At 42.8% G+C, this 72,089-nt stretch overlaps 3 protein-coding genes and 1 pseudogene across 3 annotated transcripts in view; 3 read left to right on the top strand and 1 right to left on the bottom strand.

Moving 5' to 3' along the window:
- Positions 1–3,426, bottom strand: part of LOC135536608 (zinc finger protein 660-like) — a 7,890-nt gene extending 4,464 nt beyond the window's left edge. Inside the window, exon 1 of the mRNA XM_064962894.1 lies at positions 2,539–3,426. Within this exon, the coding sequence (XP_064818966.1) occupies positions 2,539–3,190 (652 nt within the window). The 5' untranslated portion in view covers positions 3,191–3,426. The remainder of the gene's footprint in view (positions 1–2,538) is intronic.
- An 11,658-nt stretch (positions 3,427–15,084) lies between these two features.
- LOC135536607 (zinc finger protein ZFP2-like) lies at positions 15,085–27,834 on the top strand. Its single transcript, XM_064962893.1, has 5 exons — positions 15,085–15,314; positions 21,290–21,561; positions 22,019–22,116; positions 22,247–22,421; positions 25,413–27,834. The coding sequence occupies exons 1-5, from the start codon at positions 15,085–15,087 to the stop codon at positions 26,258–26,260; spliced, it is 1,623 nt and encodes a 540-aa protein (XP_064818965.1). The 3' UTR covers positions 26,261–27,834.
- Positions 27,835–32,309: 4,475 nt separating this feature from the next.
- On the top strand, positions 32,310–39,226 carry LOC135536609 (zinc finger protein 501-like). The gene is made up of 4 exons (XM_064962895.1): positions 32,310–32,837; positions 33,578–33,675; positions 33,811–33,988; positions 37,295–39,226. Exons 1-4 carry the CDS (start codon positions 32,549–32,551, stop codon positions 38,176–38,178), a joined length of 1,449 nt encoding a protein of 482 aa, XP_064818967.1. The 5' UTR covers positions 32,310–32,548; the 3' UTR covers positions 38,179–39,226.
- A 3,783-nt stretch (positions 39,227–43,009) lies between these two features.
- Positions 43,010–67,037, top strand: LOC135536606 (zinc finger protein 568-like; annotated as a pseudogene).
- The last annotated feature ends 5,052 nt before the right edge of the window (positions 67,038–72,089 follow it).

The raw sequence follows: 72,089 nt of genomic DNA, 5'->3' as shown, positions 1-72,089 counted from the left end.
CTAGTCCAACGCTCTAATCACTAGGCTACCTGCTGCTCCATCACTAAGATATCTGGATAATGTGTTATAACAGGTTTCTTGTTTCTCATGGTCAGAGTCTTTAGGTGCCTTTTGGCAAACTCCAAGTGGGCTGTCATGTGCCTTTTACTGAGGAGTGGCTTCCGTCTGGCCACTCTACCATAAAGGCCTGATTGGTGGAGTGCTGCAGAGATGGTTGTACTTCTGGAAGGTTCTCCCATCTCCACAGAGGAACACTGTCAGAGTGATCATCAGATACTTGGTCACTTCCCTGACCAAGGCCCTTTGCCCCCAGTTTGGCCGGACAGCCAGCTCTAGGAAGAGTCCTGTCTCAGACCTCTACAGACAATTACTTCAACCTCATAGGTTGTTTTTTGCTCTGACATGTACTGTCAACTGTGGGACCTTATATAGACAGGTGTGTGCTTTTACAAATCATGTCCAAATCAATTGAATTTACCACAGGTGGACTCCAAGTTGTAGAAACATCTCAAGGATAATCAATGGAAACAGGATGCACCTGAGCTCAATTTCTAGTCTGATAGCGAAGGGTCTGAATACTTATGTAAATAAGGTATTTCAGTTTTCTAAAAAACCTTGTTTTTGCTTTGCCATTATGGGGTAATGTTAGGTCAGCAGCATACCACCTTGCATACCACTGCTGGCTTGCTTCTGAAGCTAAGCTTGGTTGGTCATGTTCTCTAGCCGGCTAGACTCTGGACTAGCCGGCTAGAGAACCTGAGGGGGACCAAGAGGCATGGAGAGGCAGCCTTTAGTTACTATACCCCCAGACTCTGGACTAGCCTGCTAGAGAACCTGAGGGGGACCAGGAGGCATGGAGAGGGAGCCTTTAGTTACTATACCCCCAGACTCTGGACTAGCCTGCTAGAGAACCTGAGGGGGACCAAGAGGCATGGAGAGGGAGCCTTTAGTTACTATACCCCCAGACTCTGGACTAGCCTGCTAGAAAACCTGAGGGGGACCAGGAGGCATGGAGAGGCAGCCTTTAGTTATACTAAACCCCCAGACTCTGGACTAGCCTGCTAGAGAACCTGAGGGGGACCAGGAGGCATGGAGAGGCAGCCTTTAGTTATACTATACCCCCAGACTCTGGACTAGCCTGCTAGAGAACCTGAGGGGGACCAGGAGGCATGGAGAGGCAGCCTTTAGTTATACTAAAACCCCAGACTCTGGACTAGCCTGCTAGAGAACCTGAGGGGGACCAGGAGGCATGGAGAGGCAGCCTTTAGTTATACTATACCCCCAGACTCTGGACTAGCCTGCTAGAGAACCTGAGGGGGACCAGGAGGCATGGAGAGGCAGCCTTTAGTTATACTATACCCCCAGACTCTGGACTAGCCTGCTAGAGAACCTGAGGGGGACCAGGAGGCATGGAGAGGCAGCCTTTAGTTATACTAAACCCCCAGACTCTGGACTAGCCTACTAGAGAACCTGAGGGGGACCAGGAGGCATGGAGAGGCAGCCTTTAGTTATACTAAACCCCCAGACTCTGGACTAGCCTGCTAGAGAACCTGAGGGGGACCAGGAGGCATGGAGAGGCAGCCTTGAGTTTTTTTTTAAATTTCATTTTACCTTTATTTAACTAGGCAAGTCAGTTAAGAACAAATTCTTATTTTCAATGACAGCCTAGGAACAGTGGGTTAACTGCCTTGTTCAGGGGCAGAATGACAGATTTTCACCTTGTTAGCTCGGGGATTCTATCTTGCAACCTTCCAGTTACTAGTGCTAACACTCAAACCACTAGGCTACCTGCCGCCCCAGCAGGTAGCCTAATAAGCCCCCAGCCTCTGGACTAGCCTGCCAGAGAACCTGAGGGGGGCTGAAATTGTGGACATGTTTAAAAGAGATCAACACCTTTTCAGCAGCGCTTTTCCTCAGGTTGCTTTGTAGTCACTCAGTTGTATTGATACTCTTCATGTGTTGTTTGGTGAAGGTTTCAGTTTTTACTGTTGTTCTTTCATTGTATATCCCCTTATGTGTTTTGTGGTAAATATTTCAGTTTTATTTTCAGTGTTTTTATTTATTTCCTGTGAAGGACATTGTTTTGCATTCCATGTCTGAAATGTGCTGTATAAATAAAGCTTGATTTGAATATTTAGCATGCTTCCGAACACCTGTGTGTAAGCTAACTGGGGAGGAAGTTTAGTTTGTCAATTGGAGCCATACACAGTGTTTAGATCCGTGCAAAACTGCTACACTATGTCTCTTTTCTATTTCAAAGAATCTTTGTCGCTGACATGAACTAAAACGGGCATATCAGCATGTTTTCTAAAACTGTTGGAGCACAGCGTCGGAATTGTAGTTTACATGGAGCCAAATGTGGGTGAATGTAATGGCTGAAAACCCTACATACATAGAACAGTTTGAGAGCTTAAATATTATTAATGTAAAAGTCCATGTACCAATCAGATTGTCCCTTTAACAATTCCTATAGTACTGAACAACCTATTCATGTGTAGATAGTGCGGAGTCTATGCCCGTTTTTAAGACAATACTCACTGGTGTTAATCAGATCTTCAGTCTCCTCTTCATCTCCTTCCTCCTCTTTCACTCCCAAAACGTCTTCCTCCTTTACCTTCATTGAGATATTGTCCTCTTCCTCTCTAAAAGGTTCATCTACTTTTTTCACTATAACATCCTCATCTTCCTCTTGTTTAATTCTGAAAGCTTCTACCTCTTCCACTCTGACAGCCTCTATCCCCTCTACCTTCATTGAGATATCGTCCTCTTCCGCTCTAAAAGGTTCTTCTACTTTTTTCACGATAACATCCTCCTCTTCCTCCTTTTTGATTCTGAAAGCTTCTACATCTTCCTCTTTCACTACAAAAATATATTTATCTTCTTTCACTATAACAGACTCGTCTTCCTCCTTTTTGATTCTGAAAGCTTCTACCTCCTCCTCTACCACCGCGACAGCCTCTATCCCCTCTTCCTCTTTCACTCCAAAAAGATCTTTCTCTTTTTTCACGACAACATCCTCCTGTTCTTCTGTCGGTGTGATTTCCTCCTGTTTGATTCTGAAAGCTTCTTCTTCTTTCACTGTACTATTATCATCTTCTTCTTTTACGACAATGTTCAGCTCCAGAGCTCCTTTCTCCGTCCAATAGACATCCTCTTCTTTAGCAAGGGGCGAGTAGCTTAGTGAGCTCATGGTAAGGGACGTATGCTAGCTAGGTAGCATTAGCGACTAGCCTAGTGCGAGGCTCAGAATCAAATCAATCTGAACAAATTAATACATTGAACAAGTACGTTAAGTTAACACCTATATACGTACAAACAATTGTGTCTAAAACACATATTAATATACACAAAATAGTCAAAGTAGCTTCAATTATTCGGTTTTATGTCGGCTAGCAAGCTACCGATGTGGCTGATTCAGTAGTCGACAGCCTCCCGTCCACTAGATTATACGTCACGCAAGAAGAATCACCTGAAATACTCATATCGCCATCTGCTGACTGGAGTGGCAACACAATTATCCACTACATCAAATCCAATCTTATTTGTCAAATGCGCCGAATACAAGAGCTGTAGACCTTACCGTGAAACGCTTACTCACAAGCCCTTTAACTAACAATCTCCTTATTTTACTAGGGGAAAAAAGGTAATACACAAATCAACATGATGGAAAAGGGCCTTATTTCAAATTGATTTGGAAAATGATTTTATAATCATTCAAACGTATGCAAAACAAAACATCCCAAATTTATTGGCTACATGTCTGATATTATTTTTTTATTTTTTATTTTACTAGGCAAGTCAGTTAAGAACAATTCTTATTTTCAATGACGGCCTAGGAACAGTGGGTTAACTGCCTGTTCAGGGCAGAACGACAGCTTTGTACCTTGTCAGCTCAGGGTTTGAACTTGCAACCTTCCGGTTACTAGTCCAACGCTCTAACCACTAGGCCACCCTGCCGCCCCACGTACAGAATTGTTTTGTTTTTTCCTCTTTTGCAATTTTATATTTGGGTAATCCCTCTGGCTGTTCCGTGTTTTATGTTACTGTTGTTTATTAAATATATACAGACACAACCAGTCAAAAGTTATTAAATATATATAGACACTCAAAAAGAAAGGAGGACCAAGTCACTCAGACTGTCTAGATGAGGACACTGAGACTTCAAGAACCAAACTGACAGACTGTCTAGATGAGGACACTGAGACTTCAAGACCCAAAATGACAAACTGTCTAGATGAGGACACTGAGACTTCAAGACCCAAACAGACAGACTGTCTGGATGAGGACACTGAGAACCAGACTGACAGAATGTCTAGATGAGGACACTGAGAACCAAACTGACAGACTGTCTGGATGCAACCAAAAGACGGACGCAGTTAAACTTAATTGCAGAAAACCAGACCTTCTGCTTTATTGGCTCTAAAAGTGCACAGTAACATCGCTCCAATCAGGTTGCGTAACATCGCTCCAATCAGGTCGCGTAACATCGCTCCAATCAGGTCGCGTAACATCGCTCCAATCAGGTCGCGTAACATCGCTCCAATCAGGTCGTGTAACATCTCTCCAATCAGGTCGCGTAACATCTCTCCAATCAGGTCGCGTAACATCGCTCCAATCAGGTCGTGTAACATCTCTCCAATCAGGTCGCGTAACATCGCTCCAATCAGGTCGCGTAACATCGCTCCAATCAGGTCGCGTAACATCGCTCCAATCAAGCTGCGTAACTTCGCTCCAATCAGGTCACGTAACATCGCTCCAATCAGGTCGCGTAACATCGCTCCAATCAGGTCGCGTAACATCGCTCCAATCAGGTCGCGTAACATCGCTCCAATCAGGCCGTGTAACATCGCTCCAATCAGGTCGCGTAACATCGCTCCTATCAGGTCGTGTAACATCGCTCCAATCAGGTCGTGTAACATCTCTCCAATCAGGTCGCGTAACATCGCTCCAATCAAGCTGCGTAACTTCGCTCCAATCAGGTCACGTAACATCGCTCCAATCAGGCCATGTAACATCTCTCCAATCAGGCCATGTAACATCGCTCCAATCAGGCCATGTAACATCGCTCCAATCAGGCCATGTAACATCGCTCCAATCAGGTCGCGTAACATCGCTCTAATCAGGCTGTTCTTCACTACTGCTGACAGGAATCCCAGTAAGGCTTCTTTCCAGACCACAAACCAGAAAAAAAACATCACCCCTGTTTTATAAAACCTCTATTGGCTTCCTGTTTAGGAAGCTTCCTGTTTGCTCACCTCTTTTGACTAACTGTTCTATTCAACCTCTATTGGCTTCCTGTTTAGTATCAAATGTCAGATTGTGCTGCTCACCTTTAAGGTTCTCCAGAGTTAATGCACCTTCATACATATGCTATAACTCCTAGAGAACTACTCCCCAGCACCGCACTACCATCATCAGACTAACAGCCTGCACTATTCAGAAGAAACTGTTGCATTAATCAAGTCCTTTTTATAATCAGCCCCTGTGTTGTTCTGACATAGTGGAGTAATACTGATGGGAACATTCATGGAGGTATTGAATGTTTTTAATGTCCAATGTTATCATCAGAACAACATTTTCATATTCCTTGATGACTAGTTACACAAATTAAGTCAACGAAACACAACAACAACTAAATTAAAGAGGTTTCAGGTTAGAATAAAGAAATCTGAATTACATTAATCTACTTGTTAATTTACAATTTGAAATATCCAAATCATCAAATTAAACATCCACATTTGTATCCATTCAATCAATGTCTATAATCAAAGCGAAATACACATTTCATTTGATTAAATCCGATTTGAGATATTTGGAGGTTAAAATAGAAAAACAAATGTAGGCCTAATTGTGAGTATGATTTTATATATACAATTACATTTCATGTCAACAACCAAAAACAAAAATTCTTAATCAAATACATAAGTCAGAACACAGCCTCTTTTTTCTCTCATGTGATTTCAGGTCCTCTGAAAGTGTATTTGGGCAATGAGGAGCAGTGGTATGTCTTCTCCTCCCGTGTTCGTACTTTCTCATGCTCTTTCAAGTCCTTTAAATGAACAAAATCCTTTTCACACTGGGAAAAGAGGTGAGGCTAGCCAACTTTATGTGTCACCTTATGCATTTTCAAGTTCCCTAACCAGGTAAAACGCTTTCCACACTGACGGCATTGGAACGGCTTCTCTCCTGTGTGTGTCATCTCATGCGTTTTCAAGTTCCCTAGCCGGGTATAACTCTTTCCACACTGCAAGCATTGGAATGGCTTCTCTCTTGTGTGTATTCTCTTATGCACTTTCAGATGCGATGACTGGAAAAATCCCTTACCACACTGAGAGCATTGGAAAGGCTTCTCTACAGAGTGTGTTCTCTCAGGCTTTTTCATGTCCCCTAATGACACATACTTATTTGTTTCACACTGGGAGACGTTACATGGCTTTTCTCCTGTGTGTGTATACAGCTTATGGGATTTAAGGGACCCCAACCTTCTAAAACTCTTTCCACACGTGGAGCAGTGGTAAAGCTTCACGCCTGTGTGTGTTCTCTCATGCTCTTTCAGTTGCCCTGACCAGCTAAAACTACTTTTACAATGGGAACAGTGATAAGGCTTTTCCCCTGTGTGTATTCTTTCATGCGATTTCAGGTCCCCTGATCGTGAAAATGTCTTTCCACACTGAGAGCATTGGAATGGTTTTTCCCCTGTGTGTATTCTTTTATGTATTTTAAGGTTACCTAACTTCGCAAAACTCTTTTCACACTGTGAGCAGTTGTAAGGCTTCACTCCTGTGTGTATTCGCTCATGCATTTTTTGGTTCCCTAAACGGGTAAAACTCTTTCCGCATTGAGAGCAGTGATAAGGCTTTTCCCCTGTGTGTGTTCTTTCATGTGATTTCAGGTCCCCTGATCGGGAAAATGTCCTTCCACACTGAGAGCATTGGAATGTTTTTTCTCCTGTGTGTATTCTCTTATGCTCGTTCAGATGTGATGACTTGAAAAACCTCTTTCCACACTGGGAGCAGTGGTAAGGCTTCACTCCTGTGTGTATTCTCTCGTGTTCTTTCAGTTGCCCAGACCAGCTAAAACTCTTTGCACACTGAGAGCAGTTGTAAGACTTCTTCTCTGCATGTGTTCTCTTGTGGTTTTTAAGACTCCCTAAATGGTAAAAACTCTTTCCACACTGGGAACAGTGGTGTCGTCTCACTGGTTCAGACGTCTCTGGTTCCTCTGAGTCGGGTCTCTCTTCTGCCAAAGAGAAACAGAGTGGTTAAAACAGGGAGACCTGCATGGAATCTCCACAAAGATTTTAGTAATTTAGTCAGACCCTCTTATCCAGAGAGACTTACAGGCAAGTGCTCTTAGCATGTGATGCATGTGCTCCATTGTCTCTTAGCATGTGATGCATGTGCTCCATGCATCGGACGAGCTATATACTGCAGAGGAAAAAGAGGCTACTCTCCAACACCATTGCTATGAGGTTCTTGCTGTGGAATGCAGTGATTGGTTTTCACCAGACATAACAAGACCCCATTATCATGGAAAATGGATCTCTCATACATGACAGTAGTGTTTTTTAGATAGAAAGATAAGTGTGTTTATAAAAAAACATCTGAGAATAGACCAGGGCCAGGTTTCCCCAAAAAACATCTTAGAGACATGCTCCGGAACTTTGACGACTAGTAAGTATGTTTTAAACTTCCTGCTTCGGGCTGAATGTGTCAATATGTAGTTTATACGTGTATAATCTATGAGCAGAAATACTGTCTTCTCGCAATTTGCTAAGAAATCCCTTCCGCCTCGCTTTATTCAGAGAAGATCTCCGATAAACATAGAATCAAGAAGTTTATCTGACAGTGACCTCCGATAACTTCAGAACAAATTTGACCAGGCCTGTAAATACACATTTGACCAGGCCTGTAAATACACATTTGACCAGGCCTATAAATACACAGTTGACCAGGCCTATAAATACACAGTTGACCAGGCCTATAAATACAGAGATGACCAGGCCTATAAATACAGAGATGACCAGGCCTATAAATACACAGTTGACCAGGCCTGTAAAAACAAAGATGACCAGGCCTATAAATACAAAGTTGCCAAAGTCTTACAAACAATTTACCCTTCCTAAGCACTGACCCCCTTGATTACTGTTGCAACACCGACAACATTTTCCCGGGAGGCCCCATTCCCCTATTACAGGAGAAAACCCCTCACAATGATCTGTTTTTAATACACAATCAAATTAAACACGGGTTACCGCTTGTTAATCAGAAAACTCTCTGGAAGGTTGTGGTGGACAGCAGACGATAGTCGTATTCATAATATAGCTAATTTAGCTAGCTAACATACATTTCGAGAAGTTTTGCCATTGGCTTTCATGCATTTGAAACGTGAGCTTGTCTGACGTGTCGGACTTGACGACTGTTGACGATCCATTAATAAGCACTGTGATTGGTTGCCCAGAATTCTGCAAATACACTGCGACTTCGTGTCAGATCCCAGCGCTGGGTATTAAACAGCCAATCTACGGTGTTTGCCACTACCCACACAAGGGCGACGCTAACGTGGCTATCCACATTTACTCAGTAAAGTGGATCACCTCTGTAAGTTTTACACGGGGCATTCCATATGCTACACATGCAAAAGGTAATGCCCGTAACACTGGAATTGACTCATAACTCAAAAATTAAAGGGCTTTACACAGCCACCGGAATATTGTAGTTTGTCACCGAGTACCCCAGTTGTCCCTTTGGTTAAAGAGGCAAGTGTCTTCACACCATTCACATGCAGGGCAACAACCACCGCGGACCATCGCAACGAAATAAACAAATATTACTCGCTGTTTGACCACAAGCATAAGACCACAAGCATAAAAAACAACATAAATGATTCATCCTAAAGTAGATTGCGAATTTGTATTTATTTATTGTTTAACGTGACTCTGTAAACTGATAGTGTTAGCCAGCTAGCTAGCTAGAGTGGGCAAGTTAACTGGTCCTGTTGTTGAACATACAGTTGAAGTCGTAAGTTTACATACACCTTAGCCAAACACATTTAAAATCAGTTTCTCACGATTCCTGACATTTAATCCTAATAAAAAGTCCTGTCTTAGGTCAGTTAGGATCACCACTATATTTTAAGAATGTGAAATGTCAGAATAATAGTGAGATAATGATTTATTTCAGCTTTTATTTATTTAATCAAATCAAAGTTTATTTGTCACGTGCGCAGAATACAACAGGTGTAAACCTTACAGTGACATGGTTAGTTACAGGCTCTAACCAATGGTGCCAAAAAAAGGTGTGTGTGTGTGTGTTGGTAAATAAAGAAATAAAACAACAGTAGAAAGACATTTGAAAAAAGAGTAGCAAGGCTGACCGGTTAGTCAGGCTGATTGAGGTAGTATGTACATGTAGGTATCGTTAAAGTGACTGTGCATATATGATGAACAGAGAGTAGCAGAAGCGTAAAAAGAGGGGTTGGCGGGTGGTGGGACACCATGCAGATGGCCCGGTTAGCCAATGTGCGGGAGCACTGGTTGGTCGGGCCAATTGAGGTAGTATGTACATGAATGTATAGTTAAAGTGACTATGCATATAAGATAAACAGAGAGTAGCAGCAGCGTAACAGAGGGGTTGGGGGTGGCACACAATGCAAATAGTCCGGGTAACCATTTGGTTACCTGTTCAGGAGTCTTATGGCTTGGGGGTAAAAACTGTTGAGAAGCCTTTTTGTCCTAGAATTGGCACTCCGGTACCGCTTGCCATGCGGTAGTAGAGAGAACAGTCTGACTGGGGTGGCTTTAGGGCCTTCCTCTGGCACCGCCTGGTGTAGAGGTCCTGGATGGCAGACAGCTTTGCCCCAGTGATGTACTGGGCCGTACGCACTACCCTCTGAAGTGCCTTGCGGTCGGAGGCCGAGCAATTGCTGTACCAGGCAGTGATGCAACCATGCTCTCGATGTTACAGCTGTAGAACCTTTTGAGGATCTCAGGACCCATGCCAAATCTTTTTAGTTTCCTGAGGGGGAATAGGCTTTGTCATGCCCTCTTCACGACTGTCTTGGTGTGTTTGGACCGTTCTAGTTTGTTAGTGATGTGGACACCAAGGAATTTGAAGCTCTCAACCTGCTCCACTACAGCCACGTCGATGAGAATGGGGACGTGCTTGGTGCTCCTTTTCCTGTAGTCCACAATCATATCCTTAGTCTTGGTTACATTGAGGGATAGGTTGTTATTCTGGTACCACTTGGCCAGGTCTCTGACCTCCTCCCTATAGGCTGTCTCGTCGTTGTCGGTGATCAGGCCTACTACTGTTGTGTCATCAGCAAACTTAATGATGGTGTTGGAGTCGTGCCTGGCCATGCAGTCGTGGGTGAACAGGGAGTACAGGAGGGGACTGAGCACACACCCCTGGGGAGCTCCACTGTTGAGGATCAGCGTGGCAGATGTGTTGCTACCTACCCTCACCATCTGGCGGCGGCCTGTCAGGAAGTCCAGGATCCAGTTGCAGAGGGAGGTATTTGTTTAGTCCCAGGATACTTAGCTTAGTGATGAGCTTTGAGGGTAATAATTGTGTTGAACTCTGAGCTGTAGTCAATTAGTAGCATTCTCACATAGTTGTTCCTTTTGTCCAGGTGGGAAAGGGCAGTGTGGAGTGCAATAGAGATTGCATCATCTGTGGATCTGTTTGGGCAGGTATGCAAATTGGAGTGGGTCTTGGGTTTCTTGGATAATGGTGTTAATGTGAGCCATTACCAGCCTTTCAAAGCACTTCATGGCTACAGACGTGAGTGCTACGGGTCTGTAGTCATTTAGGCAGGTTACCTTTGTGCTCTTAGGCACAGGGACCTAAGAACTGGCAGGTAGATTTAGTTTCTCCCTGTCTTTGGCCAACACTCCAGTACAGTAGGTGGCGGTAACGCACCATGACGTTGGATGCCAACTGACGGAAGAAGAAAAGATTTCTCAGCTTTTTTTTTTTTGCGTCACTCAACTCTCATTTATAATGAGTCTCGTTTGCAATGAGAGGGATGTAGTTAGATATAGGCCTATGTATTGTTGATGTGTTGCTGTAGTCGTGGATGGAGCAGAAGGATAGAACGTGCGCGAGAGGAACGATCAATAGGACTTTGAGTCATAATTACCTTCAGAAATCTGACCTACAATTTGGAAACAAAGCTTCTGTACTTAACATTCGTAAAACCTTCAGTTTTATCAATTGGATGTGACCCAAATGGCAAATTAATTTCGAGATATTTTAAACCAGCAAAAAAAGTTACATTATATTTAGGATTTACTGAGTCTATGGGATGTCGAGTATTTAAACTGAACGAAGCATTGCATGAAGAGATATGGGAAGCATTCGATCCATTACTAACATACAGTACTGAACAACATTTCCAAGTGTAGAACTTCAGTAGAATGCACCTTAAAAACCGCACAATGATTCAACAACAGCAGAGGTTGTGCCTCTGTTTTTAAGACAATACTCACTGGAGTTAATCAGATCTCCAGTCTCCTCCTCCAATGTGACAGTAATCTCGCCTTCCTCCTTCAATCCAAACACTTCCTCTTCCTTTTCTTTCGCAATAAAATCCTCTTCTTTCACTCTGAAGTCTTCTTCCACCGTAACTTCTTTCTCTTCCTCTTTCACTGTGACCTCTTTCATGAGAGTTTCTTTCTCCGTCCAGCAGACCTCTTCTTTAGCAGGGAGGGAGTAGCTAAGTGAGTTCATGGTCGGGATGTTAGCTAGCTAGTTAGCATTAGTGCTGAGCTAATTTAGCAAGCCAGATAGCTGACTACTAACAACGTAAAATTAAATTAAATGCGGCAATTAGCAATACAACATAAGTTAGCTTAAAACACAGAGGCTAATATACACAGAAAGTGTATAAAGAGCTTTAATGTTTCGGCTATGTTGGCTAGCAAGCTACCGAAGAGGCTTGACGAGCTGTGTTGTTGAAGAAGCGTCCCGTCCACTAGATTATACGTCACACCAGCAGCTTCGCCTGCAAGTCGCACATCGCCCTCTATTGACTGGAGTGGGTAACGCAGTTGAACGAAAAGTTTATTTTATTGCCATTTACGAATTGAATACACGACATGGGTCCATGTATTTCACAAGATAGTTTGTTTATGGACAGACTGAATGAGTTGCAATGTTGTACAGCAAGCTTGGGCCCAACTAGTCATGCAGTATGTTAAGGGAGGGGGCCATAGCATTATCATAGCATTGAAGTACAGTTTTGCTGCCTCTGTAATCAAACAATGTCGTATGTATATAACATTATAGGAGATGCAAACATGAGTCACTGAGTCACTGAGCCACTTTGTAACATGGGACAATTTCTGCGGTGAGTTCTTGTGCAGCTTGTTGTTTCTCTTTGCATGCACATATCACTGTATAATCGGCATGTGTACTTCAGACCCAGTACAGACAGAAGGCAGATCGTTAATGTTTCATACATCACTGTATCATTTGCAGACATTTGTACTTCAGACCCAGTACAGACAGAAGGCAGATCATTACTGTAGAGGCTGAACAGGATGGGGCCCCAGTAAACAGCTAGGCCTGTTTCCACACGTGCAAACTGCTGCTTCCCCAATAGCATAGGCCTATACACTTGTGGTTTGAAACATTCCACAGCTATTTAAGTGTTTTGAATAATTTTATTTAGACAGGAGTAATTATGTAATTTTGGCAAAATTACAGTCTCTGATATGTATTATAATCCAAGGGGCAGGCAAGAGACATGGACAGACAAAGGATCATAAACAAGGTCAGAGTCCAGGAGGGAGAGAGTCAGGCGTGCTTCATAGTCGGAGGTCAGGGCAGGCAGACTGGTCAGGCAGGCGGGTTCATAGTCCAGGAGGGACAGAGTGGCAGGCGTGCTCGAGGTCAGGGCAGGCAGACTGGTCAGGCAGGCGGGTTCAGAGTCCAGGAGGGACAGAGTGGCAGGCGTGCTCGAGGTCAGGGCAGGCAGACTGGTCAGGCAGGCAGGTTCAGAGTCCTGGCAGGGACAGGTCCTGGAGGGACAGAGTGGCAGACGTGGTCAGGGCAGGCAGACTGGTCAGGCAGGCGGGTTCAGAGTCCTGGAGGGACAGAGTGGCAGGCGTGCTCGAGGTCAGGGCAGGCAGACTGGTCAGACTGGTCAGGGACAGGCGGTGTGCTTCAGGCAGTCCAGGCGTGGAGGGACAGAGTGGCAGGCGTGCTCGGGTCAGGGCAGGCCTGGAGGGACTGGTCAGGCAGGCAGACTGGTCAGGGTTCAGAGTCCAGGGACAGGGCACAGAGTGGTCAGGCGTTCAGCTCGAGGTCAGGGCAGGCAGACTGGTCAGGCAGGCGGGTTCAGAGTCAAGGCAGGCAAGGGTCAAAACTGGAAGGACTAGCAAAACAGAGATGAGGGGGGAAAGCAGGCACACAGCAAAACCACGCTGGTTGACTTGATAAGAGAAGACGAACTGACAGACAGAGAACACAGGTATAAATACCCAGGGACTAAATGGGGAAAACAGGTGACACCTGGAGGTGGGTGGAGACAGGTGACACCTGGAGGTGGGTGGAGACAGGTGACACCTGGAGGTGGGTGGAGACAGGTGACACCTGGAGGTGGGTGGAGACAGGTGACACCTGGAGGTGGGTGGACCTGGAGGTGGGTGGAGACAGGTGACACCTGGAGGTGGGTGGAGACAGGTGACACCTGGAGGTGGGTGGAGACAGGTGACACCTGGAGGTGGGTGGAGACAGGTGACACCTGGAGGTGGGTGGAGACAGGTGACACCTGGAGGTGGGTGGAGACAGGTGACACCTGGAGGTGGGTGGAGACAATCACAAAGACAGGTGAAACAGATCAGGACAAAGCATCCAAACTGTGCACCGCCACCTTTCCATTCTAATTCACAAGAGGCTGAAGCCAGAGATCTGTATATAACGACGAGATGCTCATGTCTCCACCATAACAATGTGTGTCGTTGTCCCTAAAGCTTGTATGCAGATGACAAGCTTAGTAATGCATATTATGCCCATAGAAACACATTGGGCTTATTCAGGACAGGTTTTGGCAAGTGAGCCCTCTCGTTTTTTCCTCTTCCTTTCTGCTGAAACAGGCGAGCAAAACAGCATTGCACAGTGGAGGTGTTATAATACCCATAAAACCTAGCGGTCAAACAGGGAAATGGTTCCAATCATTTTTCCACCATTCGTTTTTTTCCCCATATGGGATTTTAGAAGCACTTAAAATAAGGGCAATGTTTCGTGTCGGTTTATCTTGTCGTGACGTTTTGATAACAATATAAATCTCTCTCGGACAAGGTGACTTGTCAATATATATTCGGCGTGTGCAGGATTCTGTACTTTACACACGGCCTCTGCTGTACTAGTTGGGCTGATCAGAGAACAGGTTTAATGAAGTTGGATCAGTCTCTGCTGTACTAGTTGGGCTGATCAGAGAACAGGTTTAATGAAGTTGGATCAGTCTCTGCTGTACTAGTTGGGCTGATCAGAGAACAGGTTTAATGAAGTTGGATCAGTCTCTGCTGTACTAGTTGGGCTGATCAGAGAACAGGTTTAATGAAGTCGGATCAGTCTCTGCTGTACTAGTTGAGCTGATCTGCAGTCTCTGCTGTACTAGTTGAGCTGATCAGAGAACAGGTTTAATGAAGTTGGATCAGTCTCTGCTGTACCAGTTGGGCTGATCAGAGAACAGGTTTAATGAAGTCAGATCAGTCTCTGCTGTACCAGTTGGGCTGATCAGAGAACAGGTTTAATGACGTTAGATTGAGGTAAATAAAAAAAGGTGTTCCAAAAGGGAGGATTTAAGATACTTTGAAGAGGAAGGTGGGTTTCAGATGTTTTTGGGAAGATGGGCAGGGTCTCTGCTATCCCAGCTCCAGGGGGAAGATAGGCAGGGTCTCTGCTATCCTAGCTCCAGGGGGAAGATGGGCAGAGTCTCTGCTATCCTAGCTCCAGGGGGAAGATGGGCAGAGTCTCTGCTATCCCAGCTCCAGGGGGAAGATGGGCAGGGTCTCTGCTATCCTAGCTCCAGGGGGAAGATGGGCAGAGTCTCTGCTATCCTAGCTCCAGGGGGAAGATGGGCAGAGTCTCTGCTATCCCAGCTCCAGGGGAAGATGGGCAGGGTCTCTGCTATCCCAGCTCCAGGGGGAAGATGGGCAGGGTCTCTGCTATCCCAGCTCCAGGGGAAGATGGGCAGGGTCTCTGCTATCCCAGCTCCAGGGGGAAGATGGGCAGGGTCTCTGCTATCCCAGCTCCAGGGGGAAGATGGGCAGGGTCTCTGCTATCCCAGCTCCAGGGGGAAGATGGGTAGGGTCTCTGCTATCCCAGCTCCAGGGGGAAGATGGGCAGGGTCTCTGCTATCCTAGCTCCAGGGGGAAGATGGGCAGGGTCTCTGCTATCCTAGCTCCAGGGGAAGATGGACAGGGACTCTGCTATCCTAGCTTCAGGGGGAAGATGGGCAGGGTCTCTGCTATCCTAGCTTCAGGGGATAGATAGACAGGGACTCTACTATTGACTGGGCTCAGTGGGAGCTGCCCTCCCATAAGGGATGGCCAAGAGACCAGAGGTGGATAAGCTGAATACTCGGGTTGGGGCTCAAACAAAACGAAGGGCATCCCCCAACAACAACAACAAAACAAAGGGCATCCCCCAACAACAACATCCAGACAAAGGGCATCCCCCAACAACAACAACAAAACAAAGGGCATCCCCAACAACAACAACAAAACAAAGGGCATCCCCCAACAACAAAACAAAGGGCATCCCCCAACAACAACAACAAAACAAAGGGCATCCCCCAACAACAACATCCAGACAAAGGGCATCCCCCAACAACAACAACAAAACAAAGGGCATCCCCAACAACAACAACAAAACAAAGGGCATCCCCCAACAACAACAACAAAGGGCATCCCCCAACAACAAAACAAAGGGCATCCCCCAACAACAACAACAAAGGGCATCCCCCAACAACAACAACAAAACAAAGGGCATCCCCCAACAACAACAACAAAACAAAGGGCATCCCCCAACAACAACAACAAAACAAAGGGCATCCCCCAACAACAACAACAAAGGGCATCCCCCAACAACAACAACAAAGGGCATCCCCCAACAACAACAACAACACAAGGGGCATCCCCAACAACAACAACAAAGATGAAAAAGCAACACAATCTGATGACAATATATTTTGAACTGGAAAAAATGCTGCACTTAGTAACAATGACCAACACAATTGAGTTTAAAATAGAATACTATAGCCTACCATGACTATATCCATGTGCTGCTACAATCATGTATCTTACCATGACTATATCCATGTGCTGCTACAATCATGTATCTCACCATGACTATATCCATGTGCTGCTACAATCATGTATCTCACCATGACTATATCCATGTGCTGCTACAATCATGTATCTCACCATGACTATATCCAACCCAACTCCATGTGTTGCCACTGTCATGTATCCTACCATGACGATATCCAACCCAACTCCATGTGTTGTCACTATCATGTATCCTACCATGACTATATCCAACCCAACTCCATGTGTTGCCACTATCATGTATCCTACCATGACGATATCCAACCAAACTCCATGTGTTGCCACTATCATGTATCCTACCATGACGATATCCAACTAAACTCCATGTGTTGCCACTATCATGTATCCTACCATGACTATATCCAACCCAACTCCATGTGTTGCCACTATCATGTATCCTACCATGACGATATCCAACCAAACTCCATGTGTTGCCACTCTCATGTATCCTACCATGACTATATCCAACCCAACTCCATGTGTTGTCACTACCATGTGTCCTGCCATGACTATATCCTACCCATCGTCATGTGTTTCCACTATCATGTATCCTACCATGACTATATCCAACCCAGCTCCATGTGTTGTCACTATCATGTATCCTACCATGACTATATCAACCCTACTCCATGTGTTGTCACTATCATGTATCCTACCATGACTATATCCAACCCAACTCCATGTGTTGCCACTATCATGTATCCTACCATGACTATATCCAACCCAACTCCATGTGTTGTCACTATCATGTATCCTACCATGACTATATCCAACCCAACTCCATGTGTTTCCACTATCATGTATCCTACCATGACTATATCCATGTGTTGCAACTATCATGTATCCTACCATGACTATATCCAACCCAACTCCATGTGTTGTCACTATCATGTGTCCTACCATGACTATATCCAACCCTACTCCATGTGTTGTCACTACCATGTTTCCTACCCGGACTATATCCAACCCAACTCCATGTGTTGTCACTATCATGTGTCCTACCATGACTATATCCAACCCAACTCCATGTGTTGTCACTACCATGTTTCCTACCTGGCTGAAGCTTTGATCCAGTGGAAGTTTATCCAGACACTCAGAAGTGATTCCATACTATGAAACTTGTCCAGCATGTACACTAGATAGGGGTAAATGTCTGCATGCCGTTTAGGCCGCCCATTGTGACTCGCTTGTGGATGTATTTCAAGGCCTACCTTCAAACTCAGTGCCTATTTGCTTGACATCATAGGAAAATCCAAAGAAATCAGCCAAGACCTCAGAAAGATAATTGTAGACCTCCACAAATCTGGTTCATCCTTGGGAGCAATTTCCAAATGCCTGAAGGCACCTACCACGTTCATCTGCACAAACAATAGTACGCAAGTATAAACACCATGGGACCACGCAGCAGTCACACTGCTCAGGAAGGAGACGCGTTCTGTCTCCTAGAGATGAACGTACTTTGGTGCCAAAAGTGCAAATCAATCCCAGAACTACAGCAAAAGACCTTGTGAAGATGCTGGAGGAAACAGGTACAAAAGTATCTATATCCACAGTAAAAACAAGTCCTATATCGACGTAACCTGGAAGCCCACTCAGCAAGGAAGAAGCCACTGCTACAAAACTGCAATAAAAAATACAGACTACGGTTTGCAACTGCACATGGGGACAAAAATCATACTTTTTGGAGAAATGTCCTCTGGTCTGATGTAACAAAAATAGAACTGTTTGGTCATAATGACCATTGTTATGTTTGGAGGAAAAAGGGGGAGGCTTGCAAGCCGAAGAACACCATCCCAACCGTGAAACACGGGGGTGGCAGCATCATGTGGTGGGGGTGCTTTGCTGCAGGAGGGACTGGTGCACTTCATAAAATAGATGGCATCTTGGGGAATTAAAATTATGTGGATATATTGAAGCAACATCTCAAGACATCAGTCAGGAAGTTAAAGCTTGGTTGCAAATGGGTCTTCCAAACGGACAATGACCCCAAGCATTCTTCCAAAATTGTGGCAAAATTGCTTAAGGACAACAAAGTCAAGGTATTGGAGTGGCTATCACAAAGCCCTGACCTCAATCCTATAGAAAATGTGTGGGCAGAACTGAAAAAGCATGTGCGAGCAAGGAGGCCTACAAACCTGACTCAGTTACACCAGCTCTGTCAGGAGGAATGGGCCAAAATTCACCCAACTTATTGTGAGAAGCTTGTGAAAGTCTACCCGAAATGTTTGACCCAAGTTAAACAATTTAAAGTCAATGCTACCAAATACTAATTGAGTGTATGTCAACTTCTGACCCAGTGTGAATGTGATGAAAGAAATAAAATCTGAAAGAAATCATTCTCTCTACTATTATTCTGACATTTCACATTCTTAAAATAAAGTGGCGATCCTAACTGACCGAAGACAGGGAATTTTTACTAGGATTAAAATGTCAGGAATTGTGAAAAACTGAGTTGAAATGTATGTTCGACAACAGGGCCAGTTAACTTGCCCGCCCTAGCTAGCTAGCTGGCTAACACTATCAGTGTACAGAGTCACGTGCACGGCGATGATGCAGCTGGTCAGGATGCAGCTGTAGATCCGTTTGAGGATCTGGGGACCCGTACCACATCTTTTCAGTCTCCTGAGACTGTCTTGGTATGTTTGGACGATGATAGTTTGTTGGTGATGTCGTGTCTTTGGCTATGCCGGATTAATTGCTATGACATGCTATTCTATAAAATAATTTCTCTGATTTAGCAATATTTTACATCAATAGCAGTCAACATGAATCGTCATCTTACTTCAGTCTCATATTCTGAAAGTTGTAAATTCTTGGTTATCTGCAAGAATCCTGGCTAACAAGTTGAATCAGCAATACAAAATTGGGTTTAATTCATTATTTACTAAATACCTAACTAATCACACAGAATAACATATACAAAGAATTAATTATACCTGGATAATTCTTTACGTCATGGGAAATGTCCCTAGCGGGCGGAACAGATATGACAGCTGTTACACAAAGGAAAATGGGCGGGGTTTGAGTGAAAGAGTGGGACACTGGAACAGAGGCGAAGCTGTGCTATCGTAAATACAGTATCTTATGCATTCTAAATTACCGCCCATTTGGAAAAGTAAAATGCAATAAATATTTCCTCTGAGCTGCGCTTCAGTAGGTTGGTGGTAGATGGAAGACCGTGTTGCCAAACCGAGTCCTCTGTCCTTTGAAGAATGTCTCTGGTGGTCACTTGGATAAATTGTAGTAACGTCGTTGTGTGGTAGATGGGATACTCTGTCTGTTCCTTCCTAACCTACCGTTTGCAGCTGCGGTCGCTCACTCAAACAGCTGGGAGGTATAACTTCTGTCGTGAATAAGAGTTCAAAGTTCATACCATTCGCAACCAAAGCTCATGCTGATGTTGGCTTCGTTCTTGTAGTTTTATCTGAACCATTCTGACATAGGATCGTCATCCTACCTCATGGGAACAGATAGTTATGTTGTAGTCAAGAGCTTATATAGGAAGGAAGAGGAGGGTGTGTTTGAAAAGTTTTACAGCCTTTGTCCCTTCGCAGGGGAGGGCCACTGATTGAGCAGCCCTATCTTATGAAAATCCAAATCTCACATTTTTAGAAGCTAAAATCACATTTCATCCCATCACAAATAATTTAATATTCAAACATTTAAATTGAACAAACAATTCCATGTGAATCTGATAACTCTGACGTGTGAGACTTTCCAGTGCAGAGTTGATGTCATCTTATCATTGATGAGAACGTCTCAGATGACAACCGATCTGACATCATATTTATGAAGTACCACTCCATGTGTTCCATTGGTCAGAAGGGGAGGGTCCAACTCCATATTAGGAAGTTGTTCCAAATGTTTGGTATAATTGGTGTATACCGAACTGAACAACCAAACTGACATCATATTCATTAAGTACCACTGCATATGTTCAATTGGTCGGATTACCAGAATATAGTTCATTTCCCCCCCACCTTCTGATGTTCCCAGAATCTCTATGTTAACCAAGGGGTTTTTAAATGTAACCTCAGTAGGTTAGAGAAGAGAAAAGGGCGGAAGAGGTATTTATGCCCATCAGGCCAACGTCATGACAGTGATGTGGACACCAAGGAACTTGAAACTCTCGACCTGCTCCACTACAGCCCCGTCAATGTTAATGGGGGCCTGTTCGAACCCGCCTTTTCCTGTAGTCCACGATCAGCTCCTTTGTCTTGCTCACATTGAGGGAGAGGTTGTTGTCCTGGCACCACACTGCCAGTTCTCTGACCTCCTCCCTGTAGGCCATCTCATCGTTGTCGGTGATCAGGCCAACCACTGTTGTGTTGTCAGGAAACTTATTATCTGTAAGACGAAAGATGAAAAATATCAGCTTATTGTTCAATTATTATGACGTTCTTTCCAATACAAAAGTGTTGTAACTATTGTTTCCAAACTGCGTTACCCACTCCAGCCAGCAGATGGCGATGTGCGTCTTTCAGGTGTTGCTTCTTGCGTGACGTATAATGGACTGGACGGGACGCTTCTTCAGGAACAACAAGGCGCCAACTATTTCAACCACCTCGGTAGCTTGCTAGCCAACATAAAACTGAAACATTCAGGATTTAAATATGTTAATGTTCATTAGCTGATCTCAGTGTTTAAAAACATTTCTGTTGACGTATTAACTGGTTAACTTGAACCTAATTTGCTTGTTCAATTTGCAAACTTGTTAAAGATTGATACTGAGCCAAGCCGCTAATGCTACCTAGCTAGCAAACTAGCTAACATCCCTGACCATGAGTTCACTAAACTACTATTCCCCTGCTAAAGAAGATGGCTACTGGTTCAATTTGCAAACTTGTTAAATATTGATACTGAGCCTAGCACTAGGTTATTCGCTAATGCTAGCTAGCTAACTAACATCACTGACCATGAGCTCACTAAACTACTCCTCTGCTAAAATAGAGGATGTCTGCCGTACGGAGAAAAAGCTTTGGCGCTGAACATTGTCGTGAAAGAAGAAGAGGAGGATATTACAGTGAAAGGAGAGAAAGAACCTTTCAGAATTAAAAAGGAGGAAGAGGAGGCTGTTATAGTGAAGGACGAAGAGGATGATGTTATAGGAAAAGAAGAGAAAGAACCGCTTAGAGAGGAAGAGGATGCTTTCTCAACAAAGGTGAAGAAGGAAGACGTTTTGGGAGTGAAAGAGGAAGAGACAGAATATCAGATTAACACCAGTGAGTACTGTCTTAAACAGGGACACAAACTATGCCGTTGTTGAACTAATGTGGTGTTTTAAAGTGGCATTCTACTGAAGTTCTACACTTGAATATGTTGTTCAGTACTGTATAAATTGTTAAAGGGTCAATCTGCCATTGGTTCATATATTTCAGGGTCTTTTAAATTAGATGTATTTAATTCTCCATGTGGACTATATTAAAGTCCCCCCCATCTAGTATAACAAGCTTTTAAAATTCACTATTGAAACATAATCTCTACTTAAAATATCAAAGGGACGGGAAAGGCACCCATTTCGTGGAACGACCCTGAGCATCACAAACAATATTTTATTAAATCATGATGAAAGTGGCCATTTTAGGCCCTTTTTAGACATATTCATGCCTCTTGTAAGAGTCTGTGATTGGAATAGACGGTCATACGTTTACCATCTGTTTGATGTTCTCATTCACACAGGAGAGACACATGACTATGGTGGATCCTCTGGGGAGCCTCAACAACATCCTGATGCTGACGAGACAGAGAAGAGTCTCTCCAGATCAGATCACCAGATGGTACAGTCTGGTCTAGCATACAGCTTGCTCTATCTGGGTCTGGGCTGGGTTTCTGTAAAGCACTTCATGACAGCGGTGGCATCAGCATCCATAATGATATGTGTCTGTGTCTCCTCTTTATGGTTACCAGGACAACGCTAGCCCTTCCTCCCTCCCGGAGTCCCCGTGTCGTGCCTCTCCCGGTAGCGCCTTACTGGGTATGAAGAGGTTGTCTGTGCTGCTGGTGGACTGCAAGAAAACAACAGGATTGAGTGAAACTGTGAGAGGAGGAGAAGAGAAGAAAGGATCAGATTTGACACATCAAAGTAAGTGCTGTAGTTTAGTTTGAACAAATACAATAGATCTGCCCACCGGTATCTGTTACCAGGACAACCACTGATATCTGTTCCCATTAGGGCTGTCCCCGACTAATACAAATACAGCTTTGCAGACTCTTGGCATTCTCTCAACCAGCTTCACCTGGAATGATTTTCCAAACGTCTTGAAGGAGGTCCCACATATGCTGAGCACTTGTTGGCTGCTTTTCCTTCACTCTGCGGTCCAACTCATCCCAAACCATCTAAATTGGGTGATTGTGGAGGCCAGGTCATCTGATGCAGCGCTCCATCACTCTCCTTCTTGGTCAAATAGCCCTTATATAGCCTGAAGGTGTGTTTGGTCATTGTCCTCCATTGAAAAACAGATGACAGTCCCACTAAGCGCAAAGCAGATGGGATGGCATATCGCTGCAGAATGCTGTGGTAGCCATGCTGGTTAAGTGTGCCTTGAATTCTAAATGAATTGCAGACATTGTCACCAGCAAGCACCATCACACCACCACCTCCATGCTTCACTGTGGAAAAAGACACGGTGGTTGGAACCAAACATCTCAAATTTGGACTCATCCGACCAAAGGACAAATTTACGCCGGTCTAATGTCCCTTGCTCATGTTTCTTGCAAGTCTCTTCCTCTTATTGGTGTCCTTTAGTGGTGTTTCTTTTTTGCAGCACCATGAAGGCCTGATTCACGATGTCTCCTCTGAACAGTTGATGTTGAGATGTGTCTGTTACTTGAACTCTGAAGAATGTATTTGGGCTGCAATCTGAGGTTCAGTTAACTCTAATGAACTTATCCTCTGCAGCAGAGGTGTAACTCTGGGTCTTCCCTTCCTGTTGCGGTCCTCGTCAGAGACAGTTTTCATCATAGCGCTTCAAGTTTTGTGTGACTGCACTTGAAGAAACTTTGAAAGTTCTTGACATTTTTGATGTTGACTTACCTTCATGTCTTAAAGTAATGATGGACTGTCGTTTCTCTTTGTTTATTTGAGCTGTTCTTGCCATAATATGGACTTGGTATTTTACCAAATAGGGCTGTCTCCCCCCTACCTTGTCACAACACAACTGATTGGCTCAAACGCATAAAGAAGATAAGAAATTCCACTAATTAACTTTTTAACAAGGCACACCTGTTACGGATATATTCAATCTATCCCAGTCTGCTGTCCCCACATGCTTCAAGATGTCCACCACTGTTCCCATACCCAGGAAAGCAAAGGTAACTGAACTAAATGACTGTAGCAATCACTTCTGTCATCATGAAGTGCTTTGAGAGACTAGTCAAGGATCGTATCACCTCAACCTGACACCCTACCTGACACCCTAGACCCACTTCAATTTTCTTGCCGAGTCCATAGACGATGCAATCGCCATCACACTGCCCTATTCCATCTAGACCAGAGGAATACCTATGTACGAATGCTGTTCATTGACTACAGCTCAGCATTCAATACCATAGAAGTTGACTACAGCTTAGCATTCAACACCATAGTACCCTCCAAGCTCATCATTAGGCTCAAGGCCCTGGGTTTGAACCCCGCCCTGTGAAACTGGGTCCTGGACTTCCCGCCCCCAGGTGGTGAAGGTAGGAAACAACACCACTTCGCTGATCCTCAACACAGAAGCCCCTCAGGGTGCGTACTCAGTCCCCTCCTGTACTCACTTTTCACTCATGACTGCACGGCCAGGCATGACTCCAACACCATCATTAAGTTTGCCGATGACACAACAGTGATAGCCCTGATCAACGACAAGACAGCCTATAGGGAGGAGATCGGAGACCTGGCCATGTGGTGCCAGGCCAACAACCTCTCCCTCAACGTGATCAAAACAAAGGAGGTAATTGTGGACTACAGGCAAGGGATGACCGAGCCACGCCCCCATTCTCATCGACCGGGCTGTAGTGCAGCAGGTTGAGAGCTTTAAATTCCTTGTTGTCCACATCACCAACTAACTAACATGGTCCAAAAACACCAAGACAGTTGTGAAGAGGGCACAACAAAACCTATTCCCCCTCAAGAGACTGAAAAGATTTGGCATGGGTCCTCATATCCTCAAAGAGTTCTACAGCTGCACCATTGAGAACATCCTGCAACAATTTCAATTATTTACAGTTCATTTAAGGAAATCAGTCAATGTAAATAAATTAGGCCCTAATCTATGGACTTCACATTACTAGGGAGGGGCGCAGCCATCCACCCACTGGGGAGCTAGTCCCACCCACTGGGGAGCCAGGCCCAGCCAATGAAGCTGTCCGGGTGGCTGGTCTAAGACTATGTGGAGGTCCTGGACTGGCATGGTTATACGTAGTCTGCGGTTGTGAGGCTGGTTGGATGTTCTGCCAAATTCTCTAAAACAACATTTGAGGTGGCTTATGGTAGAGAAATTAAGATTCAATTCTCTGGTAACAGCTCCAGTGGATATGCCTGCATGCCAATTGCACACTCCCTCAAAACTTGAGACATTTGTGGCGTTGTGTGACAAAACTGCAAATTTTTAGAGTGGCATTTTATTGTCCCCAGCACAACACAGTGGACCTGTGTGATGACCATGCTGTTTAATCAGCTTCATGATATGCCACACCTGTCAGGTGGATGGATTATCTTGGCAAAAGGATGTTAACAAATTTGTGCACAAAATTTGATAGAAATAAGTGTTGGTGCATATGGAAAAAGTCAAATTATTACAACTATGATATATATATTTAGAACCACCTGATAGGAATCCATCAATGTCTGAGGGTCCTAGAACTTTCTAGTTGTTTGTATTCTGACTTCTAAAACATAATTAATTAAAAAGTAAGTAAACATATCAGTAATTACCAGGAAGCTCTACAACATAATTTATTTTAAATTATTACATGTTTGAAAACTGGCCTCAGGTTGAGGGCTCTTATTTGGATTAAACCTCATAGCAAGCACTTTTATCATGGGGAGATTTAATTTTGGTCTCTCTTTAAAAAAAAACATTGTCTTTGGCAGGAGGAAAACCAAATTTGGAGGAACCAGAGACGTCCAAACCAGCAAGACGGCACCTCTGCTCCCAGATTGGAAAGCGTCTTACCAAGCCAGGAAGCCTGAAAAGACATGGGAGGACACACACTGGAGAGAAGCCACACCATTGCGCCCAGTGTGGACATAGTTTTAACCAGTTAAGAAGCCTGAAAGCTCATGAGCGAATACACACAGGGGAGAAGCCTTACAAATGCTCAGACTGTGGGAAGACATATTACTCATCATGGTCACTTAAAGTTCATGTGAGAACCCACACAGGAGAGAAGCCTTACCACTGCTCCCAGTGTGCAAAGAGTTTTAGCCAGTTAGGATACCTGAAAGCTCATGAGCGAATACACACAGGGGAGAAGCCTTACCACTGTTCCCAATGTGGAAGTAGTTTTAGCCAGTTAGGAAACCTGAAAGTTCATGAGCGAATACACACAGGGGAGAAGTTTTACCACTGCTCCCAGTGTGGAAAGAGTTTTAGCCAGTCAGGAAGCCTGAAAACTCACCAGCGAATACACACAGGGGAGAAACCTTACTACTGCTCCCACTGTGCAAAGAGTTTTGTCTATTTAGGACATCTGAAAGAACACATGAGACTGCACACAGGGGAGAAGCCTTACCAATGCTCTAACTGTGAGAAGACATATTACTCATCACAGTCACTTAAAGTTCATGTGAGAACCCACACAGGAGAGAAGCCTTACCACTGTTCCCAGTGTGCGAAGAGTTTTAGCCAGTTAGGACACCTGAAAGCCCATGAGCGAATACACACAGGGAAGAAGCCTGCTCCCGCTGTGCAAAGAATTTTACCAAATTATGAAGCCTGAAAAAACACATGAGACTGCGCACAGGGGAGAAACCTTACAAATGGTCAGACTGTGGGAAGACATATTTCTCATCACAGTTACTTAATCATCATGTGAGAATCCACACAGCACAGAATAATTACTTATAGTGTGTAAATTGATATTTCACATCGACTTAAAATTCATCAGAGAACATACACAGTGCTCCCGTTGTCTTATATTGTTGACTGACAATGTGTTCTTGTTTATACCAGATGAAAATGTATGTAAAATGTACTTATACAAAGAATCCTAATAATACAGGGATATTACAGGGATATTACAGGGATAATACAGGGATAATACAGGGATATTACAGGGATAATACAGGGATATTACAGGGATAATACAGGGATAATACAGGGATATTACAGGGATATTACAGAGATAATACAGGGATATTACAGGGATATTACAGGGATAATACAGGGATATTACAGGATATTACAGGGATAATACAGAGATAATACAGGGATATTACAGGGATAATACAGGGATATTACAGGGATAATACAGGGATATTACAGGGATATTACAGGGATATTACAGGGATAATACAGGGATATTACAGGGATAATACAGGGATATTACAGGATAATACAGGGATAATACAGGGATATTACAGGGATATTACATGGATAATACAGGGATAATACAGAGATAATACAGGGATATTACAGGATAATACAGAGATAATACAGGGATATTACAGGGATACTACCGGGATAATACAGGGATAATACAGGGATAATACAGGGGTATTACAGGGATATTACAGGGATAATACAGGGATAATACAGGGATAATACAGGGGTATTACAGGGATAATACAGGATAATACAGGGATATTACAGGGATATTACAGGGATAATACAGGGATAATACAGGGATATTACAGGGATAATACAGGGATAATACAGGGGTAATACAGGGATAATACAGGGATATTACAGGGATAATACAGGGATATTACAGGGATAATACAGGGATATTACAGGGATAATACAGGGATATTACAGGGATAATACAGTGATATTACAGGGATAATACAGAGATAATACAGGGATATTACAGGGATAATACAGGGATAATACAGGGATATTACAGGGATAATACAGGGATATTTCATGTGTTTAAATGGTCCTTTTTAAAACTCTGTGTGTGTGTTTATCTGGGTGTGTCATTCCTCCAGCACTACAGATAATCAAGTGATATTTGGATGTGATGCATTAGTTCCATTGTTGACATTTGCATTGTTGGCCCACTGATGATTTAATGAAATGAAAATGTTCAGACTCTGTAATGGAAAATGTTAATAGTTTGTGTGTCCACATAACTGAGTATGTAACTAACCTTGTGAAACTGTCCTATTATAAGCTCCTGTTCTTGGGAGGATCATTCCGTGTTGCAAACCAGCTGCACCTGTGTCCTTGTATGAATAAAGTCCCTCACAGTAACAGGAAACTATAAAGATATGTGCTAATCACTCAATGCTTCAGGCATTCAGACTGTCTACACTGCGCTGTGTAACTCTGTTATTCTCTCTGAGCTCAGAAATAAAGAATCTTGGTTTGACTTGGACTCCAGCAGATCCTTATTTTATAATATAATATACAGTGAGGGGAAAAAGTATTTGATCCCCTGCTGATTTTGTACATTTGCCTACTGACAAAGAAATTATCAGTCTATAATTTTAATGGTAGGTTTATTTAAACAGTGAGAGACAGAATAACAACAACAAAAAATCCAGAAAAACGCATGTTATATATAGAAGAGGAAATGCCCCTGTCTGAGTGTGCATTTGTATACCTGTTAACAATGACGCTAATGACAACCATCTCCTGGTTGATTGAAAAGCTTTCCCAAAAACGTTGTCAATTAAATGTTAGCAGATGGCGATATGAGTCTTTCAGGTGATGTTTCTTGCGTGACGTATAATCTGGTGGACGGTAACAGGAGGCTTCTTCAACAGCGACAAAAGGCTTCTGATTCAACCAAAGCGGTGGTTTGCTAGCCAACATAAAACCGAAACATTGAAGCGCTTTCAACCAATCCTGTGTATATTACTCTTGGTGTTTTAAACATAATTCTGTTTACGTATCTACTGGTTCATTTAAACGCAATTTGCTTAAAATTGCAAATGTATTAACGAGATACGGCACTAGGCTAATCTCCCGGAGCATGAGGTCACTAAACTCAACGGAGAAAGAAGCTCTGGTGAAAGGAGACGAAGAAACTTTCAGGATGATAAAGGAGGAAGAGGAGGCTATTGCTTTGAAAGAAGAAGAGGATGATATCACAGTGAAAGAGGAAGATGGGAAAGAGGTTGTCAGAGTGGAAGAGGCGGAAGTAGAAGCTTTCAGAATCAAAAAGCAGGAAGATGCCATAACATTGAAAGAAGAAGAGAATGTCGTGAAAGAAGAGGAAGAACATGTTGGAGTGAAAGAGGAAGAGGAGGCTATCTCAATTAAAGAGGAGGAGGAAGACGTTTTGGGAGTGAAAAAGGAGGAGGAAGAGACTGAAGTACCGATTGACACCAGTGAGTACTGTCTTAAAAACAGGGGCACAAACTATGCAGTTGTTGAACTAATGTGTGATTTTAAAGGGGCATTATACTGAAGTTCTACACTTGAATATGTTGTTCTGTACTGTAGGAATTGTTTATTAAGGGGCAATCTGCCATTGGTACATATGTTTAAGGGACTTTTAAATTGGATGTGTTGAATTCTTATACTTATAACAGGCTTTTAAAATTCTATATTGGTGCATATTTTCTACTTAAAATTACAAAGGGACGCAAAAGGCAACCATTTTATGGAACGACCCTTTTACATTTGCATCACAAACAATGTTTTAGGAAATCATGATGAAAGTGGCCCTTTTTAGACATTTTCATGCCTCAGTGGTGGAGAAAGTTCCCAATTGTCATACTTGAATATAAGTAAAGATACCTTAATAGAAAATGACTCAAGTAAAAGTGAAAGTCACCCTTTCACATTTGCATCACAAACAATATATTTAGAAATCATGATGAAAGTGGCCATTTAGGCCCCTTTTAGACATATTAATGCCTCTTGTAAGACTCTGTGATCGCAATAGAAGATCATATGTTTACCATCTGTTTGATGTCCTCATTTAAACAGGAGAGAAACATGACTATCGTGGATCCTCTGGGAAGCCTCAACAACATCCTGATGCTGACGAGACAGAGAAGATTCTCTCCAGATCAGAACACCAGATGGTACAGCTTGGTCTGGTCTAGCATACAGCTTGGTCTGGTCTAGCATACAGCTCTTTTGGGGTCCGGGCTGGGTTTCTGTAAAGCACTTTATGTCAACAGTGACATCAGCATCCATAATGATATGTGTCTGTGTCCCCTCTTTTTGGTTACCAGGACAACGCAAGCCCTTCCTCCCTTCCGGAGTCCCCGTGTCGTGCCTCTCCCGGTAGCACCTTACTGCTGGGTATGAAGAGGTTGTCTGTGCTGCTGGTGGACTGCAGGAAAACAACAGGGCTGAGTGGAACTGTGAGAGGAGGAGAAGAGATGAAAGGATCAGATTTGACACATCAAAGTAAGTGCTGTAGTTTAGTTTGAACAAATACAATAGATCTGACCACTGGTAGCTGTTCCCAGTAGAGCTGTCCCTGACTAATACAAATACAGCTTTGCACACACTCTCAAATCTTAAACTGCATTGACTGCTACTGTTTGGGTGGTGGACCAGTCTTGGTACACATGGGAAACTGTAGAGTTGCAGTTCTTGACACAAACCGGTGAGCGTGGCACCGAATACCATACCCCGTTCAAAGACACTTCAATATTTTGTCTTCCCAATTCACCCTCTGAATGGCACACACATAATCCATGCCTCCAATTGTCTCAAGGCTTAAAAATCCTTATTTAACCTTCCCCCCTTCATCTACATGGATTGAAGTGGATTTAACTTGTGACATCACTTAGCCTGGATTCACCTGGTCAGTCTAAGTCATGGAAGGAGCAGGTGTTCTTAATGTTTTGTATACTCAGTGTAAAGCACTACAGATAATCAAGTGCTATTTGCATGTGATGCATTTGCTCTATTGTGTCCAGCAGGGCAAGTAGTTCTGACATCATAATACACCCTTGTGATAATCAAGTGATATTTGGAATGTCTGAGTAGTTCTATCTGATGTCATAATACACCCCTCTGATAATCAAGTAATATTTGGAATGTCTGGGTAGTTCTATATGACCCCTCTGATAATCAAGTGCTATTTGCATGTGATGCATTTGCTCTGTTGTTTACAGGTTTATTCGTATTTTATAGAGCGTTGCTTTAAGGGAATAGTACCATCACATCTAGATTAAAACTAATGTGAAAAGTGAGCTGAGAAACTGTGTATGAACACGCTACCTATTCATCTAAGTTATTCTGCCCTTGAGGTGCGTTCCCATGCAAAACTAGACAGATAGATGGCTAACAACTAAGTCGTCAATAAAACTTCCAAGGCGTGACTTTTCTTGAATTAATATTAAAAATGTTTAGGTTGTGAAACTACAAAATACAGAAAAGAATATACTTTAGTATTCAATTCACACCGACATACTGTAGCTCTACATTATATATTTAGTATTCAATTCACACCGACATACTGTAGCTCTACATTATACATTTAGTATTCAATTCACACCGACATACTGTAGCTCTACATTATACATTTAGTATTCAATTCACACCGACATACTGTAGCTCTACATTATACATTTAGTATTCAATTCACACCGACATACTGTAGCTCTACATTATATATTTAGTATTCAATTCACACCGACATACTGTAGCTCTACATTATACATTTAGTATTCAATTCACACCGACATACTGTAGCTCTACATTATACATTTAGTATTCAATTCACACCGACATACTGTAGCTCTACATTATACATTTAGTATTCAATTCACACCGACATACTGTAGCTCTACATTATACATTTAGTATTCAATTCACACCGACATACTGTAGCTCTACATTATACATTTAGTATTCAATTCACACCGACATACTGTAGTTGTACATTATACATTTAGTATTCAATTCACACCGACATACTGTAGCTCTACATTATACATTTAGTATTCAATTCACACCGACATACTGTAGCTCTACATTATACATTTAGTATTCAATTCACACCGACATACTGTAGCTCTACATTATAATTTTAGTATTCAATTCACACCGACATACTGTAGCTCTACATTATACATTTCAAGTTGAAGTTGCATAAATACAAAGCACGTGCCAATGTACCATGTATCTGGCATGATGCCAAACCATATAGCTAATTGTTACTCATATGGTAATTGGCTAACTCCTTTAATTACTCTAATAATGTGCAACCACCTCTGTACAATAACAAAGCATATTACACCAGAAACAGTAACAAAACTTCAGTATTGTATGTTTTACAATTCGTTTACATGACGCACGAGCAGGAATACAGCTGACGGCATACATGAATGGCAAGGTAATTTGTGTGAGTAAATGCAACCAACTGACATTGATAAGTAAGCAATTCTATCAATAACAAGATTATCATCATTAGCAACATGCTTGAAACGAACTTACAAACAAATATTTTCAGAGGCTGAAGCGTGACAAGATATAACTGCACTGAAAGACCTGAACCCTAGCGCTGCTTCTATGCGCGCAGAACGAATTCTCCACTTACTGTTTTCGTACAGTCTTTCTAAGTACCAGAAAGCTCCACTAGGGGGAGATAAACACCATGGAACACAATGAAAATCCATCGTTACCGCTGTAATAAAACAGTCTGTTACCTTCTAACAGGATGGCAACACAGAAGTATTTGTTCATTATCCACATATTCATATTAAGCTTCTACGTCTGTGAACAGGAACTTATTATTTGTAAGACATGAGAGAAAATATATCTGTTTATTGTTAAATTGTTATGACGTGATGGGCGTCTTTCGGGTGATGATTCTTGCGTGACGTATAATGGACTGGACGGGACCCTTCTTCAGGAACAACAAAGCGCCAACTCTTTCAACTACCTCGGTAGCTTGCTAGCCAACATAAAACTGGAAGATTGACGCTTTAGACCATGTTAATGTACATTATGTAATCTCAGTGTTGTAAACGCAGTTCAGTTGACGTATTAACGGGTCAACTTGAACCTAATTTGCATGTTCAATTTGCAAACTTGTTAAAGATTGTTGCTCACTAGGCTAGTCGCTAATGCTAGCTAGCTAACATCACTGACCATGAGCTCACTAAACTACTCCTCCCCTGCTAAAGAAGAGGAGGTCTGCTGTACGGAGAAAGAATCTCTGGCGATGAACATTGTCGTGAAAGAAGAAGAAGAAGAGGAGGATATGACTGTGAAAGGAGAGGAAGAACCTTTCAGAATGAAAAAGGAGGAAGAGGAGGCTGTTATAGTGAAAGAAGAGAAAGAACCTTTTAGAGAGGAAGAGGATGCTATCTCAATAAAAGTGAAGGAGGAAGACGTTTTGGGAGTGAAAGAGGAGGAGACAGAATATCAGATTAACACCAGTGAGTACTGTCTTAAAAACAGGGGCACAAACTATGCCGTTGTTGAACTAATGTGTGGTTTTTAAATGGCATTATTATATACACTATATACGGTGCCTAAATTATTATATTCACTATATACGGTGCCTACATTATTATATACACTATATACGGTGCCTATATTATTATATACACTATATACGGTGCCTACCTTATAATATACACTATATACGGTGCCTATATTATTATATACACTATATACGGTGCCTACCTTATTATATACACTATATACAGTGCCTTCATTATTATATACACTATATACAGTGCCTTCATTATTATATACACTATATACGGTGCCTATATTATTATATACACTATATACGGTGCCTACATTATTATATACACTATATACGGTGCCTACATTATTATATACACTATATACGGTGCCTTCATTATTATATACACTATATACGGTCCCTACATTATTATATACACTATATATGGTCCCTACATTTAATTATCCATGTGGTCTATATTAAAGTGCACCTCATCTAATATAACATACTTTTAAAATTCAAAATTTGTGCATAATTTCTACTTAAATATCAAAGGGATGCAACAGGCACCCATTTCGTGGAACATCCCTTTAACATTTGCATTTTAGGCCCTGTTTAGAGATATTAATGCCTCTTGTAAGACCCTATGTGATTGTAGTAGTAGATCATAAGTTTACCACCTGTTTGATGTTCTCGTTCACACAGGAGAGGGACATGAATATGGTGGATCCTCTGGGGAGCTTCAACAACATCCTGATGCTGACGAGGAAGAGAAGAGTCTCTCCAGATCAGAACACCAGATGGTACAGCTTGGTCTGGTCTAGCATACAGCTTGCTCTATCTGGGTCTGGGCTGGGTTTCTGTAAAGCACTTCATGTCAACAGTGACATCAGCATCCATAATGATATGTGTCTGTGTCCCCTCTTTATGGTTACCAGGACAACGCTAGCCCTTCCTCCCTCCCTGAGTCCCTGTATCGTGCCTCTCCCGGTAGCACCTTACTGCTGGGTATGAAGAGGTTGTCTGTGCTGCTGGTGGACTGCAGGAAAACAACGGGGCTGAGTGGAACTGTGAGAGGAGGAGCGGAGAAGAACGGATCAGATTTGACACATCAAAGTAAGTGCTGTAGTTTAGTTTGAACAAAAACAATAGATCTGCCCACTGGTATCTGTTGCCAGGACAACCAGCAAAGTTCTCTCTCCACAGAGAGCCGGAAGTGCTATCGGTTGGCGGAGAAGTTTGACAGTGTGTGCAACTCTGCAGAACTCTTGTTCATTTTCAGCGTGCTTAGTTGTGAAGTGTTTAAAACTTCTTAAGACTAGCGGAACCCCTCGACAACATCCGCTGAAATGGCAGAGTGCGAAATGAAAAAATATTTTTGGGAAATATTTTACTTTCATACATTCACAAGTGCAATACACCAAATTAAAGCTTAACCTCTTGTTAATCTAGCCATCGTGTCCAATTTCAAAAATGCTATACAGCGAAAGCTCGCCATATGATTATGTTAGGTCAGCACCTAGTCACAAAAAAAACATAGGGCCATTTTCCAGTCAAAGAGAGGAGTCACAAAAAGCAGAAATAAGAGATAAAATTAATCACTAACCTTTGATGATCTTCATCAGATGTCACTCATAGGACTTCATGTATGTTTTGTTCGATAAAGTTAATATTTAAATCCAAATATCTCAGTTTACATTGGAGAGTTATGTTCCGTAATGTTCTGCCCCGAAAACATCCAGCGGAATTTGCAGAGAGTCACATTCATTTACAGAAATACTCATCAGAAACTTTGATAAAAGATACAAGTGTTATGCATATAATTAAATATATACTTCTCCTTAATGCAAGCACTGTGTCAGATTTCAAAAAAGCTTTACGGAAAAAGCAAACCATGCAATAATCTGAGGACAGAGTGAAGCCACAAAAACAAGCCATACAGATACCCGCCATGTTGTGGAGTCAGAAATAGCGTTATAAATATTCACTTACATTTGATGATCTTCATCAGAATGCACTCCCAGGAATCCCAGTTCCACAATAAATGTTTGTTTTGTTCGATAAAGTTCATCTTTATGTCCAAATACCTCCTTTTTGTTAACGGTTTAGTTCACCTATCGAAATTCACAAGGCGCGGGCACTAAGTCCAGATGAAAAGTCAAAGAAGTTCTATTACAGTTCGAAGAAACATTTCAAACGATGTATATAATCAATCTTTATTATGTTTTTATCATAAATCTTCAATAATGTTTCAACCGGACAATTCCTTTGTCTTTAGAAATGAAAAGGAACGCAGCTCGCTCTCACGGCCGCGAGCGTGTGACTTTGCTCAAGGCATTCTGCCAGACCCCTTAGTCAAACAGCTCTTATTCGCTCCCCTTCACAGTAGAATCCTGCAACAAGATTCTAAAGACTGTTGACAGCTAGTGGAAGCCTTGGAAAGTGCAATATGACCCAATTTACACTTTATATTCGAAAGGCAATGACTTGAAAAACTACAAACCTCAGATTTCCCACTCTCCCCCTCTCTCTCCCTGTAGTGCTGTACTGAAACAGCTGCAAAACGTGACTCGTGACGTTGCTGGATGCGGGCCTCGCTCTGCTGCTTTGCCAGTTCATTCGTTATTTTATTACAGCTATGGCCTTTGTCTTGCAGCTGGAATTTTTTATTTGTCTGAGAGAAAAAAATAATACTTTTCAACCTGTAAAACATAAACTCAACAAAAAAATGAACATATCTTTTTTCAGGACCCTGTCTTTCAAAGATACTTTATAAAAATCCAAATAACTTCACAGATCTTCAGTGTAAAGGTTTTAAACACAGTTTCCAATGTTTGTTCAATGAACCATAAACAAGTAACGTAAAACATATACAAATATGATGATGTGGGGCGGTAGGGAAGCCTAGTGGTTAGAGCGTTGGACAAGTAACCGGAAGGTTGCAAGTTCAAACCCCCGACAAATCTGTCATTCCTCCCCTGAACAGGTATACGGTGCCTACATTATTATATACACTATATACGGTGTCTACATTATTATATACACTATATACAGTGCCTACATTATTATATACACTATATACGGTGCCTACATTATTATATACACTATATACGGTGCCTTCATTATTAAATACACTATATACGGTGCCTTCATTATTATATATACGGTGCCTTCATTATTATATACACTATATACGGTGCCTACATTATTATATATACGGTGCCTTCATTATTATATACACTATATACGGTGCCTACATTATTATATACACTATATACGGTGCCTACATTATTATATTCACTATATACGGTGCCTACATTATTATATACACTATATACGGTGCCTACCTTATTATATACACTATATACGGTGCCTTCATTATTAAATACACTATATACGGTGCCTTCATTATTATATATACGGTGCCTTCATTATTATATACACTATATACGGTGCCTTCATTATTATATATACGGTGCCTTCATTATTATATACACTATATACGGTGCCTACATTATTATATACACTATATACGGTGCCTACATTATTATATACACTATATACTGTGCCTTCATTATTATATACACTATATACGGTGCCTACATTATTATATACACTATATACGGTGCCTTCATTATTATATACACGGTGCCTACATTATTATATACACTATATACGGTGCCTACATTATTATATACACTATCTACGGTGCCTACATTATTATATACACTATATACTGTGCCTTCATTATTATATACAATATATACGGTGCCTACATTATTATATACACTATATACAGTGTCTACATTATTATATATACGGTGCCTTCATTATTATATACACTATATACAGTGTCTACATTATTATATATACGTGCCTTCATTATTATATATACGGTGCCTACATTATTATATACACGGTGCCTACATTATTATATACACTATATACTCTGTGTGAATGTCTAAATAATAAAAAGCCGTTGTGTCGAACCCTTTCAACAACAGGGAGATGTTACTAATGAGCTTTGTGTCTGTTTCCAAGTTTTGGACTTCCACACAGAATTACTTCTCATTTTATGTTTAAGGAAGTGTGTAGGTCACATTCTGTATCATACAGCTGTGAAGGTTATATATTTAGAACCACCTGCTGATAGGAATCTAGCGATGTCTGTGTCTTGGGTGTCATAGAACTGTCTCGTTGTTTGTGTTCTGACTTGTAAAACAGAAATAAAGATAAGTAATGTAAACATATCAGTAGTTACCAGGAAGCTCTACAACATCATTTGTTTTAAATTATGAAATGTTTGGAAACTGGCCTTGGGTTATTGAGGGATCTGATTGAGATTAAACCTCATAGCAAGGCAGTTTTATGATGTGGAGATTTCATTCACGTCTCTCTTTAAATAAACACTGTCTTTGGCAGGAGGAAAACCAACCTCGGAGGAACCAGAGACGTCCAAACCAGCAAGACGACACCTCTGCTCCCAGATTGGAAAGAGTTTTACCAAGTTTGGAAGCCTGAACAGGCATGAGAGGGGACACGCAGAACCGAAGACACAAAATTGCGCCCAGTGTGGAAAGAGTTTTAGCCACTTAGGAAATCTGAAAGCTCATGAGCGAACACACACGCGGGAGAGGCCTTTCCATTGCTCCCAGTGTGGAAAGAATTTTAAGCGGTTCGACACTCTCAAAACCCATGAGCAAATACACACAGGGGAGAAGCCATACCATTGTTCTCAGTGTGGAAATAGTTTTAGCCAGTCAGGAAGCCTGAAAGTTCATGAGCGAATACATACAGGGGAGAAGTCATACCTTTGCGCCCAGTGTGGAAAGAGTTTCAGCCAGTCAGGAAGCCTGAAGGAACACATGAGACTGCACACAAGGGAGAAGCCTTACTACTGCTCACATTGTGGGAAGAGTTTTAACCATTTAGTTAGCATGAAAAGACATGAGAGGATACACACAGGAGCGAAGCCACACCCGTGCTCCCAGTGTGGAAAGAGTTTTAAGAGGTTAGACACCCTCAAAGCTCATGAGCGAATACACACAGGGGAGAAGCCATACCATTGCTCCCAGTGTGGTGAGAGATTTAGCCAGTCAGGAATCCTGAAAGCTCATGAGCGAACACACACAGGTGAGAAGCCTTTCTATTGCTCCCAGTGTGGAAGGAGTTTTAGCCAGGCAGGAACCCTGAAAGCTCATGAGCTAATACACATAGGGGAGAAGCATTTCCATTGCTCCCAGTGTGGAAAGAGTTTTAGCCACTTAAGAAATCTGAAAGCTCATGAGAGAATACACTCTTGGTAAAGCCACTTAAGAAATCTGAAAGCTCATGAGAGGATACACTCGGGGGAGAGGCCTTTCCATTGCTCCCAGTGTGCAAAGTGTTTTACCCATTTAAGAAATCTGAAAGAACATGTGAGACTGCACGCAGGGGAGAAACCTTACAAGTGCTCAGACTGTGGGAAAAGATATTGCTCATCACAGTCACTAAAACGTCACGTGAGAATCCACACAGGAGAGAATAATTACTTATCCTAGTGTGTAAATTGATATTTCACATCACACTGACTTAAAATTCATCAGAGAACATACACAGTGCTCCCGTTGTCTTATATTGTTGACTGACAATGTGTTAACCTGTTTAAACCATATGAAATTGAATTGTACCAAGTATACTCAAACATATATTTTTATGTTTTTATTAGAAAACATTGATTTAATATGGAGTTATGTCAGTTTCAATGTAGGGTAGATAAGATTTCATGTGTTTAAATGGTCCTTTTTAAAACTCTGTGTGTGTGTTTATCTGGGTGTGTCATTCCTCCAGCACTACAGATAATCAAGTGATATTTGTAAGTCGCTCTGGATAAGAGCGTCTGCTAAATGACTTAAATGTAAATGTAAATGTAATATTTGGATGTGATGCATTTGTTCCATTGTTGACATCTGCATTGTTGGCCCACTGATGATTTAATGAAATGAAAATATTCAGACTGTAATGGAAAATGTTAATTGTTTGTGTGTCCACATAACTGAGTATGTGACTAACCTTGTGAAACTGTCCTATTATAATCTCCTGTTCTTGGGAGGATCATCCTGTGTTGCAAACCAGCTGCACCTGCATCCTTGTATGAATAAAGTCCCGCCCAGGAACAGGAAACTATAAAGATATGTGCTCATCACTCAATGCTTCAGGAATTCAGACTGTCTACACTGCACTGTGTAACTCTGTTATTCTCTCTGAGCTCAGAAATAAAGCGACTTGGTTTGACTTGGACTCCACCCAACTTGCAACCTAAATCCAATGACAGTTGACATTTTGTGTTGATTTCATGTTGAATTCACTTTAGTTGACGACTCAAAATAAATGTAAATAGAAACTAGATGTTGAACTGATGTCTGTGCCCAGTGGGCTGGTTTGAATAAGCGGCAGGTGTTGGATCAATATCCACCTTAGTTGGTTACGGGATCGTCAGCCATCTCCTTCAGCGCCATTCTTCACTTTAATATCATAAAAGTCTGATAAAACGTAACAAATATGTCATAGAGAATTCATATTTACTTTATATACTTTATAATATGGAATATGAATTCTCTATGACATATATATATATATACTGATCAAAAATATAAACGCAACATGCAACAATTTCAACGATTCACAGTACAGTACATTTGGACAACTATAAATACATAAATAAATAAATAAATCATCCCCCTCTTCAAAGGGGGGGGACACTCTTGACCCAAACTGCTACAGACCTATATCTATTCTACCTTGCCTTTCTAAGGTCTTCGAAAGCAAAGTCAACCAACAGATTACCGACCATTTGGAATCTCACCATACCTTCTCTGCTATGCAATCTGGTTTCAGAGCTGGTCATGGGTGCACCTCAGCCACGCTCAAGATCCTAAACGATATCTTAACCGCCATCGATAAGAAACATTACTGTGCAGCCGTATTCATTGATCTGGCCAAGGCTTTCAACTCTGTCAATCACCACATCCTCATCGGCAGACTCAACAGCCTTGGTTTCTCAAATGATTGCCTCGCTTGGTTCACCAACTACTTCACTGATAGAGTTCAGTGTGTCAAATCGGAGGGTCTGCTGTCCGGACCTCTGGCAGTCTTTATGGGGGTGCCACAGGGTTCAATTGTTGGACCGACTCTCTTCTCTGTATACATCAATGATGTCGCTCTTGCTGCTGGTGAGTCTCTGATCAACCTCTACGCAGACAACACCATTCTGTATACTTCTGGCCCTTCTTTGGACACTGTGTTAACAACCCTCCAGGCAAGCTTCAATGCCATACAACTCTCCTTCCGTGGCCTCCAATTGCTCTTGAATACAAGTAAAACTAAATGCATGCTCTTCAACCGATCGCTACCTGCACCTGCCCGCCTGTCCAACATCTACTCTGGACGGCTCTGACTTAGAATACGTGGACAACTACAAATACCTAGGTGTCTGGTTAGACCGTAATCTCTCCTTCCAGACCCACATCAAACATCTCCAATCCAAAGTTAAATCTAGAATTGGCTTCCTATTTCGCAACAAAGCATCCTTCACTCATGCTGCCAAACACACCCTTGTAAAACTGACCATCCTACCAATCCTCGACTTTGGCGATGTCATTTACAAAATAGCCTCCAATACCCTACTCAACAAATTGGATGCAGTCTATCACAGTGCAATCCGTTTTGTCACCAAGGCCCCATATACTACCCACCATTGCGACCTGTACGCTCTCGTTGGCTGGCCCTCGCTTCATACTCGTCGCCAAACCCACTGGCTCCAGGTCATCTATAAGACCTTGCTAGGTAAAGTCCCCCCTTTTCTCAGCTCGCTGGTCACCATAGCATCACCCACCTGTAGCACGCCCTCCAGCAGGTATATCTCTCTAGTCACCCCCAAAACCAATTCTTTCTTTGGCCACCTCTCCTTCCAGTTCTCTGCTGCCAATGACTGGAACGAACTACAACAATCTGAAACTGGAAACACTTATCTCCCTCACTAGCTTTAAGCACCAACTGTCAGAGCAGCTCACAGATTACTGCACCTGTACATAGCCCACCTGTAATTTAGCCCAAACAACTACCTCTTTCCCTACTTTATTTATTTATTTATTTGGCTCCTTTGCACCCCATTATTTTTATTTCTACTTTGCACATTCTTCCATTGCAAATCTACCATTCCAGTGTTTTACTTGCTATATTGTATTTACTTTGCCACTGTGGCCTTTTTTTGCCTTTACCTCCCTTATCTCACCTCATTTGCTCACATCGTATATAGACTTGTTTATACGTTATTATTGACTGTATGTTTGTTTTACTCCATGTGTAACTCTGTGTCGTTGAATGTGTCAAACTGCGCTGCTTTATCTTGGCCAGGTCGCAATTGTAAATGAGAACTTGTTCTCAACTTGCCTACCTGGTTAAATAAAGGTGTTCTCAACTTGACCACCTGGTTAAATAAAGGTGTTCTCAACTGGCCTACCTGGTTAAATAAAGGTGTTCTCAACTAGCCTACCTGGTTAAATAAAGGTGTTCTCAACTTGCCTACCTGGTTAAAATAAAGATGAAATAAATAAATAAAATAAAACATATATGGAAATCAGTCAATGTCAAATGTATTAGGCCCTGATCTATGGACTTCATTATGACTGGGCACGGTGCAGCCATGGAGGGGCCTAGGAGGGCATAGCCCCACCCACTGACGAGCCAGGCCCAGCCAATCAGAATGAGTTTTTCCCCTCAAAAGGGCTTTATGACAGAGAGACATTCTACTAGGTTTCATCAGCTGTCCTGGTGGCTGGTCTCAGTCTCCTGGGGTGAAGGAGCCGGATGTGGAGGTCCTGGGTGGGTGTGGTCTGGTCTCCTGGGTGGGTGTGGTCTGGTCTCAGTCTCCGGATGTGGAGGTCCTGGGTGGGTGTGGTCTGGTCTCCTGGGTGGGTGTGGTCTGGTCTCAGTCTCCGGATGTGGAGGTCCTGGGTGGGTGTGGTCTGGTCTCAGTCTCCTCAGGTGAAGAAGCCGGATGTGGAGGTCCTGGGTGGGTGTGGTCTGGTCTCAGTCTCCTGGGTGGGTGTGGTCTGCGTGGTCTGCATTTATGGGGTCGGTTGGACGTACTGCCAAATTCTCTAAAAGGACGTTGTGTAGAGGAACTTACAGTTTGGTTACACCTACTCCTACACCTACTCCTACACCTACTCATACACCTACACCTACTCCTACACCTACTCATACACCTACTCCTACACCTTGGTTACACCTACTCCTACACCTACTCATACACCTACTCCTACACCTTGGTTACACCTACTCCTACACCTAAACCTACTCCTACACCTACTCATACACCTACTCATACACCTACTCCTACACCTACTCATACACCTACTCATACACCTACTCCTACACCTACACCTACTCATACACCTACTCATTTGAGGGTTTTTCTTTATTTTTACTATGTTCTAATCCGGAAAATTTCTGGAACTTTGAAAGCTTCTTCAAGTGCAGTCGCAAAAACCATCAAGCGCAATGATGAAACTGGCTCTCATGAGGACCTCCACAGGAAAAGAAGACCCATAGTTACCTCTGCTGCAGAGGATAAGTTCATTAGAGTTAATTAGAGTTAATCCATGCCTCAATTGTCTCAAAGTTTAAAAAATCAGCTGCTCTTGATGTTTTGTAGACTCCGTGTATAGCACTACAGATAATCAAGTGCTATTTGCATGTGATGCATTTGCTCTGTTGATTTGTATATTATAGAGCGTGGCTTTAAGGGAAGAGTATGGTCACATCTAGACAAAAACGATTGTGAAAAATGAACAGAGAAAATGTGTATTAACACGGTACCTATTCATACAAGTATTTATTCATCATCTACATATTCATATTACGCTTCTACGTCTGTGAACAGGAACGTATTATTTGGAAGAGAAAATATATCAGCTTATTGTTAAATAATTATGACGTTCTTTCCAATCCAAAAAGTGTTGTAACTATTGTTTACAAACTGCGTTACCCCCTCCAGTCAGCAGATGGCGATGAGCGTCTTTCAGGTGATGCTTCTTTCGTGACGTATAATGGACTGGACGGGACGCTCCTTCAGGAACAACAAAGCGCCAACTCTTTCAACCACCTCGATAGCTTGCAAGACAACATACAACTGAAAGATTGATTCTTTAGACCATGTGAATGTACATTAGCTAATCTCAGTGTTGTAAACGCAGTTACGTTGACGTATCGACTGGTTAACTTTAACCTAATTTGCATGTTTAATTTGCAAACGTGTTAAAGATTGATACTGAGCCTAGCACTAGGCTAGTCGCTAATGCTACCTAGCTCGCTAACATCCCTGACCATGAGCTCACTAAACTACTCCTCCCTTGCTAATGAAGAGGGGGTCTGCTGTTTGGAGAAAGAATCTTTCAGAATGAAAAAGGAGGAAGAGGAGGATGTTATAGTGAAAGAAGAGACTGAACCTTTTAGAGAGGAAGAGGATGCTATCTCAATAAAGGTGAAGGAGGAAGACGTTTTGGGAGTGAAAGAGGAGGAGACAGAAGAAGCTTTCAGGATGATAAAGGAGGAAGAGGAGGCTATCACATTGAAAGAAGAAGAGGATGATATTACACTGAAAGAGGAAGATGGGAAAGAGGTTGTCAGCGTAGAAGAGGAGGTAGAAGCTTTCAGAATCAAAAAGCAGGAAGATGCCATAACATTGAAAGAAGAAGAGAATGTAGTGAAAGAAGAGGAAGAACCTTTTGGAGTAAAAGAGGAAGAGGAGTCTATCTCAATAAAAGAGGAGGAAGATGTTTTAGGAGTGAAAAAGGAGGAGGAGTCAGAATATCCGATTACCATCAGTGAGTACTGTCTTAAAAACAGGGGCACAAACGATGCAATTGTTGAACTAATGTGGTTTTAAATGGGGGATTCTACTGAAGTTCTACACTTGAATATGTTGTTCACTACTGTAGGAATTGTTAAAGGTTCGATCTGCCATTGGTACATATTTTGGGGTCTTTTCAATTAGATTTATTGAATTCTCCAAAAGCACCCATTTTGTCGAACAACTCTTTTAACATTTGCATTTTAGGCCCCGTTCAGAGATATTAATGCCTCTTGTAAGACCCTTTGTGATTGTAATTGTAGATCATAAGTTTACCACCTGTTTGATGTTCTCGTTCACACAGGAGAGAGACATGACTATTGTGGATCCTCTGGGGAGCCTCAACAACATCCTGATGCTGACGAGGAAGAGAAGAGTCTCTCCAGATCAGAACACCAGATGGTACAGCTTGGTCTGGTCGAGCATACAGCTTGCTCTCTCTGGGTCTGGGCTGGGTTTCTGTAAAGTACTTTATGACAACAGTGACATCAGCATCCATAATGATATATGTCTGTGTCCCCTCTTTATGGTTACCAGGACAACGCTAGCCCTTCCTCCCTCCCGGAGTCCCCGTGTCGTGCCTCTCCCGGTAGCACCTTACTGCTGGGTATGAAGAGGTTGTCTGTGCTGCTGGTGGACTGCAGGAAAACATCAGGGCTGAGTGGAACTGTGAGAGGAGGAGAAGAGAAGAAAGGATCAGATTTGACTCATCAGAGTAAGTAGTTTAGTTTGAACAAATAAAATAGACCTTCCCACTGGTATCTGTTACCAGGACAACCAGCAGAGTTCTGTTAGTTGACAGGAAGATAGGCTGGTGTATATGGATGTTATGAATATCGTAACACTGAAAAAGGATTCTGCCAATGAACAGAGAGAAACCTATAGACCATATAAAACCTTGATGAAAGTTAGCTTTAGAGGGAAAGTTTCAAGATGATCTGATGTAAGGTGCTTGTTTTAAAAAAATGTTTCCATAAAACATTATGGATGTTACATTGCCTGTCCCAGTCAACCCCCCTATCTTTACTAGACTGGAGAACAGGAAAACAAAACTCCAGAAACTTCAATTTGGCCTGTTTTAATGAATTAACTAATACTGGAGGAAAGCTGTGATCAGGCTGCCCACTCAAGCGAAAGCTTCAAACTGTAACTGGTGCCTACAACGTGGTTATCAATCAACCTACCAGGGTAGTGACAAACAGTAGAGGAATGAAATCATCAACATGGTTTGATCATATCTTTACTAATGCTGCAGAAATGGGTTTTAAAGCAGTATCCAGATCCATCAGATGTAGTGATCACAATATAGTAGCCATGTCTAGGAAAACCACAGTTCCAAAGGCTGGGACTAATATTGTGTATAAGAGGTCATACAATAAGTTTTGTAGTGATTCCTATGTTGTTGATGTAAATAATATTTGTTGGTCCGTGGTGTGTAATGACGAGCAACCAGACACTGCCCTTGACACATTTGAAACTGCTTATCCCAGTTACTAATAAGCAGCACCCATTAAGAAAATGACTGTAAAAACTGTTAAAACCACGTGAATTGATGAGGAATTTAAAAATGGTATGATGAAGAGCAGTGGTTCCCAAACATTCATAGTTCCGTACCCCTTCAAACATTTAACCTCCAGCTTCCTCCAGCTGCCTGGCACCAGGGTGCTACTCTCAAATGTTGTTTTTTACATCACTGTAAGCCTGCCACACACACACTATATGATACAGTTATTAAACATAAGAATGAGTGAGTTTTTGTCAAAACCCGGCTCGTGGGAAATGACAAAAGAGCTCTCATAGGACCAGGGCACAACTAATAATGATATAATTATGTTTTTTTATTTAACCAACTTTCATATAAAACCTTATTTGTTCATCAAAAATTGTGAATAACTCACCACAGGTTAATGAGAAGGGTGTGCTTGAAAGGATGCACATAACTCTGTGACCCAAGTGGCGTCGGGAGCAACTGTTTGCACGCGCGTTACCTAATTAACCTGGCTTTCTCAGCCTGCTGAATCAGCTAATTCATAAAAAATCAAATAACTTCACAGATCTTCATTGTAGAGGGGGGTAAAGATAGAGATTTTGTTGGGGCGCCGTCACGAGAATGTTTAATCCCAACAATCACGTAAACTTTAACCAGTTCACCCGAGGTTGGGGTTTAACAGAAGAACTAGACAAAGTCTCAGTCTGCAATAGGTCAATCCTTTATTCAGAGAACGTTCTGAAAATCAACAAAGACAAAGTCTCAGAATTCTGCAAAAGGTTCTGAGTTCTGAGATTTTTTTCAGAGTTCTGAAAATCATCCATTGCACATAGCCTTTTATACCTCACATTTGGTTATCACATACACTTTATAAATGCCCCTCTTCTCTAACTCTCTCCCAATGTTCTACCCGTGTATATTGCTTATCTTATTCTGCCACATGTTCCATAATATTCTGCAAGCCTAACGGTTTCTCCCCTCCCTGGGTGGGGAGACCTCCTTCCTGTTATCAGTTTTACAGTGGTCACAAGATGTCTGTCCTCTTCTCCTTGAATGTCTCACCTATACTTCTGCTTACATAGTAACGTCCTAGTCTTGTCCGATACACACACATTATTAAAGCCTCATAACTCTAGTACATTTCACACCCGTCATACAGTTTTAAGTTACCTTAAAGATGTCTCTTCCTTTATCAGGCGCCAGGCAGGTATTAACCTGCTGAAAGGAAAAGAGTAGATTAGCGCTACCAGGCACATCAGCAGAACATACTGAATAGAGTGGAGCCTGTTGGCCAGATAGCCAGTGGAGACAGGAGTGGAGCCTGTTGGCCAGATAGCCAGTGGAGACAGGAGTGGAGCCTGTTGGCCAGATAGCCAGTGGAGACAGGAGTGGAGCCTGTTGGCCAGATAGCTAGTGGAGACTAGAGTGGAGCATGTTGGCCAGATAGCCAGTGGAGACAGGAGTGGAGCCTGTTGGCCAGATAGCTAGTGGAGACTAGAGTGGAGCATGTTGGCCAGATAGCCAGTGGAGACTAGAGTGGAGCCTGTCGGCCAGATAGCCAGTGGAGACTAGAGTGGAGCATGTTGGCCAGATAGCCAGTGGAGACTAGAGTGGAGCCTGTTGGCCAGATAGCCAGTGGAGACTAGAGTGGAGCATGTCGGCCAGATAGCTCGTGGAGACAGGAGTGGAGCCTGTTGGCCAGATAGCTAGTGGAGACTAGAGTGGAGCCTGTTGGCCAGATAGTGTGGTGGTTAATTTCTTTACTATCAAATGAGGAGATACGAACTTATCACACCAAGTCAGAGTTATACTTAAACTACATATTTTAATAATAAGAGCTTTGCAATACCAATGACTTGTCAACGACTCACCATTTTCTAATGATCCGTTGAGAGTGGCAAAACAGAAGTACAAAGGTCTTTTATAACCAAGATACACCCCTTTCAACCTCCATGACGAACAACAGATACATAGAATGGCCACAAGGTTAAGATTTGTTAAAAAAAAGACATCGTAAATCTCCCCTGTCAGTGTTATCTCACAGAGGCCCATCCTCAGTCGAACACACACACACAATAGTTAACAGAATACTCTATTCTGTCGAATAAAACAACCATTATAATGCAATACAAGCATTATAACATAATCTTGCAATTTCCATGACAATAGCCAGTGGAGAGAGAACATACAGTGGGGCAAAAAAGCATTTAGTCAGCCACCAATTGTGCAAGTTCTCCCACTGAAAAAGATGAGAGAGGCCTGTAATTTTCATCATAGGTACACTTCAACTATGACGGACGAAATGAGAAGAAAAAAATCCAGAAAATCACATTGTAGGATTTTTGAATGAATTTATTTGCAAATTATGGTCTGAAATAAGTATTTAATAAGTATATACAAAAATAAAAAGTGTTGGTCCCATGTTTCAAAAGCTTATTTCTCTCATATTCTGTGCACAAATGTGTTTCCATCCCTGTTAGTGAACATTTCTCCTTTGCCAAGATAATCCGCGGTTAAACCTCATAGCAAGGCAGTTTTATGATGTGGAGATTTCATTCTGTCTCTCTTTAAATAAACACTGTCTTTCGCAGGAGGAAAACCAACCTTGGAGGAACCAAAGACGTCCAAACCAGCAAGACGACACCTCTGCTCCCAGATTGGAAAGAGTTGTACCAAGTTAGGAAGCCTGAAAAGACATGAGAGGGGACACGCAGAACCGAAGACTCAAAATTGCGCCCGGTGTGGAAAGAGTTTTAACCACTTAGGAAATCTGAAAGCTCATGAGCGAACGCACACACAGAACAGGCCTTTCCATTGCTCCCAGTGTGGAAAGCGGTTTAAGCGGTTAGACACCCTCAAAACCCACAAGAAAATACACACAGGGGAGAAGCCATACAATTGCACCCAGTGTGGAAAGTGCTTTATCCGGTCAGGAAGCCTGAAGGAACACATGAGACTGCACACAGGGGTGAAGCCTTACTACTGCTCACAATGTGGAAAGAGTTTTAACCATTTAGCTAGCCTGAAAAGACATGAGAGGATGCACACAGGAGCAAAGCCACACCCGTGCTCCCAGTGTGGGAAGAGTTTTAAGCGCTTAGACACCCTCAATGCTCATGAGCGAATACACTAGGGAGACACCATACCATTGCGCCCAGTGTGGAAACAGTTTTGGCCCTTTATAAAGCCTGAGAAGTCATGAGTGAATACACACAGGAGAGAAGCCTTACCACTGCTCCCAGTGTTCAAAGTGTTTTACCCATTTAGGAAGCCTGAAGGAACACCTGAGACTGCACACAGGGGAGAAGCCTTACAAATGTTCAGACTGTGGGAAGACATATTACTCATCACAGTCACTTAAAAGTCATGTGAGAATCCACACAGGAGAGTATACGTACTTATCCTAGTGTGTGAACTCATATTTCACATATCATTGTCCATTGTCTTATATTGTTGACTGAGAATGTGTTTACTTGTTTATACCATGTGAAATTGAATGGTACAAAGTATACTCAAAAATATATTTGTGTGTTTTTATTAGAAAACATGAATTGAATATGGAGTCTGTCTGTTTGAATATAAAGAAGATCAGGTTCCTTCTTTTAAACTGTCCTTTTTTAAACTCTTTAAACTCAGTAAACTCAAACATATATATTTGTATGTTTTTATTAGAAAACATGAAGTGAATATGGAGTATGTCAGTTTGAATATAGAGTAGATCAGATTCCATGTGTTTAAACGGTCCTTTTTTAAACTCTTTATGTGTGTTTATCTGGGTGTGTCATTCCTCCAGCACTACAGATAATCAAGTGATATTTGGATGTGATGCATTTGCATTGTTGGTCCACTGATGATTTAATGAAATGAAAATATTCAGACTGTAATGGAAAATGTTAATTGTTTGTGTGTCCACATAACTGAGTATGTGACTAACCTTGTGAAACTGTCCTATTATAATCTCCTGTTCTTGGGAGTATCATCCTGTGTTGCAAACCAGCTGCACCTGTGTCCTTGTATGAATAAAGTCCCTCCCAGGAACAGGAAACTATAAAGATATGTGCTCATCACCCAATGCTTCATAATTCACTGTCACACTGCGCTGTGTAACTCTGTTATTCTCTCTGATCTCAGAAATAAAGAATCTTGGTTTGACTTGGACTCCAGCAGATCCTTATTTTATAATATCCACCACAACTCTCCCAAGGATTGCTGTTTATCATTGTCTCAAAGAAGAATTCCTCGTTCCACTTTCCTGGGGGAATTTACAAGCCTCCCACTGGTTGAATAAACATTGTTTCCACAAATCCATGTGATGTTTGATCAATGTGAAAATCTGACCACCCCTCATCGCTGTCAAACTCTCTGTTCAGGGGTAGAACGACAGCTCTGTACCTTGTCAGCTCAGGGATTTGAACTTGCAACCTTCCAATTACTAGTCCAATGCTCGAACCACTCGGCTACCCTGCCGCCCCACATCATCATATTTGTTCAATCACGTGTCATGAATTAATTATGACATCATCGAATTAATTATGACATCATCATATTTGTTCAATCACGTGTCATGAATTCATTATGACATCATCATATTTGTGGGAAACTGTGTTTAAGTATTCTTTTTGTATTTTATTTGTCAAATGGCAGCCAAGCATCAATCATCATGTCACCAGAACAATACCATCAAAATGTATTGGAATTGAGCACCAAGCTCATCACATGTAGTTTCACCACCCTGTGAAGTTCATAACTTATTTCATCTGTAGCCTAATAAACTACATGGGTTCCCAAGTCGTAGTGGGAGGACCACACAACATATCATCATGTGACTCTAAGTTAACTAAGATATGATGGTTATTATATAAATATTTGCTCATAAATGAGTTTCCACCACCATTTCTCATTTTTACATTTTTACTGACACAAAAAGACCCCACCATGTCAAACGAAGTAACAAATCGTCTGTCGGCATTTATAAAAGTGTACAGGCATATCCTTTTTCCATCAGCCCGGTCATTACTTTTGAAATGGTTGGATCAATATCCACCTTCATGATATGGATGAAGCCTGATTTGGAATGTCTGAGTAGTTCTATATGATGTCATAATACACCCCTCTGATAATCAAGTGATATTTATGAATAGTTCTATCTGGCTTCGTACACCTCTAATAATCCTGAAATTTCCATCTCTAACTATAACATTTTCCGACAAGATAGAAATGCTAAAGGGGGCGGAGTTACAATCTTCTGCAGAGATAGCCTGCAGAGTTCTGTCGTACTATCAAGGTCTGTGCCCAAAACAATTAGAGCTTCTACTTTTAAAAATCCACCTTTCCAGAAACAAGTCTCTCACCGTTGCCGCTTGTTATAGATCCCTCTCAGCCCTCAGCTGTGCCCTGGACACCATATGTGAATTGATTTCCCCCCATCTATCTTCAGAGTTCGCACTGTTAGGTGACCTAAACTGGGACCAGCTTAATTAACACCCCAGCCGTCCTACAATCTAAGCTAGATGCCCTCAATCTCACACGAATTATCAAGGAAACCACCAGGTACAACGCTAAATGCCTACGTGCGTAATGGGTCCACGGTCAAATGACCACCCCTCATCGCTGTCAAACTCTCCTGACAACACATCAGCGAGCAGGCCTTTCTAATCGACCTGGCCCGGGTATCCTGGAAGGATACTAACCTCATCCCGTCAGTAGAGGATAACTGGTTGCTCTTTAAAAGTGCTTTCCTCACCATCTTAAATAAGCACGCCCCTTCAAAAAAAATGTAGAACTAAGAACAGATATGGCCCTTGGTTCACCCCAGACTTGACTGCCCTTGAACAGTACAAAACATCCTGTGGCTTTCTGCATTAGCATCGAATAGCCCCCGTGACATGCAACTTTTCAGGGAAGTCAGGAACCAATATACTCAGTCAATTAGGAAAACTAGAAATTCTGTTTTCAAACAGAAATTTGCATCCTGGAGCACGAATGGAGAAGTCCATGGAGAATAAGTGCACCTCCTCCCAGCTGCCAACTGCACTGAGGAAAGGAAACACGGTCACCACCGATAAATCTACGATCATCGATAATTTCAATAATCATTTTTCTACGGCTGGCCATGCTTTCCACATGGCTAGTTTGTCAAATCCGATGGCCTGTTGTCCGGACCTCTGGCAGTCTCTATGGGGGTGCCACAGGGTTCAATTCTCGGGCCGACTCTTTTCTCTGTATATATCAATTTCGCTCTTGCTGCTGGTGATTCTCTGATCCACCTCTTCGCAGACAACACCATTCTGTATACATCTGGCCCTTCTTTGGACACTGTGCTAACAAACCTCCAAACAACCAATACTGCCATACAACTCTCCTTCCGTGGCCCCCAATTACTTTTAAATGCTAGTAAAACTAAGTGCATGCTCTTCAAGCGGTTGCTGCCTGCATCCGCCCACCCGACTAGCCTCACTACTCTGGAAGGTTCCAACTTAGAATATGTGGACAACTATAAATACCTAGGTGTCTGGTTAGACTGTAAACTCTCCTTCCTGACTCACATTAAGCATCGCCTATCCAAAATTAAATCTAGAATCAGCTTCCTCTTTTGCAACAAATCCTCCTTCACTCATGCTGCCAAACATACCCTCGTTAAACTGACTATCCTACCAATCCTTGACTTTGGCGATGTAATTTACAAAATAGCCTCCAACACTCTACTCAGCAAACTGTATGTAGCCTATCACAGTGCCATCCGTTTCGTCACAAAAGCCCCATATACTATGACCTGTATGCTCTCGTTGGCTGGCCCTCAATACATATTCATCACCAAACCCACTGGCTCCAGGTCATCTATAAGTCTTTGCTTGGTAAAGCCCCGCCTTATATCAGCTCACTGGTCACCATAGCAACACCCACCTGTAGCACACGCTCCAGCAGGTATGTTTCACTGGTCATCCCCAAAACCAACACTTCCTTTGGCAACCTTTCCTTCCAGTTCTCTGCTGCCAATGACTGGAACGAATTGCAAAAATCACTGAAGATGGAGTCTTATATCTCCCTCTCTAACTTTAAGCATCAGCTGTCAGAGCAGCTTACCGATCACTGCACCTGTACACAGCCAATCTGTAAATAGCCCAACAACTACCTCATCCCCATATTGTTACTTATCCTCTTGCTCTTTTGCACCCCAGTATCTCTACTTGCAAATCATCATCTCCACATCTATCACTCTAGTGTTTTTGCTAAGTTGTGATTATTTCGCCTAAATGGCCTATTTATTGCCTTACCTCTACTCTTCTACATTTGCACACACTGTACATAGATTTTTCTATTGTGTTATTGACTGTAAGTTTGTTTACGTGTAACTCTGTGTTGTTTTTGTCACACTGCTTTGCTTTATCTTGGTCAGGTCGCAGTTGAAAATGAGAACTGGTTAAATAAAGGTAAAATAAAAAATAAAACAATTGACTCTGTACTGGTACCCCTGTATACAGCCTCCACATTGACTCTGTACTGGTGCCTCCTGTATATAGCCTCCACATTGACTCTGTACTGGTGCCTCCTGTATATAGCCTCCACATTGACTCTGTACTGGTGCCTCCTGTATATAGCCTCCACATTGACTCTGTACTGGTGCCCCTCCAGGTACCGGTACCCCCTGTATAGCCTCCACATTGACTCTGTACTGGTACCCCCTGTATATAGCCTCCACATTAACTCTGTACTGGTACCCCCTGTATATAGCCTCCACATTAACTCTGTACTGGTACCTCCTGTATATAGCCTCCACATTGACTCTGTACTGGTACCTCCTGTATATAGCCTCCACATTGACTCTGTACTGGTACCTCCTGTATATAGCCTCCACATTGACTCTGTACTGGTACCTCCTGTATATAGCCTCCACATTAACTCTGTACTGGTACCCCTGTATATAGCCTCCACATTATTGTACTGGTACCTCCTGTATATAGCCTCCACATTGACTGTACTGGTACCCCTGTATATAGCCTCCACATTGACTCTGTACTGGTACCCCCTGTATATAGCCTCCACATTGACTCTGTACTGGTACCCCTGTATATAGCCTCCACATTGACTCTGTACTGGTACCCCCTGTATATAGCCTCCACATTGACTCTGTACTGGTACCCCCCTCCACATTGACTGTACTGGTACCCCCTAGCCTCCACATTGACTCTGTACTGGTACCCCTGTATATATCCTCCACATTGACTGTACTGGTACCCCCTGTATATAGCCTCCACATTGACTCTGTACCGGTACCCCCTGTATATATCCTCCACATTGACTGTACTGGTACCCCCTGTATATAGCCTCCACATTGACTCTGTACTGGTACCCCTGTATATAGCCTCCACATTGACTCTGTACTGGTACCCCTGTATATAGCCTCCACATTGACTCTGTACTAGTACCCCCTGTATATAGCCTCCACATTGACTCTGTACTGGTACCCCTGTATATAGCCTCGTTATTGTTATTTCATTGTTACTTTTTTTCTTTAGTTTATTTAGTAAATATTTTCTTAACTCTTATTTTTCTTAACTACATTGTGTGTAAGTGCTTGTAAAGAATTTCACAGCATTTCACTGTCAGGTCGACACCTGTTGTATTCCTGTGACAAATAACATTTGATTTGAACTAAATATGGAGTTTGTCCGTTTCAATGTTACTGTCTTAATTAAATGAGATTTTTCAAATTCAGGCTGTGTGTGTGTGTGTGTGTGTGTGTGTGTGTGTGTGTGTGTGTGTGTGTGTGTGTGTGTGTGTGTGTGTGTGTGTGTGTGTGTGTGTGTGTGTGTGTGTGTGTGTGCGTGTGTGTGCGTGTGTGTGTGTTCTTTTCTCTGCGTCATTCCTTGATCATTCCTTGTGGTCCTGTAGCTCAGTTGTTGGAGTATAGTGCTTGTTAAACCAGGCTAGTGGGTTTGATTCCTGTGACCACCCATATGTAATGTGTTTGCACACATGACTGTAAATCCCTTTGGAAGAAGTGTCTGCTATATGGCAGATATATCCACTGATTCTACCAAACATTTGGAACACCTTCCTAATATGGAGTTGGACCCTCCCCTTTTCCCCTCAGAACAGCCTCAGTTCATTGAGTTATGGACTCTTCAAGGTGTCGAAAGTGTTCCACAGGGATGCTGGCCCATTTTGACTCCAATGCTTCCCACAATTGTGTCAAGTTGGCTGGATGTCCTTTGGGTGCAGTGGAGGCTCCTCAGGGGAGGAAGGGGAGGCTCCTCAGAGGAGGAAGGGGAGGCTCCTCAGAGGAGGAAGGGGAGGCTCCTGAGAGGAGGAAGGGGAAGGGAGGCTCCTCAGGACCCTCAGGGGAGGAAGGGGAGGACCCTCCTCCCTCACTGATTTTTTTTTTTTTTTAGATAAAACTATACTAAATATAATCACGTCACCAAATAATTGATTAAAACATACTATTTTGCATCCTCCTGTGGGTACATTGACTTCAATACAAAACCTAAGAGGATTATGGTTCTCAAGGCTTCCATAGACTTACACAGTAATTATGACAACTTCCGGAGGACGTCCTCCAAACCTATCCGAGCTCTTGCAGCATGAACTGACATGATGTCCAACCAATGAAAGCATCAGATAGGCTGTGTGTTTCAGTTATGATATGGTTTGGCTTGTAAATGTTTTCTTTCCTGGTCACATATAGCTGATGTGTTGTGCATTGAAGTCCAGAAGCGAAGGGAAAAGGTGAGAGGAGGAGAGAAGCAATACAACGTGGCTGTTATGAAAGTGACCTGTGTTTATGCATGATCAGGGGTGTATTCATTCCTCTGATTCTGTTGACAAACATTACATAAACGGAACAAAACCGGGATGAACATTTGTCCAATAGAATCTCTTGTTTGAAACTGTTGGACTACTGATGACACCCAGCTGATGTAGTCCAGAGTGATGTCAGTAGATGTCTCTCGAGTCAAGTAGTGTCTCTCGCCAGTAGGCAGTATTTGTCTCTCGACCAGTAGGCAGTATTTGTCTCTCGACCAGTAGGCAGTATTTGTCTCTCGACCAGTAGGCAGTATTTGTCTCTCGACCAGTAGGCAGTATTTGTCTCTCGACCAGTAGGCAGTATTTGTCTCTCGACCAGTAGGCAGTATTTGTCTCTCGACCAGTAGGCAGTATTTGTCTCGACCAGTCCAGTACCAGTAGGCAGTATTTGTCTCTCGACCAGTAGGCAGTATTTGTCTCTCGACCAGTAGGCAGTATTTTTCTCTCGACCAGTGGCAGTATTTGTCTCTCGACCAGTAGGCAGTATTTTTCTCTCGACCAGTGTGCACCTACATTCTAAACTTTCATTCATAGACCAGGTTGTAGCTCATGATGGTTACAGTGAAAATGTGAGTATCATGTAGTAGCCGTTCATTGAACAGGGTGAATGGAATATGAATGACAGTCATCCAATATGCTTGTGTAGAAATAAGGCAATGCTCATGAAAAACAAATGGTCCTCCCTCATCTGAAACGGCACTGACCGCCACTGTTTTGGGTGGTGGACCAGTCTTGGTACACATGGGAAGCTGTAGCGTTGCAGTTCTTGACACAAACCAGTGTGCCTGGCACCTAATACCATATCCTGTTCAATGACCCTTATAATATGTTGTCTTCCCCTCTTCGCCATCTGAATGGCACACATACACAATCGATGTCTCATTTGTCTCAAGGCTTAAAAATCCTTATTTAACCTGTCTCCCCCTCTTCATCAAAACTGATTGAAGTGGATTTAACTAGTGACATCAATAAGGGATCATAGATTTCACATGGATTCACCTCGTCAGTCTATGTCAAGGAAGGACCAGGTGTTACTCATGTTTTTTTATACAGTGTATAGCACTACAGATAATCAGAAAATCAAGTGCTATTTTCATGTGATGCATTTGCACTGTTGTTTACAGGATGGTTTGTATCTTACACTGATTGAAGTGGATAGCATGGTCACATCTAGATTAAAACTAATGTAAAAAATTAACAGAGAAAACACACATTAACACACTACCTATTCATATAAGTATTCAATCATCATCATCTACATATTCATATTAAGCTTCTACGTCTGTGTACAGGAACATATTATTTGAAAGACGTAAGAGAAAATATATCAGCTTATTGTTAAATAATTGTGACGTTCTTTTTGTTTCCAAACTGCGTTACCCACTCCAGTCAGCAGATGGCGATCTGCGTCTTTCAGGTGATGCTTCTTGTGTGACGTATAACGGACTGGACGGGACGCTTCTTCAGGAACAACAACACGGCTGCTCTTTCAACCACCTCGGTAGCTTGCTAGCCAACATAAGATTGAGGTTTTAGACATTATTAATGTACATTAGCTAATCTCAGTGTTGAAAACACATTTCTGGCGACGTGTCTACTGGTTAACTTTAACCTAATTTCCTTGTTCAATTTGCAAACTTGATAAATATTGATACTGAGCCTAGCACTAGGCTAGTCGCTAATGCTAACTAACATCACTGACCATGAGCTCACTAAACTACTCATCCCCTGCTAAAAAAGATGAGGTCTGCTGTTTGGAGAAAGAAGCTCTGGCTCTGAACATTGTCGTGAAAGATGAAGAAGAGGATATTACAGTGAAAGGAGAGAAAGACGCTCTGGCGCTGAACATTGTCGTGAAAGAAGAAGAGGAGGATATGACAGTGAAAGGAGAGAAAGAATCATTCAGAATGAAAATGGAGGGAGAGGAGGCTGTAATAGTGAAGAAAGAGAAAGAACCGTTTCGAGAGGAAGAGGATGCTGTCTCAATAAAGGTGAAGGAGGAAGACGTTTTTGGAGTGAAAGAGGAGGCGACAGAATATCTGATTAACACCAGTGAGTACTGTCTTAAACAGGGGCGCAAACTATGCAGTTGTTGAACTAATGTGGGTTTGTTAAGGGACATTCTACTGAAGTTCTACACTTGAATATGTTGTTCAGTACTGTATAAATTGTTAAAGGGTCAATCTGCCATTGGTAGATGTATTTTGGGGACTTTTAGATTATGTATTGAATTATCCATGTGGTCTATATTAAACTGCACCTCATCTAATGCAACAGGCTTTTAAAATTCAATATTGGAGCATAATTTCTTCATAAAATATTGAAGGGATGCAAAGTACACCTGTTTCAACTCATATTTGCATTATATGCCCAGTTGAGATATATTAATGCCTCGTCTAAGACCCTATGATTTTAAAAGAAAGTTCAATATCTGTTTGATGTTCTCGTTCAAACAGGAGAGAGACATGACTATTATGGATCCTCTGGGGAGCCTCAACAACATCCTGATGCTGACGAGGAAGAGAAGAGTCTCTCCAGAACAGAACACCAGATGGTACAGCTTGGTCTGGTCTAGCATACAGCTTGGTCTATCTGGGTCTGGGATGGGTTTCTGGAAGCATTTTATGTCAACCGTTACATCAGCATCCATAATGATATGTGTCTGTGTCCCCTCTTTATGGTTACCAGGACAACGCTAGCCCTTCCTCCCTCCTGGAGTCCCCGTGTCGTGCCTCTCCCAGTAGCACCTTACTGCTGGGTATGAAGAGGTTGTCTGTGCTGCTGGTGGACTGCAGGAAAACAACGGGGCTGAGTGGAACTGTGAGAGGAGGAGAAGAGAAGAAAGGATCAGATTTGACTCAGCAAAGTAAGTGCTGTAGTTTAGGTTGAACAAATTAAATAGATCTGGTATCTGTTACCAGGACAACCAGCAGAGTTCTGTTAGTTTTGGGGCAGCAGGTAGCCTTAGTTAGAGCGTCGGGCCACTAACCGAAAGGTTGCTAGATCGAATCCCGAGCAGACAAGGTAAAAATCTGCCGTTCTGCCCCTGAACAAGGCAGTTAACCCACTGTTCCTAGGCCGTCATTGTAAATATTATTTTGTTCTTAACTGACTTGCCTAGTTAAATAAAGGTTAAATATAAAATAACAATAACAATAGACTGGTACCAGGACAACCAGCAGAGTTCTGTTAGTTGACAGGAAGATAGACTGGTGTCTGTTACCAGGACAACCAGCAGAGTTCTGTTAGTTGACAGGAAGATAGACTGGTGTATATGGATGTTATGAATATCATAACACTGAAAAAGGATTCTACCAATGAAAGGAAGATAACCAATATCTGACCATATAAAACCTTGATGAAAGGTAGCTTTAGAGAGGAACCAATAGACCATATAAAACCTTGATGAAAGGTAGCTTTAGAGAAAATCAATAACACATATAAAACCTTGATGAAAGTTAAAAGAGAGAAACCAATAGACCATATAAAACCTTGATGAAAGGTAGCATTAGAGAGAAACCAATAGACCATATAAAACCTTAATGAAAGTTAGATTTAGAGAGAAACCAATAGACCATATAAAACCTTAATGAAAGTTAGATTTAGAGAGAAACCAATAGACCATATACAACCTTAATGAAAGTTAGCTTTAGAGAGAAACCAATAGACCATATACAACCTTGATGAAAGTTAGATTTAGAGAGAAACCAATAGACCATATACAACCTTAATGAAAGTTAGATTTAGAGAGAAACCAATAGACCATATACAACCTTAATGAAAGTTAGATTTAGAGAGAAAGTTTCAAAAGGAGCATGTTTTACAAAAACATTTTCTCAAAACATTATGGATGTTACATTGTGTGTCCCAGTCAACCCCCCTATCATTACTAGACTCTAGAACATACAAACTAAACTCAAGACACTTCAATGTGGTCTGTATTGCTTCATTACCATCTGATCTACAGAACTTGTTAAAAAAGGCAAATCTATATTTTAAACAAGCTCCGTACACCTTTTCTAAAAGCCATGAAATATGATTGAATGAAAAGCATTTTTTTGTGAGACTTGGCCTCCGTCTCTATAATGGACAAAATTAATTTCATTTCCTACTTTATCAGGTCAAATGAAGGCTGAACTCCAACATACAGACTTTAAAAAACATTGTTTAATATATAAATACTATATAGACCTTAAAGAACATGGTTTAATATATATACTATATAGACCTTAAAGAACATGGTTTAATATATATATACTATACAGACCTTAAAGAACATGGTTTAATATATATATATATACTATATAGACCTTAAAGAACATGGTTTCATCTGGAAATGACTCACTTTATTTGTTCATATGTAACTGACGCCGGTGTGCTGCTAACAATTTAGCTTCCTCGAGTGTCCCTGTCCCCTCAAACTAGTGATTATCTGCTTCTCAACACAATGAACCGATTGAAGCAAAAGGTACCAGTTGGTTAGGTCCATCTGTGACGTTTCAAGCTGTGGGGTGAGTTTACGGCACGTTCTCACCTCCGTTACACATGTTCAGGTTGACTTTTTTTGACCATATACACTACCAGTCAACTACTCATTCAAGGGTTTTTCTTCCTTTTTACTATTTTCTATATTGTAGAATATTCGTTTTTACTATTTTATAAATTGTAGAATAGTAGTGAAGACATCAAAACTATGAAATAACACTTATGGAATCATACAGTAACCAAAAGTGTAAATGAACGCTGCCTCACCATCACACAATTACAGTTGTTGTTTACACAACCAAAAAACAGTCGATTACAAATCTGGATCTGGATCAAGTGGGAATAATTGTTTTTGCTAACATTTTGCTCTGTCAATATATGGGTATATAATATATGGGTACGCAACCTAAAAAATAAAAGCCTTTTGGTCCTAGACTTGGCGCTCCGGTACCGCTTGCCGTGCGGTACCAGAGAGAACAGTCTATGACTAAGGTGGCTGGAGACTTTTTTTCTGGCCTTCCTCTGACACCGCCTGGTATAGAGGTCCTGGGTGCAAGGAAGCTTGGCCCCAGTGATGTACTGGGGCCGTACGCACTAGCCTCTAGTGCCTTGCGGTTGGAGGCCGAGAAGTTGCCATACCAGTCAGTGATGCAACCCGTCAGGATGCTCTCGATGGTGCAGCGGTTGAGGATCTGAGGACCGATGCCAAATCTTTTCAGTCTTCTGAGGGGGAATAGGCTTTGTCGTGCCCTTTTCACGACTGTCTTAGAGTGTCTGGACCACGATAGGTTGTTGGTAATTGTGGACACCAAGGAAATTGAAGCTCTCAACCTACTCCACCGCAGCCCCGTCAATTAGAATGGGGGTGTGAAAGGTCCTCCTTTTCCTGTACTCTACAATCATCTCCTTTGTCTTGATCACAATGAGGGAGAGGTTGTTGTCCTGGCTCACACGGCCAGGTCTCTGACCTCCTCCCTATATAGCCTGTCTCGTCGTTGTCGGTGATCAGGCCTACCACTGTTGTCATCGGCTAACTTAATGATGGTGTTGGAGTCGTTTCTGGCCATGCAGTCATGAGTGAACAGGGAGTACAGGAGGGGACTGAGCACTTACCCCTTAGGGGCCCCCATTTTGATGATCTCAGTGGCGGATGTTGTTACCTATTCTTACCACCTGGGTGCGGCCCGTCAGGAAGTCCAGGATCCAGCTGCAGAGGGAGATGTTTAGTCCCAGGGTCCTTAGCTTAGTGATGAGCTTTGAGGGCACTATGGTATTGAACGCTGAGCTGTAGTCATTGAATAGCATTCTCACGTAGGGGGTCCTTTTGTCCAGGTGGGAAAAGAGTGTGTGGAGTACAATAGAGATGGCATCATTTGTGGATCTGTTGGGGCGGTATGCAAATTGGAGTGGATCTAGGGTTTCTGGCATGATGGTGTTGTGATCAATGACCAGCCTTTCAAAGCTATTTATGGTTACAGACGTGAGTGCTATGGGTCGGTTGTCATTTAGGCAGGTTACCTTAGTGTTCTTGGACAAAGGGACGATGGTGGTCTGCTTGAAACATGTTGGTACTACAGACTCGGTCAAGGACAGGTTGAAAATGTCAGTGAAGACACTTGCCGTTGGTCAGCGCATGCTCGGGGTACAAGTCCTGGTTATCCGTCTTGCCCTGCGTCCTTGGGAATGTTACCCTGTTTAAATATCACATCACTCACATCAGCTGCGGCAAGGGTGATCACAGTCGTCCGGGAACAGCTGATGCTCTCATGCATGCTTCAGTGTTACTTGCCTTGAAGCGAGCATAGAAGTAATCTAGCTCATCTGGTAGGCTCGTGTCACTGGGCAGCTCGCGACTGTGCTTCCCTTTGTAGTCTGTAATAGTTTGCAAGCCCTGAGCGTCGGAGCCGATATAGTGCGATTAGATCTTAGTCCTGTATTGAAACTTTGCCTGTTTGATGGTTCGTCGGAGGGCAGGATCTCTTATGAGCTTCCGGGTTAGAGTACCGCTCCATGAAAGCAGCAGCTCTACCATTTAGCTCAGTGCAGATGTTGCCTGTAATCCATGGCTTCTGGTTGGAGTATGTACGTACCGTCACTGTGGGGACGATGTCATCGATGCACTTATTGATGAAGCCAGTGACTGATGTGGTTCACTCCTCAATGCCATTGGAAAAATCCCGGAATATTTTCCAGTCTGTGCAAAGCAGTCCTGTAGTTTAGAATCTGCTTATTCTGATCACTTTCTTATTGCCTGACTCACTGGTGCTTCCTGCTTTAGTTTTCGCTTGTAAGCCGGAATCAGGAGGATATAATTATGGTCAGATTTGCCAAATGGTGGGCGAGGGAAAGCTTTGTACACGTCTAGAGGTGGGGGTTTTTCCCCGCTCTGGTTGCACATTTTACGCGCTGGTAGAAATGGGGTAAAACGGATTAGAGTTTCCCTGCATTAAAGTCCCCGGCCACTAGGAGCGCCCCCCTCTGAGTGTTTTCCTGTTTGCTTATGGCCATGTTTTTATTGAACCTTTATTCAATAAGGCAAATCAGTTATGAGCAAGTTCTTATTTACAATGATGGCCTACACCGGACGCCGCCCTATGGGACTCCCAATCATGGCCGGTTGTGTCACAGCCTGGATTTGAACCAGGGTGTTTAATGCACCACCGCAGCCCCCAGCTCTACCTCAGGTGAGCAGCCCCACTTCCTACTCTACCTCAGGTGAGCAAAACCTCGACCACTTGTCTTAGATTTTGTGTCACCAGCTGACCACCACCCCATGTCTTACAAATATACATAGACCACCACCCCTTGTCTTACCAAATATACATAGACCACCACCCCATGTCTTACCAAATATACATAGACCACCACCCCATGTCTTACCAAATATACATAGACCACCACCCCTTGTCTTACCAGATATACATAAATCACCACCGCTTGTCTTACCAGATATACATAGACCACCACCCCTTGTCTTACCAGATATACATAGACCACCGCCCCTTGTCTTACCAGATATACATAGACCACCGCCCCTTGTCTTACCAAATATACATAGACCACTGCCCCTTGTCTTACCAGATATACATAGACCACCACCCCTTGTCTTACCAAATATACATAGACCACCACCCCTTGTCTTACCAGATATACATAGACCACCACCCCTTGTCGTACCAAATATACATAGACCACCACCCCTTGTCTTACCAAATATACATAGACCACATTTAATTGAGACCACATTTAATATACATAGACCACATTAGACCACATTTAATATACATAGACCACCACCCCTTGTCTTACCAAATATACATAGACCACCACCCCTTGTCTTACCAGATATACATAGACCACCACCCCTTGTCTTACCAGATATACATTTAGACCACCGCCACCTTGTCTTACCAGATATACATAGACCACCACCCCTTGTCTTACCAGATATACATAGACCACCACCCCTTGTCTTACCAGATATACATAGACCACCACCCCTTGTCTTACCAGATATACATAGACCACCACCCCTTGTCTTACCAAATATACATAGACCACCACCGTCTTGTCTTACCAGATATACATAGACCACCACCGCTTGTCTTACCAAAGGCCGCTGTTCTATCCTGCCAAAAAAGCGTAAAACCTGCCAGCTGTATGTTGTTCATGTCGTCGTTCAGCCATGACTCTGTGAAACATAAGATATTACCGTTTTAACGTCCTGTTGGTAGGATATAAGCGATCGTAGTTCGTCTATTTAATTATCGATTGATTGTACGTTGGCTAATAGAACCGATGGTAAAGGTAGATTGCCCTCTCGGCGACAGATCCTTACAAGGCACCCGGACCTCCGTCAATACTTTCTTTCTCCTGTGAATGACGGAGATGAGGGCCTTGTCGGGCGTCTGAAGTTAATCCTTCCCGTCCAACTCATTGAAGAAAAAGTATTTCTCCAGTACAGGGTGAGTAACCGCTGTCCTGAAATCTAGAAGCTATTTTCGGTCATAATAGCAGAAACGTTATGTTATAAAATAAGTTAGAAATACCTAGAAAAAACATACAAAATCACGTAATTGATTACGGGATCGTAGAATGGCAGCCATCTCCTTCAGCGCCATTCTTCATATGATCTATTACATAATAAAACACTAACCCATATGATCTATTACATAATAAAACACAACTCAACCCATATGATCTATTACAAAATAAAAACCTACTCAACCCATATGATCTATAACATAATAAAATTTGTCACTACTCAACCCATATGATCTATGACATAATAAAACACTACTCAACCCATATGATCTATAACATAATAAAAACTACTCAACCCATATGATCTATTACAAAATAAAAATACTCAACCCATATGATCTATAACATAATAAAACACTACTCAACCCATATGATCTATGACATAATAAAACACTACTCAACCCATATGATCTATGACATAATAAAACACTACTCATACCCATATGATCTATAACATAATAAAACACTACTCAACCCATATGATCTATAATATAATAAAACACTACTCAACCCATATGATCTATAACATAATAAAACACTACTCAATCCATATGATCGATTACATAATAAAATCCCATTATAAAGTCTACAAATATGATGATGTCATAGAGAATTCATGATGTGAATGAACAAGATGGCCTTGAGAATTTGTAATATGGCTTTCTCTCTCTATATCTATATATATCTATACCCTGCTAGTAAAATTCCTTCTCTTGCTCCCTCTCATATACAGTGCCTTGGCCTTCCTATTCGGCCCCGGGTTGAACTTTGGACCTTTTGCCACATTTCAGGCTTCAAACATAAAGATATAAAACTGTATTTTTTGTGAAGAATCAACAACAAGTGGGACACAATCATGAAGTGGAACTCATTTATTGTGCATATTTCAAACTTTTTTAACAAATCAAAAACTGAAAAATTGGGACAAGCAAAATTATTACAACACACCTCCAGGCTGTGTAAGGGCTATTTCTTCCAAGAAGTCTGTGTGGGTGAGAGGATGATGGAGTGTTGCATCAGATAACCTGGCCTCCACAATCCCCACTACCTCAACCAAATTGAGATGATTTGGGATGAGTCGGATCTGCTGTTTGAAGTCCAAAATCTCCAACATGTTCTCAGCATATGTGGGAACTCCTTCAAGACTGGTTGGAAAAGCATTCCATGTGAAGCTGGTTGTTGGAATGCCAAACGTGTGCAAAGCTGTCATCAAGGCAGAGGGGGGCTACTTTTGAAGAATTTAATATATATTTTTGTTAAACACTTTCTTGTTGGCTACCAGTTCCTTATGTTTATTCATAGTTTTGATGTCTTTACTGTTATTCTACAATGTAAAACCTAAAGAAAACCCCTTGAATGAGTTGGTGAATCCAACATTTTGACTGGTACTGTACAAAAATTCCATGGCAACAGCTCCAGTGGACATTCCTGCAGTCATGGTGTTTAATGCCGGCTCCCTCTGAGACATCTGGCATTTCTGTGTGACAAAACTGCACATTTTCGAGTGGCCTTTTATTGTCCCCAGCACAAGGTGCACTTGTGTAATGATAATGCTGTTTAATCAGCTTCTTGATATGCACACCTGTCAGGTGGATGGATTATCTTGGCAAAGAATACATGTTCAGTAACAGGGATGTAAATTGTGTGTACACTTTTGATAGAAATACGTTTTTCGTACGTATGAAAAAATTCTGCAATCTTTTATTTCAGCTCATGAAGCAACACTTTACATGTTGCGTTTATGTTTTTGTTCAGTGTAGTTTCTATCAGTTTTAGAGACATATGATGATGTCATAGTGAATCCATGTGAATGAACAAGCCCTTTCAGACTTTATAATATGGCTGTATATAAACTTACTATATATAGTTACTATCAGTATTTATAATGTGGCTGTATATAAACTTACTATATATAGTTACTATCCGTATTTATAATATGGCTGTATATAAACTTACTATATATAGTTACTATCAGTATTTATAATATGGCTGTATATAAACTTACTATATATAGTTACTATCCGTATTTATAATATGGCTGTATATAAACTTACTATATATAGTTACTATCAGTATTTATAATATGGCTGTATATAAACTTACTATATATAGTTACCATCAGCGCTAGTCAAAATGTTGAAAATCTGAACGTCTAAATTAGAAATAGGTCCTTTTAAACAGCATGTGTCGAACCTTTCAACAACGGGAGATGTTGCTGATGTGCTTTTGCCTCCAAATGTAAAAACAAAAACAATAAAAAACAAAATGACTTCTTTAGTTATTTTATGTTTAAGGAAGTGTGTAAGTCACATTCTGTATCATACAGCTATGAAGGTTATATATTTAGAACCACCTGTTCAATTGGAATCCAGTGACGTCTGTGTCTTCAGTGTCTTGAGTGTCCTAGAACTGTTTAGTTAACTGAAGGTTGTATATTTATAACCACCTGCTCGGTTGGAATCCAGTAATGTCTGTTTCATAGAACTGTTTTGTGAAACATAGTCTTCAGAACTGACTTCTAATAAAATATTATTAAAACATTGTAATTACCAGGAAGGTAAATCACACCAAGATTGTTCAAATTGGCCTCAGATTATTGAGGGATCTGATTAGGATTTTAGCAAGTCCGTTTTGTCACGTGGAGGTTTTGTTCAGGTCTCTATTTAAGTGAACACTCTGTCTTTGGCAGGAGAAAGACCAGACTCAGAGGAACCAAAGCCAGTGAAGTCCAAACCAGCAAGACAACACCTCTGCTCCCAGTGTGGAAAGAGTTTTAACCAGAAAGAGCACCTGAAAAAACATGAGAGAATACACACGGGGGAGAAGCCTTACCACTGCTCCCAGTGTGGAAAGAGTTTTACCCAGAAAAGCAACCTGAAAAAACACGAGAGCATACACACAGGGGAGAAGCCTTTCCAATGCTCCCAGTGTGGAAAGAGTTCTGCTCACTTATGTAAACTGAAAACACATCAGAGAATACACACGGGGGAGAAGCCTTACCACTGCTCCCAGTGTGGAAAGAGTTTTGCCTACTTATGTAACCTGAAATCGCATGAGAGATTACACACAGGGGAGAAGCCTTACCCCTGCTCCCAGTGTGGAAAGCGTTTTACCCACTCATGTAACCTGAAAACACATGAGATATTACACACAGGGGAGAAGCCTTACCCCTGCTCCCAGTGTGGAAAGAGTTTTGCTCACTTATGTAAACTGAAAATACACCAAAGAATACACACAGGCGAGAAGCCTTTCCACTGCTCCCAGTGTGGAAGGAGTTTTACCCACTTATGTAACCTGAAAAGACATGAAAGATTACACACAGTCTGAACAGTAGAACATAGGATAGATGTAGGCTGAACATTTTTAGAGAAAAAAGTCCTTGGTCCTAGGGGGAAGATCAGCTTTAATATTGAACTTAGATTGTAGTTTCCATCAATGTAATTGTCTACTTCATTTCTAATCCCCCATATATGTTTTTGTGTATATATATATATATGTGTGTGTATGTAAATACTGAACAAAAATATGAACACAAAATGTAACAATTTCAAACATTTTTACTGAGTTAAAGTTCATATTAAGGAAATCAGTCAATCGATATAAATTCATTAGAGGCAGAATCTATGTTTTTCACATGACTGGGAATACAGATATGCATCTGTTGGTCACAGATACCTTGAAGAAATGGTAGGGGCACGATCAGAAAACCAGTCAGTATCTGATGTGACCACCATTTGCCTACAGTTGATTGTGGCCTGTGGAATGTTGCCCCACTCCTGGGTAAAATGATCTGTTTAAGTCATTAGTAAAGGGCAGATCGTTGAAGACTACAATTATATTTTTTTGCGTTTTCTATATCCTGTCAATCATTTATTCCTTCATAAACAGAAGACATATGAACGTAAACACGTGTGCAAGGGCCCCTCTAGGTTCACAACCTCTTGACCATTTTGGTGGAATTATTGTAATCAACATTTCTTCAGAACAAGTAAACTTCGTTATTTAATTACTGCAGTAATGGAGCTGGTCGGTCATCACCCCTGGAGGTGATCACTGAGAAAAAAATGATCTGGTTTGAGCCACAGCGTTTTATAGCGAAGTCTATCCTCCTTCATCCTCCTTCATGTCTACATGACAAACACCAGATGTATGGAATGGGTCACAAGGTTAAGACAAGTTTGAAAGATACTTAGAATTCACAGCAGACAGTATCTGTTGTAACAACTCTCCCCCCAACTCCATCCTCCATCTCCCCCTGGTAGCCAACTCCATACTAGAGCCATCTCCCCCTGGTACCCCAACTCCACACTGGAGCCATCTCCCCCTGGTACCCAACTCCATCCTGGTAGCCAACTCCATCCTGGAGCCATCTCCCCTGGTACCCCAACTCCATCCTGGAGCCATCTCCCCCTGGTACCCAACCCATCCTGGAGCCATCTCCCCCTGGTACCCCAACTCCATACTGGAGCCATCTCCCCCTGGTACCCAACTCCATCCTGGAGCCATCTCCCCCTGGTACCCAAACTCCATACTGGAGCCTTCTCCCCCTGGTACCCAACTCCATACTGGAGCCATCTCCCCCTGGTACCCAACTCCATCCTGGAGCCATCTCCCCCTGGTACCCAACTCCATCCTGGAGCCATCTTCCCCTGGTACCCCAACTCCATCCTGGAGCTCCCCCTCTCCACACTGGAGCCATCTCCCCCTGGTACCCCAACTCCATCCTGGAGCCATCTCCCCCTGGTACCCAACTCCATCCTGGAGCCATCTCCCCCTGGTATCTTCCCCTGGTACCCAACTCCATCCTGGAGCCATCTTCCCCTGGTACCCCAACTCCACCCTGGAGCCATCTCCCCCTGGTACCCAACTCCATCCTGGAGCCATCTCCCCCTGGTACCCAACTCCATCCTGGAGCCATCTCCCCCTGGTACCCCAACTCCATACTGGAGCCATCTCCCCCTGGTACCCCAACTCCATACTGGAGCCATCTCCCCCTGGTACCCAACTCCATCCTGGAGCCATCTCCCCCTGGTACCCAACTCCATCCTGGAGCCATCTCCCCCTGGTACCCAACTCCATACTGGAGCCATCTTCCCCTGGTACCCAACTCCATACTCCATCCCCCCTGGTAGCCAACTCCATCCTGGAGCCATCTCCCCCTGGTACCCCAACTCCATCCTGGAGCCATCTCCCCCTGGTACCCCAACTCCATCCTGGAGCCATCTCCCCCTGGTACCCCAACTCCATACTGGAGCCATCTTCCCCTGCCATCCATCCTGGAGCCATCTCCCCCTGGTACCCAACTCCATCCTGGAGCCATCTCCCCCTGGTACCCCAACTCCATCCTGGAGCCATCTCCCCCCCAACTCCATACTGGAGCCATCTCCCCCTGGTACCCAACTCCATCCTGGAGCCATCTCCCCCTGGTACCCCAACTCCATCCTGGAGCCATTTCCCCCTGGTACCCAACTCCATCCTGGAGCCATCTCCCCCTGGTACCCCAACTCCATACTGGAGCCATCTCCCCCTGGTACCCCAACTCCATACTGGAGCCATCTCCCCCTGGTACCCCAACTCCATACTGGAGCCATCTCCCCCCCAACTCCATCCTGGTACCCCAACTCCATCCTGGAGCCATCTCCCCCTGGTACCCCAACTCCATCCTGGAGCCATCTCCCCCTGGTACCCAACTCCATCCAGGCCATCTCCCCCTGGTACCCAACTCCAACTCCATCTCCCCCTGGTACCCAACTCCATCCTGGAGCCATCTCCCCCTGGTACCCAACTCCATACTGGAGCTCCATCCTGGAGCCATCTCCCCCTGGTACCCCAACTCCATCCTGGAGCCATCTCCCCCTGGTACCCAACTCCATCCTGGACCCATCTCCCCCTGGTACCCAACTCCATCCTGGAGCCATTTCCCCCTGGTACCCCAACTCCATCCTGGAGCCATCTCCCCCTGGTACCCAACTCCATCCTGGAGCCATCTCCCCCTGGTACCCAACTGGTACCCCAACTCCATACTGGAGCCATCTCCCCCTGGTACCCCAACTCCATCCTGGAGCCATCTCCCCCCCCAACTCCATACGGGAGCCATCTTCCCCTGGTACCCAACTCCATCCTGGAGCCATCTCCCCCTGGTACCCCAACTCCATCCTGGAGCCATCTCCCCCTGGTACCCCAACTCCATCCTGGAGCCATCTCCCCCTGGTACCCCAACTCCATACTGGAGCCATCTCCCCCTGGTACCCCAACTCCATCCTGGAGCCATCTCCCCCTGGTACCCAACTCCATCCTGGAGCCATCTCCCCTGGTATCCAACTCCATCCTGGAGCCATTAACTCATGCCTGGAATGCGGTATCACCCAAAGACATCGTAGATCTTCTAGAGGTCCATCCTCAGTAGAACACACACAGATGAGCATTCTAACAACCCCTCTATTCTGTTGCATAAATCAACCATTTGATGCAATCCTGACATAATCTAGTAATTTCCCCATACCATTACATCTGGATAGCTGAAACTCCACACTGTTTAGGTCTTCCCTTAAAGATTACAAATGACCCAACTGAGACATCCCTGGACCAAACACATTTCCTCACCAAGGTTACGACACGCCACATCAATGACCAGGACATTACTTTTTTTTAAACTTCGAAACCTGTTTTACTACAACAAAACAGCTGCACTATAAAGTCACAATCACACATTAAATATGATGAGAACATCATGATGTCATGAACAGGTCAACGAGAGGACAACCAAAGGACATACACTTTCAGACAGCAACGTCCCATATTCTCTTCCACTAACAAAAACCTGGTTGACTCAACGTTGTTTCCACATCATTTCAACCCAAACAATCTTATGTGATGCCTTTCACAAAAAGTCATCAATTTAAGGGTATTTCTGTCTTTGTGTGTGTGTGTGTGTGTGTGTGTGTTTGTGTGTGTGTGTGTTTGTGTGACTGTGTGTGTCTTTGTGTCTTTGTGTGTGTGTGTGTCTTTGTGTGTGTCATTGTGTGTGTGCATGAGTTTGGGTGTTGCTCATTCCACTCAGAGATTAATTTAAATTGTGTAGATCAGTGATAATACTGACAGCCAGGTACAGCCAGGTACAGCCAGGTACAGCCAGGTACAGCTACAGCCAGGTACAGCTTGGTACAGTTAGGTACAGCTAGGTACAGCTTGGTACAGCCAGGTACAGCTTGGTACAGCTAGGTACAGCTATGGTACAGCCAGGTACAGCTTGGTACAGCTAGGTACAGCCAGGTACAGCTAGGTACAGCCAGGTACAGCCAGGTACAGCCAGGTACAGCTTGGTACAGCCAGGTACAGCCAGGTACAGCTAGGTACAGCTAGGTACAGCCAGGTACAGCTACAGCCAGGTACAGCTAGGTACAGCCAGGTACAGCTAGGTACAGCCAGGTACAGCCAGGTACAGCCAGGTACAGCTAGGTACAGCCAGGTACAGCTAGGTACAGCCAGGTACAGCCAGGTACAGCTAGGTACAGCCAGGTACAGCCAGGTACAGCTAGGTACAGCCAGGTACAGCTAGGTACAGCCAGGTACAGCTAGGTACAGCCAGGTACAGCCAGGTACAGCTAGGTACAGTTAGGTACAGCCAGGTACAGCCAGGTACAGCCAGGTACAGCCAGGTACAGCTAGGTACAGCCAGGTACAGCTAGGTACAGCCAGGTACAGCTAGATACAGCTAGGTACAGCTAGGTACAGCCAGGTACAGCCAGGTACAGCTTGGTACAGCCAGGTACAGCTAGGTACAGCCAGGTACAGCCAGGTACAGCCAGGTACAGCTAGATACAGCTAGGTACAGCCAGGTACAGCTAGGTACAGCCAGGTACAGCTAGGTACAGCCAGGTACAGCTAGGCTACAGCCAGGTACAGCTAGGTACAGCTAGGTACAGCCAGGTACAGCTAGATACAGCTAGGTACAGCTAGGTACAGCCAGGTACAGCCAGGTACAGCCAGGTACAGCTAGGTACAGCCAGGTACAGCCAGGTACAGCCAGGTACAGCCAGGTACAGCCAGGTACAGCTAGATACAGCCAGGTACAGCTAGGTACAGCCAGGTACAGCTAGGTACAGCTAGGTACAGCCAGGTACAGCTAGATACAGCTAGGTACAGCTAGATACAGCCAGGTACAGCTAGGTACAGCTAGGTACAGCCAGGTACAGCCAGGTACAGCCAGGTACAGCTAGATACAGCTAGATACAGCCAGGTACAGCCAGGTACAGCCAGGTACAGCTAGATACAGCTAGGTACAGCTAGGTACAGCCAGGTACAGCCAGGTACAGCCAGGTACAGCCAGGTACAGCCAGGTACAGCCAGGTACAGCCAGGTACAGCTAGGTACAGCCAGGTACAGCTAGGTACAGCTAGGTACAGCTAGGTACAGCCAGGTACAGCCAGGTACAGCTAGGTACAGCCAGGTACAGCCAGGTACAGCTAGGTACAGCTACAGCCAGGTACAGCTAGATA

Source organism: Oncorhynchus masou, unplaced genomic scaffold, assembly GCF_036934945.1.
Source record: "Oncorhynchus masou masou isolate Uvic2021 unplaced genomic scaffold, UVic_Omas_1.1 unplaced_scaffold_643, whole genome shotgun sequence".
NCBI classification, from domain to species: domain Eukaryota; kingdom Metazoa; phylum Chordata; class Actinopteri; order Salmoniformes; family Salmonidae; genus Oncorhynchus; species Oncorhynchus masou.
The sequence above is the reverse complement of the archived record's forward strand: the minus strand, read 5'-3'. Positions and strand labels throughout refer to the sequence as shown.

Coding starts and splice junctions, on each gene's coding strand:
- LOC135536607 (XM_064962893.1), top strand. CDS start 15,085: ATGGGCAGAGTCTCTGCTATCCCAGCTCCAGGGGAAGATGGGCAGGGT. Junction 21,562..22,018: donor AGAATATCAGATTAACACCA/GTGAGTACTGTC, acceptor TCATTCACACAG/GAGAGACACATGACTATGGT. Junction 22,422..25,412: donor ATCAGATTTGACACATCAAA/GTAAGTGCTGTA, acceptor TGTCTTTGGCAG/GAGGAAAACCAAATTTGGAG.
- LOC135536609 (XM_064962895.1), top strand. CDS start 32,549: ATGAGCTCACTAAACTACTCCTCCCCTGCTAAAGAAGAGGAGGTCTGC. Junction 32,838..33,577: donor AGAATATCAGATTAACACCA/GTGAGTACTGTC, acceptor TCGTTCACACAG/GAGAGGGACATGAATATGGT. Junction 33,676..33,810: donor CCAGATCAGAACACCAGATG/GTACAGCTTGGT, acceptor TATGGTTACCAG/GACAACGCTAGCCCTTCCTC.